Here is a 72,089-nt window from a genome sequence, read left to right on the forward strand (position 1 = left end):
AAATCAAAATCCGGATACCTGACTTACCCGATTCATCACAGCAAAGAGGGTCAAAGTGTTAGCCGTAATCAGATTTCGCACCCTACCGCCTCCTCTCTAAATATAAGATGAATTGTCTTTGTTAGCCAAATGCATCTGTGGAAACGCGGGATCTGGATGCTTTGTGCAAACGTGCGCTTCTAATTAGACTACTCACAGTAAAGGCATCTCGCGGCTTCTTAAAGGAACTACATTTTGTTTTATTACTTTTTACTCTTTGGGTGTGAGGAAGGAGACTAATTTACCCCTCAAGGTCCTGGAGATGTTTATTGGCTTAGTGACACTTGTGCTTGGTAGATAATCCGCGATGATGCAAGACTCTGAAATAAAAACGCTCTCCCAGCTCGTGGAGCTGGAGTTCGGATCTGGGCCTGTGAGGGCTTTAGCTCCGTCTCGCTGTTCTCTCCACCCCTGCTGAGACATTAATTAAGGCTCCTTTCAGGTCCTTTCTTCAGCGGTTGCCCCTGTAATGCTCTTGCTCTGTTAAAACCTGCATATGCAGGTGCCCCCGTCATCGCACAACAAGCTCCTTAATTAACTTGAAGTCGTAACAAACGGCTACACTTTCGTCTCCGTCTCTGCACGTTCCGTCTCTCCTTCTTTGTTTGCCACTCTCTCCCACTGAACACAGCAAATGAAAAGAAGGTACAGAAAAGTCAGTCCTGTCTCTTTAACCCGCTGCCTCTGCTCCTCGAAAATGTTTGTCTTCCCCTCTCTGTAGTCTGTCATGTCTGTCGGTGGATGATCTGGAGAGCAGCAGAGGTTCAGGAAGGAGCGGAGCACTGCCATCGAAACAGGCATCACACCTCTCCCACACGCCGCTAATTAGAGTTAATTATTAATACACTTTGATTTAGCCGTGCTCCCCCACCATCAGGTGCCAAAGTATATTTTGCATGTTTTTCTGTACAAATGAAAGGAGTGAAGCTAATTGATTGATACAGAGGTTTCTTTTTTTCCTTACCTTGCAACTTAAATCAAAGGCTCTGCCAGTTTAATTGAAGGCAACAGAGCGTTAGAAAGTCAATTGTAAAAGATATTAGAAGTAAAGTTGAAAGGATAAAGTTATTCAATGGCCAAGTTTGCTAATAAAAGAGCGGCAAAAGGTGAACACTCCAAAGGAGAAGGGCGCGTTGTGTGTGTCTGGACTTTGGGAACACTTGTTGAAACAGTCTCTTTCAGCAGGATGATAAAACATCAGAAATCTAATTGCTTCTGTTTCTCCTGAGAACATTAAAGGTTTGCCACAGCACTCACAGGAAACATGAAACTATGTGATGTTACTGTGGACTGTGTCTATGTTCTGAGGAGCTAAAAGTGATATAGATGCATCGTAATTAGTCCGGGTTGCATTCACATCTATTTTCACTGCTCTGATTCAAACACAGCAGCAGCTGGTAAAGCCTCTGTGACAAGAAGAGGAATCAGCAGGAGTCAAGTTCATGAAACTTGTTTTTTCCATCAGTTAGGCTCATGTTTATTTATATACACTTCGCTATATTGTTATTGCAGTGTTGCTGTGACACATTAGATGAGCTGACAATGAGTAGTATAAGCTAGTTGTTACATATATAACTGTCCACTTCCAGAAGGAAGAAAGCCGTCGCTGAATAAATGACAATAATTCAGTGGGATCTGTTTAACCTGAGGCCCTGTTTACACAACGGTGTTTTCAAGCGAGAACGCAGAACTTGCATTTTTGTTGAAGCTAAACATGACGACAGTGATTGGGGTCACTGAAAATGCAACTTTTCAAAAGTGGCTCTCATGGTGGAACTTTTCTGAAATGCTGCTCCTGCACATGTGGACCACATGTGGACCATGGCCGCAGTAAACAGCTGTTCTGCACATGCCTGAGAGAGAGAGGTTAAAAACCATGAGCTTTTACTTTTAGATCTATCATCATAACAACATATCAACATAAAAACTTCAGATTTTTTTTTTTTACTGTAACGGCCTCTCTGATATACGTCATGTTATTTCTGCACCTGTGAGAAACACAGCGTCAATTCCATTTCCAGTAGGTCATTAGGTTTTTCTTTGAAAACGTGTGTTGTATTTGGTGCAAAACCAATAAAATTGAACTGAATTTATCTGAATTCAGTCGTTCTCATGTAAACATGGCTTAATACACTTAAAGCCCTTGTTTGAAAACGAACTAAATTGAACAAGCTTTGTGCATGATATCTTTAAAACAGGCCTGTAAAAGGAATTGTCTTATTGAATGGGTAAATTATTTTGCAGGAAACAAAGGTAAATGCTAAAGCTCCTTTACTTGCAGCTAAATTTATCTCTCTAAGTGACACGGAGCTCAGCAGCCTTCGATTCCCCACTGTACGATTTTAAGTGCTGAGATTTATCCTTGGCTGTAAGCCTAATTGACTGAAATGTAAGGAAAGTATGTATGTATGGAAATATGTAAATCACAGTATTCAAAAGTTGTAGAGCGTTTCTTTCAGATTTGTCATGGAGTGAGATGAAAACATGTCAATTGATCAGTGGCTGCAGCACTATTCAACCCACCAGATGGGCCGATCAGAAGACCTCCGTCCTGGAAGTCCCTGTGCTTTCCAGAAATCAGCAGATGTCTCAAAACAATCCAGCATCATTTACTCTGAAATGTGCTCTGTATTCCTTTCAGATACACTTGAATAGATATGAGAATGAAGTTTTCCCAGCAGCCGACGCTCACAGGATGAAAGGCCAGGCAGAGGGTTGAATGCGTGTTGCACAAAGAAGGTTAAACTGCAGACACCGGCCAAGCCCGAGAATACCAGCGCCATCAGATCACATAACGATCACTGGAGCTTAATCACAATGAGAGATGATGGGCTGAGAGGGAAAGAGAGAGAGAGAGAGAGAGAGAGAGAGAGAGAGAGAGAGAGAGAGAGAGAGAGAGAGCTTTAGTGGAAAATGGCAGCTGGACTCGTATGAGACGTGAATCAGCGATGACGGGTGTTTGGGTTAGGACCTCTGTCTGACTGCAGAGTGGCTCGCAGGTACAGTAACTGACCTCTTAACTGCACATTTGAGCTTGGACAGAGCCAGCCAGGCGCAGTTAGCATTAAACAGTGATGCAAAAAAACAACGTGAGGTACTGACAGAAAGATAGAAGGTGTTGCAGAAGTGTTTTCTGCAGTTACATCAATACTAAACTAAGGGACAGAAAAAGCAACGGGAGTGTCCAACTCAGTTTTTGCTCAGTGGCCACAAACAGCCCAGTTTTACTTTAATTGGACTGGACCAGTGAAATTATAGCAGCATAAAAATAACAGCAGCTCAAAAATGTTCTCTTTGGTTTGGTGCAAAATAATATGAGTGCATGCTGAAAAATGGTAATTTTACTATGAATTATGATTTATTTCTTTATTATTTTACATCTGGAAGTTTTTGGCTGAAAAAAGTGTCATTTGGAAAAATAAAGAAATGATTACAGTGTTTCTCATCAGGTTGGTGTTGTTAAAGATTTATTGTACTTTAATCATTCCACTATCTACGCATTAATCAATTATTAAGAGCACAACATGAAAATAGATGTATGTAGCCAGAATTAAGATGTCTCGCTGCTTGTGTTGGGAATCACCTTCATGGTAATTTTGGCTGTTGATAATAATAAATGATTGCCAAAGATAGTTATTGATCATTAAAGGATTGGATCTGAAATATGTCAATTAAATTCGGGGCACCACCTGTTCAATATGAAATGTTAGCCAATTTGTTGATATCAATCTCATAAAGATGCTGAACTATTGATCTGGAATTTTGATTAACAGTCACAAAAGTTAACAGTAAACCCTGAAGAATGGTGGAGTTCTTGATACAGAGGAGGTTGATATTTCATTAATCTCTGAAATATCAACAACATAACAGGTGCTATTCTAAAATCATATTTATTTTGTTAAAACAGAAAACAAAACAAAACACAGATAATAACTAACTGTATATAGGTTGGTGTGTGCATGAGCTACGTTCCAGAATGTTCTTGTGGCGGATGTGGGTCGCTGGCCTCCTGCTGTGACCCTTGCACCTGCTACAGCCACACACCCTAAAGAACTGCAGTTTTAAATCGTCACCAATGAAGGAGTTCGTTTATATACTGTGAAATCCCAACAGTTGCGTCGTGGTTAACCATCACAACAGAGGCTAAAAACTTACACTAAGCTGCTCCTGTCTGGTATTTTTAGTGTCATGGAGTCAGTGTGACTACTTTGGGTCTTTTGCAGATGAGAAGCATGTGCTGCCGTAGTGATGTGGTTTGAGTCTTGTCAAAATTAATAAATCTGACTAAGTGAGTGCACTAGCACAGTTGCTGGTGAATAAATGCTGCCGTGCCTCAGTTTATAAACAGAGTTTTCTGTGTTGTTCTTCCACGCTGCAGAGTAAGGTGAAGCACTGCTGTCCCTACTGGCTTTAGACATGGAGAAAAGTCCGTGCTGAATGTGGGACTTGTTGGAGCCAAACCATGGCCAAAACCATGAGAACTGTTGGGTTTGATTTGAAGTCCATAAACATCATTTTGCTATAAAGTACAGGTGAAACTGACCATCTCCTTCCATTCGTCTCCTCTTGCAGCGCATTTTAGCTTAAACTGATGCTAGCTTACTTCATTTTACATACACACTTTTTTTTAGCAGTAGAGAGAGTTGAATCTAATAACAGTCCTTTTTCTGCATCACGTACCTCTCTGTAAAAGCTGTGAACACGTTGATCTCGGTGTCCTGCCCGACATCCGCCGCCCAGAATGTGCTTCAATGGTACTAAATAAAGCTTAAAATGCACGAGAGACAAATAGTGTGAGACTGATGAGTCCATGGAAGGTCTCTGAATGAAAGTAAATCAAAATGTGTTGGCACAGATTGATTGAGAGACAAACTGTGACAAGGTTGTAAGAGAAAACAGGCTGAGGTGCTTTTCTTAAGCTTCTTGATGCTGGTCATTTGAAGTTTGCTCTCTAACACCACCTCTCAGTCTCGGCTCCCGCCCTACAGCAAAAGACACTCTTTAATAACACCTAAGTGACTCACCCATTAAATTGCTCTGACTTCTCTGCTGATCTGGTGGTATTCCCAGTTTGGGGGTTGGTGTTGAGGGGGGCCGGCTCGCCTTAGACTCTGTAACTCATCACTGGGGCTAGTGATAATACCCCTGGACCCGTGGCTCTCTTGTGCCTGGCTTTGGAGCCCATGAAATAGAATCATCACCCCTTGCAACAAAACAAATAAATCCTTCCTCCCAGTCTGTTTTGATTTGTAATGAGTCGGTGTTTCACTCTTCTGAGATCTTGTTATGTGGCGTGCTGGTGATGTGTCTCTCCGCGGCCCGCGGTTCATCTGTCAAACTGGATTTTTCCACCTCAAAATAATGATCCTCTGCTGCACCAAGGGCCCTGCTAAAGTATCAGCTTATTTAAGATGACTTTGCACCGCTGTTCGGTGTAGGTAACACCTGGCCCCCTGGAGTTGTCTGCAGTGGGTTACAAGTGGAGAGGCCCCTGACAGAGATGGAGGCACAAACAAGCCCAGTATCAAGAGGTGGTGGGCTTTTTTTCTCTCTCTTTTTCTCATTTTTCTTCTCTTTTGAGATGTGTGAGTAATGCTATGGTTATTGTCTGTGGATCTTCACCAATGATGGATGCCTTGAAAATATATACCCTGCTTAGCAGCGGCGTTAGGCTGCGGCAGCGCTGGAGACAAGCACTTCGTCTTGTCAGGAGAGACATTTTACGGAAGTAAGTGATGGAGTAATTCAAAGGCTGAGCCTTGCTGCCGTCTGCTTCTATATATCGTACATTTCTTTGATAATCAAGAGGTATTAGGTGTGCATAAGAGCATTTCAAGCTCACACACTTCACTGAAAATGAGCTGTACCAAGAAGATGAAATGTGTGTCTTCAAATCAAACATTTACAGTTTGCTGGTGACGTTTTCTAGCTTTTGGTTTAAATTCTAAATCCTTACTTGAATGTGGAATAGATTTATTTAGACCAACACAATAACAATTGTGAATTTTAATGAAAATATCTCCAGAGAAATGGAGAACAGTTCCACTTTATTTAAAGCAGTGCCGTTGTTTACTATTTTTCTAAATCAAGTCAAACATTTTGGTTCACTTTTATTTCAGATTGATCTGTTGAATCTGTTTGTGAAAAGTTGACTACCATTTAATGATGTATAAGAATTGTATTTACTAATTTAACACAGAGAGCTAATAAACGGTTTAAAATTGAGTTAATTCAATCAGTTGACAAATTCTATATAAAAATGCTTTGGATTTTCCAAAATAAAGGCAGAATGCAGTAAGTCTTGGTTTGACTGTTCTGCACTTCGGATCATCTTGAGCTCAGTCTGGTGTTTACATGAGGCATGTGGTGCAAACCCTGGCGCTGGACTGGATTTACACCTGGAGCAGCTTTCAGACCGGTCAGACTGTTTTTCTGCAAACCAAACTGCGAGGCTGTGAGTCACGTTGCGATCAGCCCCAAACCTGGACCATGATGTCCGTCAGGCTGTTCGGCAGATGTGAAGGGATCGTTAGACACGGGCAGTTAGTCGCTATCGCTCGCTAGCTGTGAAAAACACTGATAATTATTCTTCCAAGTCACTCTGTTTTCAGCGAAGCAAAGCGCTGTTTCCCATGCTGAGATTACTCAACAGTTTATTTCAGTGTTGATCTAATATTGAACCCATTTAACTACAGAGGGCATTGAGTGGGTGGGATCAGTGAAATGTTGGCGTAATGACCTTAAAAAAAGTGTACTTGCTTGTTTTTGTGAAAAGTAGTATGAGTGAATAAAGTGAAAGTTTATTTATTTATTTATTTACTCACAGAGTCTTAACACTTGAAGAATTGTAAAGAAATGTAAGAGCAGTTTTAGGATTGTGTCATTTTTTAAAAAATAGTTCCTGCTGGTAAATTAAAAAACACACAAACAGCCTCTACAGCTTCGCTCATGTTTCTATTGTCTAAGACAAAATAAATCAGACTGTACGTCCAAAAAACTACAATGATTTGTTTGCATGTTATCCACCTGCAGTGCTCCGCCCAGGGTGGGGTTCAGACTGGACCCCGTGGTGAGCCGGTTTCAGCCCCTCTGCATGTTAAAGAGTCCGTTTTAATGGTTTAAAAGGGGAGGTATCTATTTAGTACTGTCATCTGGTGAGATCTGGGCGTCTCCTCCAGCATAAGAAGACATCAGTAAGGATTCAGTGAAACTGAAACCAGCATCAGATCCGATACAGCAGAGTATCGCAGTGCTGTCAAGCATCAACAGAATTACCTGCAACATTTAATATTTTTATTTAATCAAAATGAGGCACAAAAACTTCTTCATTGCTGAGTCTCACTAAAATCTGAGAGCTTTACCAAAAAAACCCAACAATGAACCTCTTCCCTGACGGCACACACACATACGTGAGTGCAGACGTTCCTGCCTCCAGTGTATCAGAAGCTATAAGTGATTTTGAAGCTTCCTCCTGGCTCCATGTAACAATCATGTTCCAATCACGGTAAGTGTGCTGCACTACCCGGAGCGATCTGTCAAATGTTGCAGTCGCTCTTGATCTGCATATTACCCAGTGTCTGGCGCCTGATTCTTTTTGTTAAATGACAATATAATTTTCCCATAAAGCAAGCTGCTCCTTGATAACAGCAAACCCCTTTCACTTAAAGCGAGCATCAAAGCGATGCGCCTTCCATTGTTAAGACACGCTAGCCTATAGCTTGTTTGATTACAGCGTTTATCAAAGCTGCTCAGACTCGCAGATGTTTTAGAAAGTCCTGTCCGGTAGATGAAACGAATTCTTCAAAAATATATTGGCCATTCATGGCTTCATAGGGAATAGAAAACCACTAATGTGACACGTTAATATGGACGATATGATTTAATTACCAGCAGGCAAATGAAGGCTGCTCTGTCTCCGGGCTGGTTCTGCTGGTTCCCCTCCCCCGCTCGCCGGTGAGAGATGTCCCGTCTCCGGCTGCGTTTCCTCCACGTCCGGCGTCTTTAACTGGTTCTGCCAGCAGCTTTTCGCCTGTGCTGCTTTCAGAGGGCGCCGTGGCGCGGAGGTCGAGTGTGAGGGCAGGTGAAAACAGTCGGCGCTGTAGTCTTGAGAAACAGCTTGCCCTTGATACCTGGCCTGTTCTTCAATTGTACTGTCAGACCCGCGGAGAGGCCCGCCCCTCCACCCCCCTCCCCTGTGACCGGGCCAAGGCCGGCGCAGCCTGCCTCCTCCATCTTCCATCTAACCCTGCTTTTTCCTTTTAATTGAGTGGGGCTTTGAGATTGTTTTTAAAACCCCGTGTGGTCCCAAGATGCAACCTTAAATAAGCAGGAGGGTGCACATCAGGAAGGCTTTTCTTAACCCTAGCAGGAAGCCAAATTCAGAGGATCAAGCGAAACGCCGAGAGAGAGGAGGAAAAAGGTTCATACGTGCGGACTCGCTGAGAGGAAGTCTGGATTGGGTGGGGATTAATCATACCTGTCTTTAATGTATTCTAATCATATCTGCCGGCCGCCCTCCACTCTCCTCGCACGGCGCGTCGCACTCCCTGCTTTGTCCTTTTAGAGGGAAATTAAGGTGATGATTGGGCTTCATTAAAGAGGTAAATAAAGAGGGGGCAGTGCGTGGCCCCGGCGCCTCGTTCCTGTTGCTAATTGGCTCGGCATGTGGGTTTGATGTGGAGCGCTCGCAGAAGGCGGAGACGTCAGGGGCGGGTCACGCATGTGACCCGGGAGCGGCGCCAACTCTCCGGCGCTGTTCCTCCCTGTGATCACGCTGCGGCTCTCTGCATGTTTGTTAGACTTGCTAAGTCAAGGTCTACTCATTCATTTTAATGACTTCGTCGGGATAAAAAATTAATTGATATTCTAACAAGCAAACACCTTCGGGCTCATTAATCAATGTGTCAGTTTCTCCCAGCAATAAAAATGTACTTTACAGGATAATTAATTTCTTAATATCCTCCAGTCATTCCGAGTGCCCTCAACTTAAAATACTTGACATTTAGACCTTCATATAAGGCTCGTCAGTTCAAAGAGGCCTCTAAGAATGCAGGCAAGCTGCTGAGAGAAAAGAATGCACTTAAGAGAGAAGAGTGATTTATCTGTACGTCCAGGCACATGCTCATCGCGAACGGCCGGATTCCCATCCGCCGCCGAATCAATACAAAGGGCCGGGTTTACTGAGGCTACACAGGACAGGTGAGTGAAATAACACACAGTGTTTACCTACTTTTCCCTCATCAGTTTGGATATTAAGCTCAGAAACTGCAGGTTCGATCACCCTATCTGTCCATGTTTAAGTGTCCTTGAGCAAGTCACTGGATGGACTGAGCGCCGTGCATATGGAAGCCGCCTCCACCGGTGTGTGAGTGTGTGTGTGAATGGGTGAATGTAACTAACACTGCAAAGTGAAAGAATGAAATACTTTAACAATTTAAAATGCAAATTTAAAAGCTTAGAATTTAAATATAGGCGCTAATTAAATACCCTACTAAAATATTTGCATGACTCTCTGGGATACGGTGTTTATGATACGGATTATTTTAAATAAATATGCGTTACTGAGCTACAATGAAACCTGAGATCGATCCAGAATTTACACACTGGAGCCACTGCTGGCTGAAATGGCTCCTGGCTTTAATGATTCTGTTTCTGTGCTTCTGCAGTAAACTACTGTAAATCTCTCAGAAGCCGGACATTTGAAGCAGGTCTGTGTAGCAGGAGCTGGCTGGATGGTTCCCTGCAGCTGCCATCCGGCTAAAAGCATAATCTCATCTTCTGATCTTAGTTTCTGTAAATGTGGTTTACATGTTTTAAGGAAACCTTTTGAAACCGAGGTAGAAAAAGGCTGTAATTACAGGCTTGTCACCGAGAGCCTGTTTACTGTCGCGTGCAGTTATGCAGGATATAATTCTGCTGTTTTAGCCCAGGAGCATGCTCTATGCGCGGGGCCAAGGTGGCAAGGATTTTCCAGCGCTGTTGACTCCCGTCGATGGCTCTGTGGTAAACCTTTTGGAAAGAAAGGCATTTATCTCCTCACGCTGGTGTAAATGCAGCAGCCGCAGTGCTTTCTTGTGTTCCACACCACAGCAGACGTCTCACTGTGAACTTAACGATTCAGCACTCAACACGTCAGACTGAGAGGCAGCAGAGAACATTGGAATATTTGATTCCTGGTCACGCAACCGAGCATAAATAACACCCCGAAAATGTCCAATAAGTGATTTCAAATGTGGCGTCCTTACGTTACTCCCGCTTGAAATTTTTCCGCCTTGCTCATATGGATTGGCTCCTCTTATAGTCATAACAAGGAAAATCCTTTAATTCTGACATCAAATCACTCTGCCTAATCACTTGTGGTGGACAGGTTCAAATTCTCCCGGGGTCGACTCGCCTGGACTCTGCTCCGCTGAAGCTGCAGAGCAGCAGCTCGTCTCTCACTGTTCCCTCTGTGCAGGGTTCATCAATAGGCTAAAATACGACTACTTATTGGAGGCAGGCTTGCAGACAGACTCCACTTTGGTTTTCAGGCATCTTATGGAGTGATCTACTGAGAATAACACTATGTTTTAGCAAACATGTATTTTTTGTGTGTGTTCTGTGTTATTATTGCATCTGTCATGGAGAGTATGTGCAACGTGCCTGTTTCCATGCACACGGACAACAGTATACTAAAAACGTTATCAGTGGCAGCGTACGGACAAGCTGAAATGTCATTACAGTGGAGAGTTTTCAAAAGCTTCTGGCTTCAGTGGCTTTGAGGACTGTTGTCATGTAAACGGACAAAATTCTGTGAAAGTTTTCCCCCCTGACTTGAAAACCGTGTGGTGTAAACGGTGCGTCAGTCTGTTGACGAGCAGGTCTGACTGAACATATAAAATCGGACTGTTCTACGTGAAGTTGTTTTGTTCCTTCCGCTACTTCACGCTGGTGAGTTTTAAGTCCCTGAAGATGTGAATGTGACAGATGCGTTGAGTTTTCTTGGTGAACTCTTGACTTCAGTGTCAGGTGGGATCGACTCGAGATGCTGTGAGGACGAAGTATTAGCAGAATCTGGATTGATGGCCTTTTATTATTATCGTGATTTATTTTTGACGGAAGCGTTTAGGCCGACTTGAAGAATATTTATCGATTAGACCTCTGTCTAGGTTGAATGTAAATGTGAACCACACAGCTTTAGCTTCATTGCTAAACATATTTACAACTTTTGACAGAGGCTAACTGTTTGGACATTTGAACCTCTGCTTGCACTGGATGCTTAACTCGACATCAATCTTCTTGGGATAAGTCACAGCAAAACTGCAAATTATCTCTTTCTTTTCCCCTCTTCATATCCTATGAGAGCCTTCACAGAATCTTGCTTGAGCTGCGTGTGTGTGTGTGTGTGTGTGTGTGTGTGTGTGTGTGTGTGTGTGTGTGTGTGTTTTTATATACCACTTTTGCCGCCACGGGATGTAGCTTTGCCGGGAAGTTCAACAGTTTCTAATTTGCACTGGTCAAATGGATGTTGTGTCCCACTCAGGGCAGGCTGCGACTTGTTTACTGCATATGTGTTAATGCTCCCGCAGCCCACTCACTGTCTGAAACCCCCTATATGGTAGCAACCACTGAGAAAAAGAGAAGAAGACAGGAAGAAAAAAAAAACATGTCTGCCTCCGAGTGGCTCCGACATTTAAGCTAGCTTGTACTGTAACACATCCTCCTACTCACTTCTCTGAAAAGTCAACTACACAGCTATACAGCACAATGTGTGCTGACTTTTTTTTACGTCTCAACAGATTATCTGCACATACATCTAACTTTGAGGCAAGACATTTATTAATATTGTCTCCTTTCTTTGCCTTCCTGCTAGCTTAATCGCAGTTCTTCATCACCGAGTCAGTTCTTTTGCTCGCAGCCCTTAAAACGAGCGCGAACCGTTCTGCCCCTGCGAGGCTGTTATTATAGCTCTGAGCAGGTTTTCCTGTGTAATTGGCTGAAACCGTCTGCTAAAAATTTCTGTCCAAGCAGTTAATCCTCCTTTTAGGTTGCTGCGTTGTTATACAGTTAAAGAGGAATATTTACTAAAGCAATCCGCGGTAAATCCTTTGCTCGGGGCGGCATCACCAGGTTTGTCACCATATGGCGCGGGCCCCACAACCCTCCCAGTCATCCACCTAAACTGTGCTGTCAAGCTGCAGCCTTTTAAAAACACAAGGCAAGAACACTCGTGCTGATTAACATTTTCAGACCGAGCCGGCTCTACAAAAATTAGGCCTTGGCTTTATGTACAAAATCTGTTTCTCTTCAATGATTCATGGGCTCCAATATGTTAAGACTGGGAATTATACTTCTGATATTTATTTCATGCTATCATGCCCTTGGAAACAAATACAACTTTATGCTGAGGATGAAATATTAAAATCAGATCTGTAAAATAAATAAGTAGAAAGACCAGTATACATATTTACAAGAGACATGGTGTGATAGTTGAAAATAAATGAGGGCTCATCGTGCGTACTTAGAAAATGATGTACAATGAGGCAAAAAGTGCTTTGGGATATTTTGACAAAATTATTTATGAGCTCAAATAAATCATTTATTCGCCCAGGCTTAAGCTATTTATCTAAAATGAATGCACCCTGCATTGGTTTTCATAGCTCAGCATTTAGAGATGCTTTAAAAGAGGAACTGTGGGAGCTGTACCAGAGAGTACACACTGTGTCAATACGGCGGCGCAGCACATCCAAACGGCTTTTTTCTTCATATTTTTTGAGGTTACTCACTACCTCTGACCCTTGTGCTCCAAGAGAGAAAAAAAAAAACATTTCTCCACAGTGAGGTTTGTGCTTAAAGCTTTCCAGAGTCAGCAGGGCTGAATATTTATTTAAATCGAGACAGACTGATGGCTTCTGCTCACATCTAATCGAATTTAATCAGGTCAAACACTCACAAGTTTATTTAGAAATGTGCACGAGGAAAAGTAGGCCAGCAGCCTATACAAAGTATAGTGTGTGGGGGTGAAAAGAGATAAATACTGCGGAGTTTAGCACCGAGGACATCATTAAGAGAGATAAAGGGGGAGGAATTAGCAGGAAGCGGGGGGCAGAGCGACGTGCTGTCTGCTGTGGATCCACTCAATCGTCACACTTCTTACAAATAAAAAAACTGTTGCATTTAAAACATTTAACCCGTTTTGCTTCCTCCCCGTATTTCACATATCAAAAGGGTGTTTTTGAAAAAGCGCTCTGTTTCATAACTGCAGGGTACACTTTGTACGCTTTTTTACCCTGGCCCCCTCCCCCAGCTCGCCGCCCCCTCCACTCTTCATTTCTGAAGAAAGCTTAGGTGTTAACACTACAGAAGCAAGAGGAGCCTGAAAAAAATCCTGCAGGTACCCTGTGGGTATCTTTCAAATTAATCGTCTGGCTGGTCTGTCTTATGTGCAGTTTTGAAACATTAACAAGACCTTTGAGAGCAGGGGGAGAAAGGGAGGAGGAGAGGGAGAAGAGGGAGAGGAGAGCAGGACATGGCATGATGGGCTTTAATGTTTTATTGAACAGATACAAATTATTTTGGCCCTGGCCTTCGCTGTTTGGTGAGAGTCGGAGAGAAAGCGAGCCCGGGCACGCCACGGGCTCCGTGTGGGGACGACAGAGGAGCGGCGTGTGATGGAGGGTCTGAGGCTTAAAGCCACAATCGCTTCACTTATTCATTTCTGTGCTGGGGAAAACAATACCGGGAGAAATTCACAGGAACAAAAAAAACACGGGATGGGATGCTTGACGCTCCGATTGTCTCAGCTTCGCTTCAGAGCAAAATGAATCGCACACTTTTTTACTGAAGATGAAAATTGTTGGATCTCAATTCAGACTGTCAAACAGATATATTGTTTGGTGATCATAATAAACAAACATTAAACTTTTTGCAGATTTATATATTATAAGAACCTGTAATTGAGAAAGGAGGTTAAAGAATAAAGCAGAAAACCACAAACCAGCAGGTGCAGAGCAGCGGTGCTCTCAACATCTTGTCTATTGGTTCAAGTCTTCTCTGAGCCTGTATACATTTAGCAGATGATCACAACCCGCTCTCTGCCTCCGACATGTCACTCTGTGGTTTCCGGTTTGTGGTACATTCCCACGCGATCTCGAACTGCCGCTCGCTGTAATGATCCAGCAGCCTGGACGTCTGCGGCAGTGTTTTCTCCATTACCCAAATCAATCAATCATTCAGTCAGAGCTGAAGGCAACCATGTCTACCTCTGTCAGGATCAACTGTGGGATTACAGAAATCTAATTATCCATCACATTTCCGATGCCGGCACTTTTATCATTCACTCAAGTGCCATTTTGACTGATTGACGGCAAAAAGACTGAGACATCAGAAAAATGTGATTAGTCTTAAATAATAGTGTTCCAGCCAGTTATTTGTCGAGGTTTCACTAAATGTCTGTGAAAGCAGGAGCATCTGGACGACAAAGACACTAATCTGCTGACTGTTGGAGAACAGACTGTCACTTAAATTGATATTTGATCTCGATAGAAAAAAAAAAAGAAAAGAAAAAGAAAACTGCTTCAAGTGGCTTCGCCTGTCAGCTGAAAGCCAATAGCACACAGGATGTGCAGTAATGGCAAAAGTGACATTTATAGACGACTGGACATGATGTGTGAAAAACCCAGCAGTTCAGGTGAGCGTATGCAACATTTCAGCCAGCCAGCTTTTGTGTGAAAATGGAGGAAGTCAGATGTTCTCTTGACACTGATGCCTGTTGGGTGAGCACCACAACGGCTGAACGAAAAACTGGAGCCATCAGGTGAGCGCAAAACTGTGAGACAATTAATTATCTGCTGTAACGTCGGCTGCAGGAAGGCGAGCTCCGTTTTTAGCCTGTAACTTTCACATTTAGCCAAGTTGGTGCTTGTAGCAGCGAGCTAGCAGCCAGCAGAATCAGCTGTTAGCAATTGCTAATTGTAATGAACCCAAACATGCACAGGCTATTAGCATGCTTTTTGATTAAAACCCTTTTTTTTGTTTGTTTTCCCAGAATTACCAGGAACTTGCCAATACTGATAAATGAATTTATAAGGTAATTTTATTCCTTTAACTCAAGTGGCAAGTATAAATGATGCCTTAATGTGAGTTTGGAATTCATGCCATGTACTAATGATAACAATGTTTTGGGTTTGGTTGGAGTGGTATTGTACATAAGTAGGCTTTGGATTTGTTTAACTGCACTTTCACAATAAAATATCCTTAGTGTATTTGATGTTTAAATTTGAAAAATATACTAAGTATTCTGGTAGCTGTGACGTAAGGCTGTGTGTGCAGTGTTCACATTATGTTGTAACTTTAGTCAGATAAGTTAGATTTTACTATTCGATTTGCTCCAGTTTGTTACTTAATGCTATGAACCAAAAACACCACAGGCGTAAAGAAGGGAATGCATTAAAATAAGGCAAGGAAGAAAAATTAAACAATAAGGAATAAACAGAATAATGATACTGAAAAATTTAATAAATTGTCTGAATGAGTTGGATATACACAGGGAGAACATGGTGACCACTGTTTCCCTCAGAGACAAACTCCCACAACTCCCACTGCTGCTAACGTGTGATTAAGGTTAGCTCCGAGAAGGAGGGGCTGGAAGCAGAGAGTTCATCTTCCCCAGAGGGGTCAGAAAAGACGCTTTCTTCCTCTTTGGACTCGACAGTTTCACCACTTCACCAGCAAGCTGCCGTGTCGTTCATCCTGTTCATCCTGTGGTTAAAATGTGAAGATGTCTTATTTACTGAGACGCTGATCATTCATTCAGCACTTAAAGCTCTCCTCATGTTGGCGCAATGTTTTGAGTGCTAGTTTTGTTTAGTTTTTTTTTTCTGGAATAACTACATGGAGATGGTGTGTGCATGCCGCTAATGAACAAAGCTCATTTGTAAAAGCCTCCCTCTAAAAGGAAATGACAACAAAGGGAATCACTACCTAGATTTCTCTTGTTGTCCTTAGAGTGCAGACTCTATTTATGCATGATTAACAGACCTGCTAATTCAATTAGTGTAACAACTCATGGTATTTTCCCTTACACTCTTTGCTTCTAATGTGCTAATGATGCTTTACATTGTTAATTCAAGGTACTATTGCATGTGCAGCATATAAACGATTCCTCCAGGATCGGGGCCAGTCTGCTGTCATTAATGCAGTCACTCGTATTAGTGTTGGCACGGCGTCTGCACCCGTCACCGTAATGTACCTGCTAATGCATGTACTTGTTAATACCGAGAGGTCCGATTCCTGTCCAGGTTGTGATGAGCGACATTGTGTAGGCTGTGTTAAAACACTCGTCCGTCAGATGCTGTGAGTGCAGTTTGCATGACGGATCACGTGAAGTGATCTCCTCCACAGTCGATAATCTCCAGCAGCAGCCATGCCGCGTCACTGGAATGAGTGTGTTCAGATGAGCATGACCTCTGATGAGCTGCGGCTGTCATTGGCCCATTACTCTGCCTTGTTTCAGACGTTTCACTTTAATTAAATACAAATGCATTTTAGAATGCGCAGTATTGGATATGATATCTGATTATTTTTAAACCAAAGTTTGCTGATACTGATATAATCTTCCATATAATCAGTGCTTCTGATACACTATTTTAACTTACATGTAATCCACATTGATTTTTTTTTTATACATTTTTAAAGATAAAACTTAAAACTGTTGACCCTTTAGTGTAAATAAAGATTTTGTCACGAGTTTCTAAAACTAGAACAAGAGTTTTCACACAGAAGACACGTTTGATTCTTCCCTCTTTTACACTAATCAATGGAACGACGGCTCAATGAAGAAAAGAAAGTAAAAATGAACAGGATGAAACTGACATTTTTATTCATGACAAAACTGAGTTTGAGGTTTGAGCTAGATGATGATTTAATTAAACATTTTCTTGTTTGTTTGTTGTTGTTTTATATATATAATATTTTAAAAAGGAATATGTGTATCCCACTTTTTATTGAACATTGGTAGCAGAAAACAGTGCATCACATTCAAATTTTAACATTGCTATAAGCTTCATAATTCACAAAGAAGACAAAACAAGAAAAAAAAAATTCAGATTATTATTAGAATAAATTATGCATCAGAGGTCAATGTGAACTTGATACGCCTGCAAGTTTAAGTTTTTTATTGAAGCCGGACCTTTGAGGTCCTGCTGAAACTGCAACGTTTTATAAAAGAGGTCAGTGAACGAGGCGTCATGTGTCTGAGAAGTGGTTTTTACATTAACATGAGCAATAATAGCATGTGTCGACTTTTACTGGGCAGAAATGTACAAATTGTTTCGAACACGAGGTCTGCTAGCTCTGGCAGTGTTAACTTCACAGGCCGCTGTGGTGTAAACATCGCCTTAGTTTATGCCGACTGCCCTCCTCATCCTCCATCGATAAACCTCTTTACATGCCACCGGAAATTAAATGATACTGAAATTATTGTTAAAGCATCAATTATGAAGAAGTTCTTAAATTTGGTACAGAACGTGTGTGTTAATCACAATGAAGGGGATAATTCAGGGCAGTTGCCTTTTTCAATCACTTTTCGAAGAATCACCTACATTAGTGTCACTCGGCTCCTTCTTGAGTCTCACTTTTTCTTAGTTTGAGTTAAATATTCACTCCATCCTGTCTTGCATGTTGCACAACGACACCTGTATTCCCACAGGGACGCAGCAACCAGAGCGTCTGAATCCCAGGCGGACTTTCAAAAGTAATCCGACAGGCTCCAGATTCAATAATAAATTCATGTGGCGGTCACACAAAACCCGCGTTCAAAGTTTCCCTCCAACCCTCTACAGTCAAATTCAAATTACCCTCAGAGCCTCATCTTAACACTTTTTTTTTTCTCCTTTTCCTTATTAAAATTGTCTGTCTAATGGCGACTCTGCAGGCCTCCTTTATGGCAAACGATGAAATTTTCATGACCAGTGAACTATTCCGCTTTCACATTAAGGCCCCACAAAGCTGAACCTGAAAGCGCATGATGTGCACATCATCCATCCTCATTAATGTATGCATCGGTCCGTCCACAGCAGCGGCAGCAGCCACTGTCTTTCACAGCTCAACCCACTGCAAAGCAAGGACCCACAGAATACACATTTGTAATGTGATCCCGCTCTCTGCTCCTCCACTCTGAAAACGAAGCCGGGCTTCAAATGTGGGAAATTGTCTGAGAGCTGGAAGCCAGTTTTATAGTAGTCGTAGCATTTGGTCTGGAGCTCCATGAAAGACTCCTGCAGATTCTCCTCAACAAAGTCTGAAGTCATAAACATTTTGTGTATATATCTCAATGGGCCTGAGGCTCCTACACTTTTTCAGGTGAAAATGCCAAACTTTCATTGCATCTTGGATGTGTGTGTCTTTGGGTCCAGATTGTCCTGGTCCTGGTTCTAGTCCAGATTCTCCTTGACTTCATAGTTTTAGAGTTGACAGTCACAGTAATAATCCAACTTGGTGTTCTGTCCAAATGAATGTGAGTTCTCCAGTGTTAATATGTAGAGTGTAGAGTTGGGCCATATGGCCTAAAATTTATATCACGGTATAATTTGAACCTTACACGGTAGACGGTATATATCATGGCATTATTTGATATACAAATTACAGCATAACAGTTTCTTGGTGGTTACCATAGCACATGATAAAAACATGGAAGCAGGAAGTGGCTTTTAAACTATTAAATAACATAAGTCAAGTTACTTTGAACCCAAACCATGTCCAGATTACAGATCAGGGGTCGGCTACTTGATTTGGCATCTGGACAATTTTTTTTGACTGATCCCGTTCGTCGTCGGTGGCTAACAGCTAAGCTAACCGCTGACTGAGGCACCGGTGGCGTCTATCATCAGGCTACTTTTAAAAAGTGTCCCTGAAGGCAGCAGGAGCTGCAGGGCTCAGGTTGTTCTCTGAATCAGAGGGTTTCAGGTGTTTCACAGGTAAAGAAGGCGGTTCAGGAGGAGCTGGACGCTGACAGGTTAGTGGACGGTGTTACTGCCTCCGTGAAGCAGCTGCCTCAGATTCTCAGAATCATCTGGCGGGCAGATATTGTTCGGCCGGTGGGCCGCCAGTTACAGATCACTGTTACAGATGTTGCACCAATCTTTTTCAGGAGCTCTTCCTCTGTCTGTTCTCCGCTCGCTGCCATCGCTGTTGTTGTGTACTACTTCTTCTGGGAACGGGCATCTAAAAAGTTGCATTACTGCCACCTAGTGGACGTAATGAGCTATCGCGGTTGGGCGGTATGACCAAAATCCCTATCGTGGGCCAAATTTATATTGCATACGTTTATACCGTTTATACCGCCCACCCCTATTAGAGTGTGTTGTTCTCCATGTTCTCCATTGTTAATTTTTAGAGTGTATTGTGGTTTCATTGCAAAAGCAATCAGCTGCTCCCCCTTGTGACCATACATGCCAGCTCTGCTTTTCAGTGTTTCTGCTTTTCCATAGAAACAGACCGATTTCAAAAACCTTTATCATGTAAACGCAAAAATTATCTGCAACGAAACTGTGAAAGCAATCCTCTAGTAAGTTTGACCTCAGTCAGCTTCACACAGTCATGCTGACAGTAGGAGTAAAAAAAAAAAGTCATGAAGAAAAATTATTTTTTTTTTTGTATCAACATATGAAAGTCTATTTATTGATTCATGAATCTATCAAAACCACTTTGAATTGTTTTGTGTAGATTAAATTGGAATGTGATTAAATAATTATAAAGCCTATAATTAATTTACCCAGTCTTGGATGACCGGTTGAAGATGGATGGATGAATGGATAATTAATAAAAATAAAATTACAAACTCTGTGGCAGCGCTATTCCAAACCTTTTACTCGCTGTAAATTTCTAATATTAAACAAGTTATAGCAGTTCATCTCAATGCTGCTATTTCAAGATGATACCAGAGGAAAAGGTGGAAGGATTTTCAAGAAGGGAGAGATTTTGTTTTCTTTCCAGAAACAAGAGGAGAGCACTTTGTTTCAAACAGCAGTAATTTTCATACGGTCCCTAACAAGATAACAGGAGAGAGAATGTAAAGAAACACTGAAAAACGGTGTAGTAATTAGAGAAAACATCACAGCGACGGCAGATATGGTAATGGGCTGTAACAACAACTAATCCTGTCTCTACAGAAATATTGTAGTGGGATGACAGTAGACGTGAAAGCAAACCTATAATGCCAGAAGCTTCATCATTACATAGACAGGGAAAAGTTGCCACCGTTTCAATGGAAACAAACATTGCTTTGGGCCCTTTGTAAGCGGCACACAGCTGCTATTTCGAGTGATGGGAGCTCCACCTTGTCACAACAATTCCCTTAAAGAGAAACAGTTTAATGTCAACAATATTTTCTCCATCTGCCTGCTCATGAAAACCTTCCAATCCACAGGGAAAATGTTTCTCCCCTTCCAAAAGGAAAAAGCACAATAGGGGGAAGAAAAAAAAAAGGGGGGGAAAACGATGAACTTGTAACATCAAGTGCCGATCGCAGTCAAAGGCTCCGCATTAGCCCGCCGGAATAAGAGCGTTTCGGTGGCACGTATCCATCTGTTCACTTTTGCGTTTTTCAAAGAGGTGTCACGCCTCCTGTTATTTCAAAAAATTTCGATTGCAGTTTTTCAACAAGCAGCTCCTCAGAGTGCGGCGCCAGCTGACTGATTTGCATGGCCACGTTTGCAGGAAATGGGGAAAAAAAAGAAGCATTCCAGCTGCCAGGCTCGAGCGTGCCTTCTTGTGAGAAGTTTGATCGCTCGGTGGTAATCTTATCGCAAGAGATCCATCCAATTTGCGCTCATAATGAGACAGCTTGACAGGGACACAACGGCAATTACTCTGCAAGGCAGGTAGTGTCACAGTCTAATTAGACAGGGTTATATATTTCAGTTGAACCGATTGTATTCTATGTCATCCTCCTTTTTATTTTTATTTCTCGAGAGGGTTTAAAGTAGTGTACAAAAACTCTGGAACTATGTTTTTCTATCATCCTACATGTATTTAATGCATCACCCTCTGAGGCTGGGACACCTGGAAGGGCAGAAATGGGGGTTTATGGGTTAAATGAGGTGAAGGAAACTGTGAGTCACTGACAGTGCATTAAGCCTGATGCGGTCAAAGCAGTCGTCCATTCTACCCCCGGGAAACGAAAGAAATTGATGATTGTGGCAAAACTTCTGTGGCATTATGGGTGTTTGTCCACATCACAACATTTTGCAGAACACTTAGCTCTGTCTGCATGTTCAAGGGGAAAACACGACTTTCCAAAACGCTCAGACTCTGTCTCCGTGCAGACAGCGGAAATATTGCTGCTGCTGCTTATGCGCCGTTGTAGTGAATGGTTCTTCTGCACATGCTCAGTAAACGGACACTCAGAAGTGTGTTTTCCTGCAGCGTGTCGGGACTCCCAGGCCAGACTCTCCTGCACTTGGTAGTTTTACAGTCTCAGTAAAAGCTCCCATAAAATCTCCTGCTTAGTTCTTCTTTAGTTTGCAGGGTTCAGATGTGGCGCTGTCCAAGGTGCTGAAATCTCCGACTGTAGTTTTGTGCACGTTGTGGTGTAACTTCTCCTCAAGAGTTACTTTAAACTGCATGTCTTTCAGAATGCTCTTTATCCATCGACTTTTGATCAAGCGTTTTTTGTTTTGTTTTTTTACTTTTTGAATTTGAGGTAAATGTTTTACTCCAAATTTCTCGTGGATATGAAGGTCAGTGTGTCAGACCCTTCTTTGTGTTCCTGTCTTTGTCAGCTTGAAACAGCTCCAGCCTCTGAATGGATGCATGCATTATGAGTAGCAAAGCATGAGATTCTGATCACTATTAAGGCTTAAAGCATTTTGAAATACATATTTACACCAAAATGAAGCACTGACACTCACAGAAATATACTTTCATCCAGAGTCCTTTTACAACCATCAAAAACAACATCACATTGTCTGAGTTTCATTTTGCCACCTTGGCCCTTGGTGACAAAAGTCATCCAGTATTTCTTTACAGTAAGCAGGATGTTCCCTCGGCGTTCTGTTCCATCGCCGCTGCTCCTGTCAGATGGCTCTGAAGGCTTTCTGTGGCATCTGCCTGTCAGAGGCCCGTTGTATAGCCTCCATGTACAAATGAAGACGTGAGGATGCTGCAATTATTCTCACAGACACATGAATTGACAAAATGATCACTGCACACTTATTTTCATTCACCACTAAGTTGAAGATGCTGTGCAATCCACCTAAAATTAGTGTGTAAAAAAAAAAAAAAAATCAAATCAAATCCGTCACAAAACCCAATAAGAGCTACAACACAAAATTTATATTATGAAACAATTTAGCAAATAAAAGCTGTGGAGAGCCAGTTGGTGAAATGCTCTCACACAGATAAGAGCATGTCTGCGCTGAAGGCTGAACCCATTTACACCCATTTTTCTAATATATTAACACAATCTTGAAGAACGCAGATGTTTTCAGATCTAAGTCATGTCCCATTGAGTAGATTGTGTACAGGCCTGCTAGTGTGTGTCTCATTCAGTAGATCAGTGTGTGTGCTCAGTTTGCACCCGTTGACTAATATTAGGAATTATGAGTGGTGGATGAACCAATAGTTCCAGTAAATCAACCCTGCAGTTTTTAACTGTGGGGTTCCTTTATTAAGTCTTTGGCTGTTTTAAAAAGCTATCCATCATTAAAAATAGGAGGTAGATAACCCTCCTCACTCATCCCAGTGATTTTCTCCCTGGTTTTCAAACACATATAGACTCTAAACTTATCTAGTTTTCAAGAAAACCCATTAAATTAGCCTTTCACAGACGGAGCTGAGCAGTGAGGAAGCCTCGCTGTGGCCAGACTCTACCTCGAAGAAGGCCTCCATGAAACGGTGCATAAACTCTTCATTATCGTGACAACAGTGGCCCATAAATGTACAAAAACTCACTGAAACCTTTTCTCATATAACATATTATATGTTTGTGTCATGCCACCCCCAGAAACTGTCATCCCGTCATCGATGGCACGTACTTTTAAGTTCCTTGTCATCCACGCAGCATTTGAAGCCTCGACCGCAGTAATCAGCGAGCTGCCTCCTCTTCGGCGGTTCAGATGCACGCAGTGTGAGGCCTGCTCAGATATGAAAATAATATGGAGATTTACTAAAATTTGCAATATTTAATTGGAGTTTGTGTGCATCCCTGTGTATGTCTCTGTATCTACTGGCAACGTGCCTCATGAAATTAAAGCGAAATTCTTTGATCTGGTATAAGATTTGAATAGTGGAGATTTAAATATTTAAAATTCTTCTGCAGTGTCACTTTGATCTCTGAAATGATTAATGGGGGTTTGTTATAGAAAATACACTAAACGGATCTGGGAGAGCCAACCCACTGTAATTGTGAGTTGTCTCGCAGAGTGAGGGTAAATTACACATTTTAAAGTAACAGGGTAAACAGTTCATTTGAATTTTATTTCATTCTTTTATGTTTAATGAGACAAGAAGACAGAGAGCGACTTCAAACACCCCAATCTAAAGTGGAAAAGATTTCCTCCACGCGAGAATGACACTTGGAAGGGAAAAGTGCTTTCATCGTTTATCGTGATGATTAGAAAGAGGAGGCTCTTTGTCTCCCGACTCTGGATCTTTTAAAGCATGAAGTGGGAGAACTTGGCCAACAGCCCAGAAAGCAACAACACCAAATAACGGTAATAATGCTGATATCAGGAGCTGTTGATTGTGCCGTGTTCTCCCCGCAGCGTGCGGCAGCCATGCTAAGGACTGTTACCAGAATAGACCGCTCAACACCTCGAAGGCAGCAGAACACTGACACTTTAGTACCCAGTGTTCAACCTGTGCAGCGCTCAACTAAATGCTTCATGGCAACTCCACAGATAAAGGCTTCCTTTCAGGTTGGAGTTTACAGCTGTGGTCGGTTTATTTCCTTATCTGTTGGGGACAGAGAAACTGAATGACTGCAACTTGCAACTCTTAGTTTTTTAAGTCATGTTTTAATCATGGTGGCTGCATGATACTTCACACTGTGCACCAGTCGAGGCCTTTTCTGTCTGCTGGCAGTAAATTTGACATTTCTCCAATTAGCATAGATGTAATTTTACCCAAATTTAAAGCAAGCTTCCTCACCTACAGTGTCCTTGTAATACTTGAAAAATTGAAGTGCTACAATAAGCTCATTGTTTATTATGAGGTGAACAGAGGCCCTTGTCCTATACTTTCACACACTCAAATTACCTTTATTATGTTATTTATTTATATATTATTTACAATAAAAAAGGTTTCAGGTTTCAGATAAGTCTGCTTTACATTGTTGAAATCAACAGTAAATTTGGGCTTTAGTTTAACAAACATGATGATTTATCTACAGCCATTTACAGTAAACATCTCTAAATAACACACACCTAAAGGGTTTGAATTTAGGTATTGTCACACCCAAACTAATGAGTTAATTTTGTACTGAATACTCATAAGTATTTCAACTTGAACCTCTGAAGGTGATTTTTTTTCCATCCCAAATTAATTTTGGGAGCAAAGAACAATCTTTATAATTACTGGATGACCTTTAACTAAACTCTGATATACTGTGCAAGGCATTTTGTGCCAAAGAATTTGTTAATGTTTGTATAAATTCTGTATGTCCACACATGGCAATATGAGACATCTATTCTCCACTGACAGCTTGATTTTTATTGGTACTATAGCTATTTTTTCCCCTCTCTAAATCAAAACTAGGCAAGAACACCAAAGTGTAAGGTCCTGGGCCATGTTGTTTTGTAATGGATGAATGCCTTATGGACACACAAGTTTTGTTTAAATAATGATAATTTACTATAATATTTTAGTCAGTAATTTCATTATTTTAAAAACTGTATTAGTAACTTCAGGGTTGAAGCACTGGCTTGTCTGAGATCAGGGTTAAATTCGGTGACCCATTCAGAGCAGCTGACTGAATTCACTGTGTCACCACAGCAACTGGCTGAGCAACGCCAAGGTCTGCACACCGGCAACACACACTTCCGACCAAATCCCCTAAAAAGCTCTAATTCTAATGACTTCAGTCGAATGTGGCTTAAAATACTGCACGGTGGGGTGTTTTGCATGTAATCCTAATGTAAGTAGCAACCTAATTAGATTATGTGGCAGTGCCAACATTTGCATACTAAGCTGGAGCTGATAATCACATTGTGGTTTCACAATAGCTCAAATCCACGACGCTCTCACACCCTTTCAGTGCCAAATGCAGTCAGTGTCCACATGACCAAGGATCCTCAGTTTTGTTTTTGTTTGGTTGGTTTTATAACATCTCCGTACATGATTTATTTTGTGTGTTTGCCGTAGAGCTATAGCTTCCTCTCACACACAGGATGCATCCCGGAGTTTCACACACACACACACACACACACACACACACACCGTCTCCTCTGCAAACATTTCTCTTTCCTTTACACTGATCATTTTTAAATGCATCTCTAAGCTGTGATTGCTAATGTAAATTCTTCGTATGAGAGCAGCACCGAATAAATTACACTGTGTTCAGTCCTTCATTTATTGCAGCTTTTGTTCGCTGTTACTGCGAGTTTAGTCTTTTCTGCTGTGTGATGCCGACGCGAGGAAATCTGCTGAATGTAGAGTCAATAACTAAGTTAATATGATATTTGCTTCGGATGAATGTTTAATTCATCCCCTTCATATTTAAATGTATCACCATGTGCACAATAAAGGCGGCCGGTCCATCCACAGATGCTTCACTGCCTCTGCCCAGTTGAATATAATAGCATTTTAAACTGTGCATTAAATTAGAGTGGCTACTTCTTACAATGCAATGCCATTTTTATTCGTTTTCACTCATAAATATTCAAAGTGTGACTGCTGCAAAAATAAATGTGGGCCATACAGTCGCTCCGTTGCATCTCATTTATGTATGCATGAAGTCAAACAAGCCATTTAAATCTCTTCCCCTCTTTGAGTTGTGCCTAAAATTAGCATTAGGGGGGAACTTTGTGGTCTATTTGCAGTTTCAGCTTAGCTAAATAACAACACGGATTTTCTCCCTAGCTGGAGGAGCACTGTAGCATCCACTGAGCACGTCTCCTACCTCCACGCAGCCTCGGCGTTGACCTTTCACATGACCTTTCATCACCGAATGCATTTTTCCCCTTGCTCTTTTTCTAGACTGTTTTTCCCCGCTAAACACATAAACGCACAATCTGAAGTGGAGCAGACGCCGTATGAGGCCAGCGTTTGCGCTCGGGCTGCAGCCCCCCCTCCCCTCCCCTTTAATGGCTACCACAGGTCAGTGAAGATGTGTCGTCAAAAGCGGGTTTTCGGTGGCTGACAGGTGACCCGCTGGACCGTGAACTGGCCTGGCTTAACATTTCGAGCAGCGTGCGGACCGCCGTTTCCAATTGTTGCGGCTGCTTAACAAGAGAGCCACCTGCTCACCGACCGCAGTGATCAATGAAGATGTTTTTTTTTTTTCTCCCCTTCTTCTTCTTCTCCCAGTGACACAACCCAAAAGAGGTGCTTATTGACATTTGAGGCTGGGGCGCGAATCGATAGCAGGCAGTCAAGCCGTCTGACTGAGCAAAACCCATAAACGTCGAGCGCTCTTGTAGCGGCTGGAGGAGTGATTGATTGGTAGGAACAGGGAATATTAAGAGAGGGTGTCAATACCTGTTTTCTCCCTCCTCTTCTACAACTTGTAAGGGTAGAAATTGAAAAGAAAAATGTGAAATATACAGGGGAAAAAAGAACCCTCTCACACACAGAGTTAAAATGCAAGGATGAGGAGGAGAATAACAGGCGAGTGAGTGAAGCGCATTACCGTGCGGCAGCGGACAGGCCGGGTTATCCGGCAGTCTCTGCCTGTCTTGTCAATATCATCCACCTCTCAGTAGGTAAAAGCCTCTGACAGGTCTGATTTAGTCTTTGTACCTCTCAAAGTATGTTTCCACACTAATCAAAATGACGCTCTGTTAAATAAAGCATGAAAAAAGCTTTTCCATGAACGGTGTGCTGGAGCGGAAGTCATCCCGGCCGGTAACGCTAGATGATTAATCAACAGATTGGATTCTGCTCAGCATTGCAATTCCCTCCTGCTGCACTCACTTAAACCCAAATATTAGATGAAAAATGAAACGTCCCCCTCTCTCCCCCTCTCTCTCTTTTTCCTCTATTTTCTTTTCTGAAATTAAAAGCTAGAGTGATGTTGCTTCCAACGCTGAGAGCTTGAGTAACTGGTTCTGACTGGTGGGTAAATGGTTTTGAAGGCAGTGGTGGAGAAGTGGGGGGAGGCGCTGTGCATACCAGATACGGACCTGAATGGAGAACTGGCCACCCTTCGATGAGTAACTTCCCTTAATAAGGTGTGGCAGGTAGCTTCTCTTTTTGAGCGCACCACGTGATTTATAGGCCGGCCCGTGATTTAATGTAGCATAAAAATAGCCTGAAAATTGTTTAGACGCTATGAAACATACAGCTGGTGCAGTCCTGCAATCTCTAACTGAATATAAATACCTGCAATATAAAGCTGACAAATTTAACGTTATTCTAGTAAATTAGCACTTAGTTTGTGAGTCAGTTAAAGGTTTCATTAAACCCACAGTGCTCCAACTTTGGCTTGTTTTTCTGTAAATTACTTCAAGCTCAGGCCGTTTTTACAGGACAGTGTTTCGAGGAGAAACTGCACCGAAAACACAATTAAAGTTTTGTGTTTTCTCTTGAAAATGTTGTGTAAATGTGGCCTAAGAAACACATTAGAAACAAACATTTATCTGTGAGAACTATATTCATGTCCAAACCTTTTTTTATCTGAATCTGACCCGTGCAGGGTGGTAATAGAGCTGTTCTTACGTTACCACCAGTATGATCCCCACAGTGGAGGCTGTAAGAAAAACTGATCTGGTCATTGTTTTTCTTAATTGTGACTCTTTTTTTCAGCTAACGGTCAATGTGTTTTATGGTAAAGATAAATTCACCATATCAAACCAGATAATTGAGGTCGTACCTCAGTATGGGGGACACAGAAATTAATAGAAAAGACCCTCAAGTGAATTCTGCTGATCTTTGCTCAAGTGTCTCTCGGTAAGCCAGGGCAGAGTGTATCAGTCATACCATAATCACGTTTAGCATGTAGCTTGTAGCATGGCTTGGATTGGATCCAGTGGATCCATTGAGCATTTTAACTATTGATCGATATCTGGTACGAATGTCTCTGGTGAATAAGTTTCTGGAGTTGTGACAACTGTACAATGATGATCATTACAATCAAGGATACCCAGTACTGGTGTCAGTGCGTCCCTAGTCTACCTTTTCAGCAATACTTATTTTTTTCTTAGTTGTCCATGTTTAAATATTTGCTGAAAGAGTCCACCCAAAAAATAGCTTTGGATCAGCACAACCCAAATAAAAGTGTTTTCAACTTTCACTGTCACACTTTTAAGATAATATTTTTAGGACAGATGGATTTATAATGTATTTCATGCATAGGGGCTTTTTGTTTAATTGACACATTTTAAATAATAGTCAAAAAAGGGTGTATTTCTAAAATGGGCTGATTACATTAAAATCAGAGACTGACATTGTCCGTCTTCATTCACATCTGACCAAAAGCTTAGCGAATGTTTCAATATGTTATTTTATACCAAATTTTACTGTAGTAATTCAACCATTGTGATAAAATTATTATTATTTTTAGGTCTTACACACTGAGATGTTCTGTGGAACCTGGACAAGCTTTACCGTATGAAGTGTGGATAATTACCACTTCACTTATCGTCTAAAACCTCCACGTGTCTCAGAGTGCCGCCTGAAATGATAGTTATTTCCTTTGAATGAAATGTCTTTCTCTCTGTTTTCCACTTGTTTACTGTAGCATGAGGGAGGTAAAGGGCAGATCTTCAGAAATAGAATCAGCCCTGTCTTTTCCTGCTCGATGCGTGAAAATAGTATTGATTAATGGTCATCGCCCCTTTTCTCCACGCAGAATGATGTAAAGACCCTGTCACTTATCATCACCCTCTCCGAGAACGTGTTCCATCAATCCGGCCGCGGCGGCCGGGTAAAGCATGTGGCAGGTGGCACATATTTCACCTGCCCGGGCAAAATGGGCCAGTAAGTGGGACAAGGCGGGGAGAGACAAAAGTGACACATAGGAAGGTGACAGCTTTTCACACCTGGGAATAATGGTTTTGAAAGGCGTCCTGCTTGTTTCATCGCTGTGGACTGGACATGAACCCCACCCCCCGCCACCCCACTCCCACCCACCAAAAAAAAAGTGTGATAACATACACAATTAGCTCATGGCCCAAAAATGACCCAGGGCCTTCACAAGCCAGGGCAGATCTAAACTCCACCTTTCACCTGCGACGGCACGACAGCTCGGTCTTGGCACGGCGCTGAAGGAATATCCTGTTTTGACACATCAAGGATACAATTATTGGACCCCAAAGCTGTGCTTGCCCACACACGCACCCCTTCAGTCAGCCGGTGGAGAGTCATGGGTTCAGTGCGGTTTAATCTCCACCTCGCCACCGCAGCGCTGTCAGGCCGCCTCCGTCTGATTGTCCCTGGGAATAACAGTAAAGAGGAGACAAATTACCGGTCCTGCATTAAATATACATCTCCGGTACATATGCGGCGTGGAAGTCTGTGATATGGGCGTCCTGTCTGTTTGACGCTAGCCGGTGTTACACGTGTGCAGCGACTTCAAAAGTAAATCAGTGTTAATACCACTTTGGATGTCCAATTTATTCTGTCACAATTTCCCTCTCCCTGGTGTTTTGTAAAAGAAAAGGGGAGAAAAACTCCTTTCTTCAGCGGAGAAGCCTCAGCAATTTATGTGTCATTATCAGCAGCGAGTACACGCCTGTGCTATTTTTGTTTTTTCTTCTGACCATCCTGACATGCCCGCCACATTAATGTCCCACACTGGAACCGGCGCTATGACAAGAATAGAGTACGTGTGTGTGTGTGTGTGTGTGTGTGTGTGTGTGTGTGTGTGTGTGTGTGTGTGCGTGGTGACGGGATGTTTTTGATCATTGGTGCAGTACGTTATCTGCATGGCGTTCTCGCGGCTTGTCAAAAACACGGGACAAAGTTGCCACGTTCACTCTCTGCAGGGCGATCCCGGAGACGCCTGGGCTTATTACCTGCTCCTCGGCTGCGAAGCTTCCCAGAAAGCATTGTTGCTGCTGGCCCTGAAAGAGATGGAAAAAGGAAGAAGTCAATAAAATCGAGCGTGTAATAAGGTGAGAGGAGGATTAAATATACATGGTAAACCTCACGCCTGAAAACTAATGGTGTCCTAGAGCAACAGAACGAGCAGAAAATTCAGTGGAAAATTACCTAAAAGCCAAATAGGAAATGAGAACGCTAACATTATTAGCATGAATTAAGATTTTTTACATTCCAGAATTCTGTCTCATAACAAATAAATTTAGCAGATTTAAGAATTAATTTGCTTCTTTTATGTTTTAAAAAACTGTATCATATGAAACAATTTCCATTTCTGTTATTAATTCATTGATTGTGGTAAACACTAACATAGGGATTTCAGTGTGACTTTACATCATGAAAACTCTTAAAGTTGGACTAAGGACAGACTAAACACTATATTTACTTAACAATACTCCCCAAAGCACAAACCTCCTGGTAGAATGACATTTCAAATCGGCACATTAGATGGAAAATGAGCATTAAGAAGAGAGTAGCATTGTCAAATGGTTAAAACGACTGGACGTCTAAGTTCTTTATTCAAAGAAACGATCACTGTAGTACAAGAAACAGAGCGGTAAGAAAATCATGACAACAATTCATCTGTGTTTTATCTGCCCTCAGGGTGGACTGACAGGCTCATTTTCCTCAGCTCTGCGCCGTCTTCTTGGCTCTGCGGCTGTCATCCCACCGAGGAGCAGCATCTTAACGTTCATTGATTACAGACGTTACGGTACAGGACCTGAACGAGACCGAGTCTGCTAAAGGCAAGCCTGTGTGTTCAGTCTGAGGGGAAAAGACACTCTCCATCATGGTGCGGGAGTGCCAGAATACAGTTTGAAAAGTGCTGTTTCAGGAGTTCACAGGATCTGGAAGTAAAGTACGGGACTCGCAGTCGTACTCGGAAAAAGAGTCAGAACTCTGTGACGTGACAGCAGATGGAGATTATGAGGCCAGATCCAACCTGCTGTTCCTCCAAAAGGTCCATCATAGTGTTGACAGTAACATATTGGGTCACAAATATTTTGCATCTGGAAATGAATGTTTGCAGATAATATCTGAGTTTGTATCTGTAAATTAAGTTCACCAAAAAAAAAAAAAAAAAATCTGCGTGAAAAGATTCCACTTTGTGAATGCGCAGTAAAGGACTTGCATGGTTGTTAAAAAGGATTTACATTTGTGAAAAGGAAGTTCCTTTCCTCCTGTTGAACGTTGTTCTTGTTGTTCATCTGCTGAGCATGTGCAGAAGTGCTGTTTAGCGGCGGCCGTGGCGAGCGGCGGCCGTGGCAGAGTTTGTGTCGTCTGCACAGAGACGGAGCCTGAACGTTTTCACAAAGCTTCCACAGAGATAAAGTTTGGGTGTTTTCAAAAAGTTCACCTTGGGAGTCATTTTCACAGAGTACCGCTCTCATGCTTTGCGTTTTCACTTGAGAACATGGTCGCGTCAACAGTCGGCTGAAGACACCAAGCATTTCCCTCTCTGGGAGACAGAGCTTTACTTTTACTTTGCCTAACATTCAGATCTGTTTACAAACTTCCTCCAGCCTCACTCACCAGTGGTCGTGTGCATTTTTACAGAGATCTTCTTGTGTTGATGAATACTTTTACAACAGTCATGAAGATATGACCATAACAGCCAACGTGATCCGTGCTTTGGGGTGAAACACATCCAAACTGAATGTCAACGGGAAGCCGAACGTCCAGCTCGACGTGGGCCGCCGGCCCCATTCAGTGGAGAAACGGCAGCGACCAGCGGCTCCGGCACTCGCCCCCTGCCCTCCCAGCCCTGTGTGGGGTCAGCCGTCACACCTCTCCCCAAGCCTGGAAAATGTCCCCTATCAATATTTCAGCACATCAATTGTAACCCTTGGTAAACACGTCTCCTGAAAAGTAAATTATCAGCGGGCACGGTCACTGGGGATTGACTGTCTGGGACGCTGTCAGGGCTTTCTCTCTGCTGTTTGCTCTACCTCAAACACTCTGTCAATTTCATCTTTGAGTGGGGAGGGGGACCGATAGAATCCAGCTAAAGCTCTTGTTGAGGATTTTCCAAACTAAACAATGCCCAGGGCATATTGTATTCTCAGGAGAACTGCTGGCCAAAGTCAAAAATGCCTCAATTCCCAGAATACTTAGCCATGCAGTAAGAAATCTGTGCACACAAAGTGGTGATTTCTCCACTCTGAAGATGAAACAGCTGGAGATTCATGACGTCTCGTCAGATATAGCTCAACATTTTGAATGTAGATTCACCTTCCTCTTAAGAGGTGACAAAAAGAGCAGTAGGCTACTCTCTGAGAATTACATGTTCAACCTAGCTTAAAACCAGACAGTTTTGTCACACTGAAAGGTAAAAGTTTGTTGTGTTTTTCTTTTTATATGATAGTAGCTTTTCAAGGCAGTTTGGAAAATGCACATTGTCTTCATCTGATTTCCACATTAATTTATTTTTAAATCATTGATCGTTGGGGACTTGAACGTTTTGAATGAAAAATGAATTTTTGTTCACACACAAACGGTGCAGCATCAGTTAGTAGACGTGGCAGTGCAGACAGCAGTATTATTCATCAGGGTTCTTCTCCACAAGCGCGCCTGTAGCAACAGCAGTAACACTCACTCGTCACCCACAGCTGTTTTCACTAACCATACCGTGTGTTCATTACATCTAAACTCTCACAAGGATTTACATCTCAAATATCACTCTAAATGTCAGGATGAGGGACAATAATGATGGCGCTCATACTGAACCCAGGCTAACAGAGAATGAACTGAAGAGAGGACTAATCGCAGATGGAATTTTTTTTAAATGATTACTTTCCGCAAAGATTCTGTTTCAATGCAACTGTTTTGTTTTGATTTGTTTTGTTTTGTTAACTAATGGACTTTCAGGTGCAGTAAACCATTGTTTTTAGAACATTTGCTGTAAATGTGAATTTTTTCTGAAATGAAAATGCTAAAACGATGCGTTTTCACTTGAAATGACACTTAAACGACGACGATGTGTTCTATGTAAATATGAAAATTCCAAAGAGAGTTTTTCGTGCATTAGTTGACACATATCAGATGTGATTCTCAGTCCGTCCTCTTAACTGATCTTCTTTGTGCAAACCTTTAGCGAATGGACCCTCTGTGCGTTAATACAGGTATGAAGTTCAGGCTCTTGATATTCCTGAATGATGGATATTTCCAAACATCAGCACACATTGTATTTGCATATTTCTCTTGTTTTCAGCGATCTGAGATGCATGTTTGTACCATGAAGCGGACAGCAAGCAGAAAGACAAAACAAAAGGAAAGACCTTCGGAGCTCGAGAGCCGATGAGACTCAATTGAAGCATGAAGTGTTGAAAGGGAGACGGGGACCCTTCCACACAGACGGATTACCTTTCAGCCATCCTGATCGGGACTCAGTAGTAAAGTCTGTAAATGCCATGGCTGGAAAATGAATTTGGAAAATTAACTACTGAAATGAATTATTGTTCAACGTGAAATAGTGAACATCCTGCATTAATGCCAAAAGAAAAGAAGAGCTTTATGAAATGATGGTGGGAAATACAGGAAAAAATAACATATTGAGCAAACTGAGAAATGCTGAGTTTAATAAAATAATTAAAAAACTAAAACCTTGTAACAATGAAACTGAAAGAGAACAGAAAGAGGCACCGGTAGAAAGCAGCGCCGTTACGGACTGAATGGGTTTATTAGCACCGGGGAAGTGAAGCCCCAGTCACATCATATCGCACGTTACTGACTTTGCTTTTCAAAACCACCTCAACAGCCACGAGCGAGGCATTGCTCATGTCATCTGCAAATCACAAATCGTAGCTCCTGACGCGAACCGCTGCACAGAAGCCAAGTGCCAAAGGGCTCTGGCCAGAGCCAGCATCAGACTTTAAAGTGATTTCGAAACAGCGAGCAAAGGAGGGGCAGAATTTGCCTCCAAGCTTAACATAGACAGAGCTTCAATCTTCAATGGTATGGAAAAAAAGAAAGAGGAAAAAAAAAGATGAGGAAGGAGAAGAAACAGTAGCATGGCCAGCTCATCCATCTTTTTTTAAAAGGTCAGGATTTTGTAGGTGGAATTGGGAAGAGCAGCGAATTGCAGATGCACTGAACAGCAGGGTATTTTCCGCTGCCATGACCAGCTAAGGAGAGCTCCTTTAAAACACATCTGCCAGTAAACATTTTGGCCTGACTCTGGGTCATCTCCCCTATCTGGACAAGACCCAGTGGAGCGTGAAGATGTACCTGCACAAGCCCCGAGATCGACTTAGTCACTTCAGACTTTCCTCTTAGCCTCCCCGCCTCCATTAGAGTCTGCTTGTTACCATGATACTTTCTGTAGGACATGTTTATTTCCTGGAATCTGAGCGCTTTTCTCACCTCTTCTTTACATGACAAATCAGTCCGTCTCCACACACACATTTGAATTAAGCTGTGGGTTACAACTGTTGCGTGTGTGTGTGTGTGTGTGTGTGTGTGTGTGTGTGTGTGTGTGTGTGTGTGTGTGTGTGCAACCAAAGCCCAATATCCTCCTATGCTTCGCTGTAACATTATGACTGCTGAAAGGTGATTAAATAAAACTCTCTGCTGTTAACTCATTGTATTCATTGTTGATGTTAACCACAGACACTGGGAGCAGTGGCCTGCTGCTGTGCAGGACCAGGAAGTTGCCGGGGCGTCAGGGACCTTCTTCAGGGACACGGTGGTTTCCTGTCAGCAGTGTGATTTGGCAGTCAGGCATATGAACCTTCAAACCCACGCTTGTTTTGATTGTGCACATATATTCCAGATCATACAAAATACTGGGAGGATGGTAAATGTATAATGTGCTTCAACAGAAAACACTTGTGTGTTACTGAGCATTTAAAAATCGACTCAGCCTTGACCAGAGATGCTTCTGTTAGTGTGTGAGAGGCACTTCTTCATCTGGCTCCCCATGACTTTTAGTCAGCCACTGTAATAACAATCCAACCTGTTTATCTGTTCATACAAATGTCCGCGTCCTCCATCTTTAATCTTTAGAGCGTATTGTTCTCTGTGTGTGTAGTTTCATTGCAAAAACAAAATACAGTGGCAACTGGCGGTTCATCAGGAAAACTACAGTGTTTCCAGTGTTTGCCATGCACATGGAAATTGTTTTCAAAATGTTGATATGTAAACTCAAACTTTTCTTTCATAAACGAAAATGCAAAATTGATGCAGTTTTACTTGAAACATTGTGAACGGCACATAAAACACTGGGCACACTGCTCTGACACTGGGTGAGGTTAAGATCAGTGATACACTCTGAACTGAAAGAACTATAGAGGTTATTCTGGTGCCTGTTGTTTAAGAAGGAAACAAAAAAACCCTGTGAAGAACACTTAGAAAATGGCAGATAGTTTGTGCGGTGACTGTCTTTGCTTTCTTTGCAGTCCTAATTGAACCTTAAACCCAAATTCCACAACAGCCTTTAATAGCTTGCACTAGTTACGGATTACCAGAGCTGTCAGTGTGGACCAGTCTGGTGACTGATTCAGCACAAGTTACATTACTTAGTGGGAGGAAGATGCTCTACCGTCTAATTATTAGCACTCTGGAAAACAGACGTAGCACCGACGAGCAAAGGTAAACTCCTGCAGTGGTTGTAGGTCAAGTAGGGTTAGCTCCAGATGTGCCATCCTCCTGAACGCTATTGTCCAAAAGACTGTAATAAAAAAATAAAGCTGATTATTATTCCAGTTCCTTGAGGAGGGCAGTGACTGGCAGTATATATGAGCGCTTTCTCTTTCTATGCTATGGTTACCTTTTCACCGCAGTACAAAGAAAGGCACAAATACACATGGGTAACGCAACAGCGAAGTCATACAAGAAGAAGGAACAAGGCGAGCTCCAGAAATCCCAGGAGCAAAAGGAAGGAGTGGAAAAGATATGAAATGTCAACTGAACTGCAATTCTCAGGGTAATTGGGACTGTGACCCTCTAATGGGGAGAAGGATCCAGGCACATTTTAAGGAACATTCAGGTTGTTTGTGGAGAAGAGTTCAGTCCTATGAAAAAAAAAAAAAGGTACAATACAGCAAAGAATCCAAAATAGATCCATAGATTGATTGATAGAAATTAATCTTTTAGGTGTTTTTGACCACTATTACATTTTGAAAAGCAGAATTTAAAGCAAAGTGGATGACGTCAAACCGCACTTAATATAGTGGCCGGTTTGTGTATCTATCAGGTGTACAAGACATTACAGTGCAGTCCAGTGCAGTACTTCCCATGAGTATTCATTTACAAACTAAAGTGTATGGGAAACACAGATTTAATACACGACAAGACACCCTGACACTTCAAGTGAGCAAATGAAATGCCGTTTCAAATGGGACGTGATCACTAAAATACACGTCTCCAAGGTACATTTGGGAAAATCCAGAGGAAATGGGGCAAAGAAATCACCAGTGCGGCCTGTCTAAAGTAAAGTCCATCAGCGGCTAAGTGCCTCTTTACCTCCTTCAACCACCAGATACGGGGGAGAGACGCCGGGTGGGGGTGGGGGGGGGGGGGGGGGGGTGACCTTCTGGCATTATGGACGGTGGAGAAACAAACCAAACACACGTCACTCATGAAAGACACACACTTTTCGAAGAATGTACTGTACTTACTGAGGGATGCAGTACAGTTGGAAAGCACTTTCTCTTCCGCTGTCAGAGTGATGAAAAGGTTGCACTCACTGAGGAAAAAAAAGAGAGAGAGAGGAATAGATGGCGGCGGGGACGGGGGGACAGATGTGAGCTTGGTTATAAGTCTCTCTATCAGGCCTGTAGATGCCGCTCAGACACCCCTGGGATGCTTGGAAACATCTGGAAGGAATTGTCAATGGGATTGATACAGTATCTAGAGTAATAAAAAATGAATTTCCCTGCCGCGATATAAACACAAATGACCTGAGCCATGATGCATTTGCTTAGATCCACTTTGATCCCCTTTCCCCGTATCTGTGCCCACCCCACCCCACCGCCACCGCCACCCCCCCACCCCGCTACGCCCCACCCCCCCACCCCCCTCGCTTGCTCTCCAATGTGTTTCTTGAGCAACGCGTTCACATCCTGTGCAAAGTCAACAACCGTGAACAGTTTGGTGGATTGCAAGTATTCAGCCTATACATGTATATACATATACATATATATATATATATATATATATATATATATATATATATATATATATATACACATACATATATATATTATTTTTTTTAATAGTTTTTTTTAATCGTTAATCATGATTAATCATGCAAAACGTAAAGCAACCATCAGTCCAAACAGAGGTTCAGAGGTTGAATTTAAAGTCATTGTTGGAGCTTCAGCATGGAGACTTCCTGCAGACACTGATTTCTGATCACAGCATCTTGATTGGAAATCAAACGGAGAAAGAATTTCCTTTTTCACATTGTTGGATTTTCTTTCAAAATTAAGTGCCATGAAGACCAACTTAATACAATGAATATGTTAAAAAAAGCCCTAAGCCTAATTATTTTATTCACCAGGATTAAAAAGTTAATCGTCAGTTAGTTTAATTAATCTACATTAATTAATCACAATTATACACACACACACACACACACACACACATATGTAGGAAACCTGAGTTGCTAACTGGCCCCTGATCAGAAAGACCTGTTTAAAAGTGGTCCTAATATCAAAATTTAATTTATAAAAAAAAACCCAAAAAGAGCAGTTGGTGCATTACTGCTTGGCTATAAAGACATAACAAGCACTAAAGCTGCTGTACAATCTTTGAACAGCCGGCGCACTCGGCTCGACAAGTAAAAGAGAGGCGATACATTAAACATGAATTGTTCGAAGGACACAGACTACATAAAAGCATGCAGTGACAGGGTCAGAGGCATCGTGCACGACGTGAGTGGAGGGGACAGATTTGCAGAGAGTCTTCTAATGTGCACGCTTGTGCTTAACATTGTTTAGAGCTCAGTGATTTGAGATTACTACCACAGGGGGCAGCCCCAGGGCATTTCTATGATGAGCTTTGAAAAATGTCGCTGAGCTCTTGAAGGTGGCCATTTTCTTCTTTTCTGCGCCTGGAAAATCTCCCTCTCTCTCTCTTTTTTTTTTTTTTTTCTAACCACAGCAACATACTTGTTCTGGTATCTCATACCACACATGTTCTGGTGAAAAGAAAAAAAAGAAAATCCAGGGGTGCTTGGATTTAGGGTTGACCCAGCAGATTGTACAGGTTAAATCTGAGCCTCATTTTCTGTTTTCTCCCCTAAATGTCACCAAATTCAACTACCGTAGTTTAGTTATACCACTGATATCTGTACTTGACATTTAGCTGTTTCTCTCATGTGGCCGTAAAGCAGTTCAAGGCCGCCTTTCAAGAGAAAACCCAACGTTTTTGCATTTTTAATTCAGAAAAGTTTTACATTTTGGAAATGATTTCTGTGAGTGAAGAAATTATTTGAAATGTGAAACTACCAAGTCCAGGAGAATGTGGACCCGGACCAGGACCAGGAGTATTTTCCAGAAAGTTGATTTTCCCTTGTTTCCATTTCCAAAAAGTTGCACCTTCAGGGTTGTTCTCAAAAGTGGCTCCGAGTCACTTGGGGTGACTCTCAGCATGAACACCTCACACTGTGGCAGGAGGATTGGATTTGGGCTGCGTTTCCAGCCCGTTTTGCTGAGTCACCCTTTTTAACCCGGTCTCAGGTCAAACCCGCCAACCCACGCAGCAGTGCCCGGGTTATTAAAATAATTTTCTAGAGTGTGGGTTTTTGATATGGACTTTTTCTGGCAGGCGCGGGGCTTCACGCACTCGTCAGTAATGGCCTTGAAAAGTGTGGAGAGCCTCGGCTCAGCCGGCTCCGGCTCCACAAAATGATTCCCAAGCTCCACGTCAGGTTCCTCCCCGCCAGCCCGCCTCCTGGGACCTCTTCATTATCTGTCATTAAATGTTTTTAAGTTTGCATAATTGATCCTCTCCAATAAGTCGTCATTGATTTATGGAGGTCTGGGCTGAAGGAGGAACTGGTTAAAAATTCATAAAGCTGCTTCGCGTCTTCACAATCCATTAGCTGCTCCTGGACCCGGAGTCCTTCCATTGATTGACCTTGTGCTGAGAATCTCATGGACTCTGCATTTTTCCCTCTTTTATTGCACTGTGGGAAGAGTTATGTTTCAGGGTTGTTGTTTTTTTTCTCCCTCCCCCCTCCCTTCACCAGATAGGTCCTTCCTTTGATTTTTCAGCCTCTCTATAACTGTATGTCTTTCTCTCTGTCTCACCCTCCCTCTGTTTCTACTTCTCCATCTAAACTAAAGTCCTCACTCGAAGACGATGAATAAATAAAGCATGTTCCATAAACAGCTTTCCACTATTATTTAAGCTTCCAGGACCTCGCACTCTGACAGCCTCCCTTCCCCGCCATCAAATTCAAGTGTGTAAATTTTCTAAAAGGGTCTGAATGTTTTATGATGATTTCAGGGAATGATGGAGTAATAGCTGAATAGTGAAGCTATTACTTTTAATATTTATATTGAGTGCTTTGAATCATTAATGTGACAGGATGTAAAATCAGAGCTGCGGGACGTATGTACTTCACAACCGCTGCCGCTTGGCAAAAAATATTTGTTTTCCCGAGTAGCCCGTTCCAAACTGTTGTGTGCGACCCATCAGGGCGACGCTCCTCTCCATGAATTTTAATCTTACCTTGAGAAAAGGCAGATTCTTGGAAAGCATGGGGTTCAGGCCTGGGAGCTGTCTGAGAGGAACAAACCTTTGTTGTAGTGTGTTCTGTGTTCAGGGGTCAAGTCACGCTGCAGCGCTCTCTCTTTCCTTCACACAGCGCTAAACATGGACCCAGTCCCACTTCTGTTTCGAAAAGAAAAAAAAAAAGAAAATGTTTGGCCAAACAGGAATTTTTTCACAATGTCTCGTTTTTCTCACACTGAAGTTTCTGAATGTGTCTCATTTAAATTGTGTTGATTTGGATCTAATTCTTAGGAGTCATTTGCATCACTTCTTGTATATTTGTTTTACAATACTTCATTTTGAATAAAATTGTAGATTTCATTCAACTTTACTCATTCTTTACAATTTTTGCAATCACTTTGCCAATCATAGTGTTTTTATTAAAGTTTATTCATACCAGAGCAAATCTGTGTAATTATAAGTAAAATAAATGAAAAAAAAAAACATTATTTTAGTTAGATAGATAGATGGATAGATAGATAGATAGTGTTCAATACATGTAATTCAATAGATAATAATTGGTATTATGAGCATTTACTTATTTTGTCAGTCATTTTGACGACTACACTATTATTAATACTTTTACCACTAATAATAGTACTATTGATAATCGTAATATTTCATGTAAAAACTTGTATTTAAGGGCATCCAAGGACACAGTGCATAAATATACCTTTAATATAGAAAATCTGACTTTATCCTGTAATTCTAGATCCTGTGTGAATTTATTCTTTTTTATTATTATGATTTTTGCAAAGAGGACTCTGTAGTCCCCCCTCCTTTGATTATTATTTTTGGCCAGAATGGGTCTCTGTACAGCTGTTTCAGACACTTTCACTCCGGTTTGTTTGTTTGTTTTTCTTTTGTTTTCTTCTCCAGTTTAACGGCTTCTTCCTCTGTATTTACCTGTGAGCGGCATCGGTGCTTCCACCTGTCAGCGGCTTGAGTCTGAATTGGGCCGTCTCTGATTTGAATGCGCGCCGCCGGAGGAGCACCGGCGACATTAGCTGTCAGGCGGCTTTATTCCGTCATTACAGGCAGAGGTTACGGCGTGGGGTCCTGGCAGATTTGTAGCCCTGCTTTTTGGTGTTGTTTCCTCCCTTTGGCGCAGAGAGCTTTAGCCTGTGTATCTTGCGCTTGCACCGAGCTCGCCAGTTAAAGGCCAGTTTATTCTTGCGGGTATCAGGCAGCCGCGTCCTGGGGGAGCGAGCTCTTTCATGCGCAGTTAGTGCACTTGACTCAGCACGGAGACGCTCTCAGATGGAAAAGCCATGTTTAGAGGACGTCTTATGAGACATTAAAGCACTACTGCTCCATTGTTTTAGCTCTCCCTAAATGTCACTTTCCTCTCCTGAGCCTGCCCTTCAACTGCGATGTGGCGGGAAGCATCACAGTAGAAAGGCCTGTTTTTTTTTTTGTTTTTTTTTTCACCGCTCCCACTGAGGGTCCATTTAAGAAGGGGAGAGGATTGTAAACTCCCCACTCTGACCATTACTGTCATCCTTGTCTGTTTACTTTTAATGCAATATTTATCGAAGGAAAAGGAGGACAAATCAGGCAAATAGCGGCCTCGTTACAGTCCTTTTGCTTCATTTGCTTTAACCCCAACCCTTTTATGTTTGCTTAGTGTCTGTTTACTTCAATTTAAAGTTTGTATGTATCCACTACCAACACCACAGTCTAAAAATACCACCTACAGCACTGAAATAGTCCCATTTGTAGCTGTCGGAGGAGGAAAACAGCTCTCGCCCTTTGAATTTAAAAATATTTTTCGGCAGAATAATGTATATGTATGAAAAGCTTGCGAAGAGCCAAAAGGTCCATCTCTTTTAATAAAACGGAACCTGCTCCGTTTGTACTGATGTGTTCGTGGCCTCGGATCCGACGAACAAATCTGTCAGTGGGCTGTTTTATACCATTTCAGACTCATAATAGAAGCTTTCAAGCACAGGGACCGCGGTGCACCGGAAATGCAAATGCATTCGAGTGTGTTTTGGTTTGAGAAAAGGACATAAATGAGCTAAACTCAGTGACTCTCAGCGTTTCTTAGAGTTTTATGTGGAGAACAGCGAGTGGACGTGCACCTTGTGTTGTGTTTGTGTGTAATGCTCCTTTAGAGGACACGTTACTTATAGACCACAGTCCAAGTGAGAAAAGCTTTGCTAGCAATTTAGACCTGGTGATCTTAAGCAATGCACAAGCAACGATGGCCCCCCTGCTGGCCGTGAGAGGAACTACAACAACAGAGGTGCAGACACACTGACCAGCCAGTTTCACCTCATCACTTGTTTTTTCCTTCTCAAACATGTTTCAGTGTTGCAGAACTTTGCGATCTTCACATTCTGTTCTCTGCCATTCGCACTCTTCACTTTGTGTTCTTCTGATCGTTCTTTTCATTCTTGCGTTAGCTTTTCACCAATCTTCAAACGTTCACCCTTTGATTCTGTCCCCTGTAGTATCCATCCGTGCTACCACACATCCCTTCATCCCTCCTTCTCACCTCCTATTTATCCATCCTTTGTTGGACCCATCAGTTCATCCAGCATCATCATCCATCCTTTTCTCCTTTTTTCTTCCTCAATACATCAATCCTTTCTTTCCTTTCTCTCCCCCTCCTTCATCCATCCATCCATCCATCCATCCATCCATTCATCACAGGGCCGGGTCTAGCCAGGCATGTATGAGGGGGCAGCCACAAATGTTGAGGGGGCATTGTGCTCCAGCACCTTTTACCGTGTCTAACTGACAAATTCACCCACTAGGATGCGGGTACACTGAGCAAGTACCCTGTAAAGTTGTGTCGTCTCAAATGCTTGGCATTTGTTTTATTGTAGTTATTGTTGTTAGACTGGGGCTGGGCAATATGGCTTCAAATCAATATCACGATATATTGAGCACCTCACCTCGATAACGATAAATGGACGATAATTCCGATAATTCCCTATATTATTAGTATTATATTATTCATATTATTAGTTTTCAACTTGTGAAAAGTAGGAAATAACTGACATCTCTTTAAAAAAAAACTTTGCATTGCAGTTTAAAAAAAACAGGCAAGTTCCATAAATTCAGAAATAAATAACTTACATCTAACCCTCTCCCATTCTTCATCAATACAGTGCAGCGTAAGGGTCATTTCATAGTCAACGCAAAGGCATGCAAACACGAACGCACCACGTGTCAGCTTCCCTGTTTTTTGTGCTATGCACTGTTCATATTCATAATTTAACAACATGTTAAATTATTATTTGCTTTAAAAATGTAAATTACTTAGCAGAGGCGAGAAACATGACACGAGAAACAGCTTGATATATTTTATATTTGAGGGGGCAAGCAAGACATTAAGACATTAAGAAGTGGAGCGGAGGAGAGAGGCATGAGATAATAAAAATATATTAAATATAATATATTTTGGGGGATTTAGTTTGAGGGGGCACAACATTTATTTGAGGGGGCCAGGCCCCCTCTTGCCCCTGCGTAGACCCGGCCCTGATTCATCATCTCTTTTCTCTCCTCCCTCCATCCTCATCTCTCCAACACTGTGTGTTCAGACCAATAGCATCAACTGTCACTTTAAAAAACAACAAATCATGCCAGTAAAAAGAGGGGGACTCCACCTACCTGGCAGAGGATGAAATGTGTTTATGGACAAGAGTTCTTCATAGTTACAGTAATATCATCCATTCACACTGTGAGCACAGTAGAGCCTGTTTAGAGAAGTTTGCAGTTCTCACTTTGGCTCAGTTTTCTCCCTCCCCCATACAAAGGAGAGTCCACCGTGCAGCAGTTGGATGAAACGTGGAATGAACACCGAAACCATCCATCCGTCTTCCGCACTGCTTAGGTTTGTGACTACAGGTGAAGTCAGGGTCCACCTGGACAGGTCACCAGTCCATCACAGGACAAACACAGAGAGACAGACAGTCACATTCGCTCACATTCACACCGATCAACCTCAAATGCATGCTTTTGGACTTTGGGAGGAAACTGGAGTACCCTGAGAACACCCCACAGAGCCCCACGCCTGACCCGGACCCAGGCTGATACACACCTCTTGCAGCCGTCACGAGTCCGTGGAGTGACGCATGGGGAACACAGCTGCAGTTGTTTGTTTAATGTCTTTCTTTTTACGTTTTTGCTGAAAAAATATGCAAGATGCTTAAGTCTCTGGACTGGGAATATGGTTTAAGTTGAACTCTATGAATAAAAGCTCGAAAAACACAAAAAATAGCCTGTCAGTTATGCTTATTTTAAGATACTAGTTAAATATTTATTTTATTCTTATTAATAATAATAATAGAACGGTCTCATCTGGAAGCGTGGCTGAATCGTCAGGAACTTGTCAGATTAATGGGTCATCTGGACACCGTGTTAAACCAGCCCGTATCGGATGTTTAGACATGTTGTCATCCCGTGCCGGTCTCGAGTTCTGCCAGCGGCGTGGAGATTAGCCACCGAGCGCTGGAGAAGCACCAGAAAGCTCCGACGCCGTCCGGCTGCCGAGCGTCCACGAGCGTAATTGGAGATTTTTGTCATGTACATGCTAGCGCTAATTAGCTGGTTTGTTTAATTGCCTCAGTTGTGTTGTGAAAGCATACAGAGATACTCCCAAAGTACTGCTTTAATATTCAAGAGGGGAGCAACGTTGTCAACATCCTCTGTGAAGCAGTCAGAGAGATTTCCTATCGATCCGCTGCATGTGATACATGTGGGCTCGATTGTGAAGTCGCGGCGCACTTTATACAGTGGGATGATTGACAGGCAGTTGTATTTCCTCAGAAGAGAGTGAACCAGTGAACCTGGTTAATAAAACATTAGAAGCACCCGAGAGGGGCCCTGGCTGAAACGAGGGGAGGGTAGAGGAGGAGGGAGGGAGGGGGTCACTGGTGTTCAACCAGCGCCGCGGCCCCAGAGCAACGCAAGGGATCTCCCCATCCTCCAAAGCACATCACAGGGGGTCCATGTGGCCTCATTAAAATCAAGGAGATCACATGTAAGGACCAGAGGAAGAGGGCTAGTCCAGGCTTAAAGCGCCCCCGGACTCCCAGGGCATTACTCTTTGAGGCAGCGCCACTGGAGAACACAGGGATAAAGCCTCAAACCTGCTAAAACAATGGACATTTAACACCAGCCTCCTACTCTCTCTCCCCGTCCTGGGGTCTGCCTCCCCACCGACTGTCCGCCGATACCTCCGGCTCGGCCCACCGTGTCCAGCTCGGCCCGGCCGGTCTCTGAGACAGTCCCGCTGGACGCAGGGATGAAGTGTGGCGGCGAGCTGGGTCTGCCGTGGTCCGAACCCACTTTACTGTGGATCTTCTCCACAGATTCATTAGATCTCCCTCGATTTCCCATATCAACAATCGCCCTTTCATCAGCAGTGGAGGAAAAACACAAATATGTGTGGCTAAACTGCATAATTGGGCCTTGGCGGAACCTTTTTATTTTTCATGATATCTCAATTATTTACATGGTTGATTGTGTAAAGAGTGGGGGAAGAGTGAGCCGTTTGGCCCGTTTTCTAAGTCATTGCGTTTGTTCAGCTGTCTGCCTCACTGTCGCACGCATTTCATCTCCTCCCTCCTTTATTTACTCTGGTCTTTGGACGCCTTCCTAGTCATGTATTAAAGCTTTTGCAGCTTGGCGGCGACAGTGCGGCTGTCAAGAGTTGTGTGGAAGGGTGGTTGAGTGGAAGTGGTGAAGGGGATCGCGAGCAGCCGCCGCCGCCGCTGCCGCCATTGCCGCCGCTGCCGTGCATCATCACCGCCTTTAATGGCTCACATCAAGTTCTGACAGGGCTACTTATAAAGCAACGAGCTTTGCGAAATGAGGGATGGGGGGGCGGTTGCCGCACCTCCGAGGATAAATAAACCGCTTATATTTTTGTTTTTACCTGTATACATTTCCTGTAAACAGCAGCAACAGAGCAGCTGTCGCAGGTCATACTTATAGCTGACTCTTCCAGCTTCAAGGCGCGGGTCAGAACCCGGCATACAAGACAAGTATTGTTAGAGAACATTTACCATGTTGAGATGTCATTAAAAAGCTGCTGTCAGACTCGAAGGCCACTGTCTGACCAGGTCTGCAGTGAGAAGAACACCTATAATGAGTGGGTGGCACGTGGGGGGGGCGGCGGCGCTTTTGTTTATGGATACAGTCCATGAGGAAGAGGAAGCTCGTGTTTTGTGGGGGTGTGGGTTGGACAAGGGTTCACGGCGAGCAGAGGGGTAATTATGCTCCATCCAGTGGCTTCAGGACGCTTCACAGAAACCTGACAAGAGAGGGCAGACGTGCCAAGTGAGAGGGGCGGCGGCGGCGGCGGGGGCGGGAGGGGAGCCAGGAACAAACGGTGGTGACAGTGATATTACGGTGCAACACACACACTCCAGCACAGACACACACATAAACACACACCGATCCGTGTAACTGGCATGTGCCCCAGGAAGGTAGGGATGCCAGCGAGAGGAGGAAGCAGCAGAGAGTTAATTAGGGCTTGGATACACACTCTTAGGGCTCTCGCACCTCACTCACCTCCAGCCTCGCTTCCTTCCTGTCATTGTTCCCTGCAAGTTCAGCCAGGGAGACGCATGCACACACACACACACACACACACACACACACACACAAACACAAAAGATGGCCCCCGACTAGCTGCTCCCACAATGACAAGTTTACCTCGGTAGTGGCGGCGGCGGCGGGGAGATGACTGCTCTCGTCCGACTCGGTGCTTCAGATCCACTCGTACAATTAAGTATTTAAATTTTTTCTTTCTTTCTTTTTTTTTTTTTCTTGGTATTCCAGGATTTTTAACTCGGGGACTCCAGCTGTTTATTTACTCATTATCCAATTATCACTCTCACGGCTAGACAGCGGGGAACAGTGAAACTTTCCTGTGAGAACAGAAGTGCGGAGCACGCTACATGTGGAGTACACACTTTGCCTCAGTTGACAGCAAATAGATGTGACACATAAGGCAAGAGGTGTGCTGCGTGATGTCGGGAGACAATATGACAGATTTTTTAGACCGTGAAGCGACAGTGAGATGCATTACTCACCTGCAATAGGTTTGCCTATTTAGAATTTGTGTTGTGTGTACATAGTGTGAGAGTGGGACGGAGTGTGGAGGGGCTGTCTACGAGCCTGCCGCCGAATCAAACTCTGCACAGATGGATCGCTATTTTATAAGGTTTCTTTTTCTTCATGAAAGTGAGAAATCAGATGTATGAACATCCTGACATTCATTTTTCATACAAGTATAAACGAATTCAAAACATAAAATCGCCTGCAAAATGCACAGAAATGAAAGATGCAATACAACTGAAGAGCATGCAATAAATCCTGCATTATGAGGATCGTATAACTGCTTTATAACTTCTAACATTATCTCGTTGGGCGTTGTTACCAGATCACCATCTTAAACAAAATATGCTGAACATTTCAATAAATACCACATTTAAACATAGAACCAAATATTCAGACACACATCCACTTCTTTAAAGAAAAACAAGAACATGATGCAGCATTAGTAATAATTAAAAAAAAAAAAAAACAATTATTACTATTAAATGGGTTCCCAACTTGAAATTTACAGATTCACAAACATGGAGCAGTATTGACACATTTACATTTCTTTACATCTGCAGTATCACCAACTTGTGCAATACAACGTGAGCCATCACTGCCCTTGACTAACAATCCCACAATGCATTTTGTTGTGTCTCACCAGAGCATAATGGATCAACGTAGTAATGACCACAAACAGAGGAGCATTAATAAAGCGTGAAATCAGCTGACTATCCATCCATCTGTCCATCCATCCATCTTGGATGCCGCCGTTCCAGCTCAGAGACGGGGGTCAGGATCTGGTCCAAGCTGACTCTGGTTGAAGCTGGTCACACTTATACAGGTCAGAGAAACACACCTGCACACACTCACATTTAGACCTACAGGCACCCTACGGTCATTAATGACCTCCACAACTGTGAAACCTACGCATGCACAGGTAGAACATGCAAACACAAGCCTACAGTTATTGTTTTTTAGACAAATGAGGAGCAGCCCTTCATCACTCTGGCTCCGGGCTCCAGGGGATGCAGGCTGTCGCTGTGGTTAACTTGGTATTTCTTGCCCCACAGTCATGCAGTTAAATCATTCATGCTGCGGCCGATGCCCTGAGGTCCATTGTGTCATGATCCACTTGTGGTCAATAGATTCCTCTGGGCCACGTCTTACCTTTCATATCAAATCAGGGTGTGTATCTATGATTATATTAGGTACATAATTCTCTTACAATAACAGATGTATGAATTAATACCAACTCTGTAGCTGAGAGCAGGGGGGTCGAACACCTTTTTTAGTTTTTTGGGCCACATTCAGCCCAGTTTCATCTTGACTGACCCCTCGTGGCTGAGGGTCATCCTAACCCTTACTGACTGTGTGTAGCTGGAGGTGTTGTTGAAATATTTAAGTTTTGCAGATTGATCGTTTGAATTCATCCGATGTTCCTCATGTGAGCTTTTTGACCTCTGGAGACCCGGTTTGGTGAAACAGAACACACACTGTTCATTTAGTGCATTTGCATTGATGAATATGGCATCTTGTGTGTGTGTGTACGTGTGTGTGTGTGTGTGTGTGTGTGTGTGTGTGTGTGTGTGTGTGTGTGTGTGTGTTCCAGATGGTAACAAATGATATCCATGTAATTTAACAGTCTGGTAAGATTTAGATGTCTTTTTCAGCATGAAAAGGTGTCTTCCAAACCGACTCGGCCTTCAGGAGATTTCCCAGCCGTAGCTGCGTTGAGATGCATTTCCTCACCTGGCACCCCACCACTTTTATCTGTGGGCTTCATTATAAGATACTTTCTGTCTTGTACCCCATATTGGGCCTTTTAATCTTTTATGACTCTACTGTTGCTCTTTGTTTTCCCACAGCTTTGACTCGATACAACTCCCACATTGTATATATTTTTTTTACTTTCTTTCTTTTGCCCAGTTCAGAGTTATATGCTGCAAAGCTCCAATATGTTTGAAAATATTTGATTTTGTAGTTGTGCTAATCGGTCTTCGGCAAACGCAACCAAATGAGCATGAAGACGTGCCTAATTCATGCAAACACGTCTTTTCATGCACCTGTTTCATTCTTATCTTCTTCTTCACATCTATTTGTAGGAGCATGCAATTTGGCATGCTTTGGTCTGTATGCAGGAATCAGTGGTTTATTTCCCTCCAGACAACAGCAGACAGAAGCAACATCAAGCTAGTTTGGCAATGATGATTTTTTTTTTTTTGTGTTAATTCATAGCGAGGTAAATTTGAACTCCCATTTCGTCCCATAGACAGCGCAGCGGCTGCCTGGTGTAGTTAGTTTTCTTCAGTTTCCAGAAGAAGGGCTAGTTCCTGTCATCATACCCGTCCTGAAGCAGATGGCGAGTGAAACCTCACTAACCCGCCGCCCAGAGGAATTACAGCGTGGCGTGTTCAGATGTCTGGCGCACACGTACATACCAGCATTTCACCTTCAAATGTGGTTATTTGAGGCTTTTTCATGGGCCGCACGGCTTTCCTTTCTTTCTGCATGGTCATTTATCCGCACGGCGTCCCCGAGCGGCAGGCAATCAACATCAACAGCGCCGCGGCGCCGCGGGGCTTTTCAGCTGCATAAAGAGCAGACAAACGCGTCTTTAGTTTAATTAAGAAAGAACTGAGTGCGAGGCGAAAACAATGCAACACAAAGGTTTGTTTTCCACAGGTAGGAGAGGTGCTTATTATGTCAAGAGAGTTGATGCTTTCTGTTAATTTACCTCCCAACTTGAGCGCAGTGTAATTATTGACAGATTTTAGGTGTTGCCTGTAACACCACCGGCAATCCGTCTGCTTTCTCACAGAAATTCCCTAATTGGAAAAGTCAATATTTAACTCATTCTCAAAAGAGAGAGAGAGATAGGGATCCTTGCAGACTCACCAGGACGACGACGATGATATGGAGACGTTAGATGAAGAGAAGTGATGCCGTACCTGAGCGTTCTCATCATGTGTGCTTGATTGAGGATTGTGCACAGGCTGGGCTCTTTTGGCTGATGTACAGAGCTCCATGTATAATGCATGCGCTCTCTTTCAGCTATGCACAAAAGCCAGATGTTCACTCCATGAGCCGGTCCCCGTGCCGCTAACATGTTGGAACTCGGCGGCGAAAACCAAACAACAACAAACAAGTGATTTCGGTAACCAACAGCAGCCATTTTGGAGCAAATCACAAAAAGGACTTTTTGGGACGCTCGACAGCAGGAAGCCTGAAAGTTGTGCGCTTGTGATTTTTTTTCCAGGTTAATGAGGGAGTTTGGGTTTTTTCGGTGTTAGTTTCTGGGATCTTGGTGGAGTGTGGACTTGGCAGGGTGACAGTAGAGCCTCTCCCAGGGCTAAACAAACATCTGCTGCATATGGAGCAGGACGTAGAGCACTATGGTGGTGGGGGCGGGGGGGGGGGTTTCACGGGAATCACTGAAAACTTAACCTGTGAGCATTTTAATGGCCTGGTCAGTCACGTTCTCTAAAGTCTGCTCTCGCTCGGCATTCATTAGGGCACAAGGGGGGCCCAAGACGCCATGCCCCCACGACGAAACCCCCCCCGAATGAGGCTCTGATGCCACGGCGGGAGTGGAGCGGAGGGGGGGGAAGAGGAGCAGGGGGCTGCTCGCTCTGCGAAGACCCACCCCTGGGTATCCATCACACACAGCCATCACTCGGGAGCAGAGTAGACCTGATAAATAAATCAACTTAGAGGCCCCAGTGAGGTTTCAGGGTCTATTCCTCTTTATGAGTACAGCAGGGCAAGAGATGGAGAAAGAGAGAGGGGCAGAAAGAGAGAGGGAAAAAAAACTTTGACTTCTTCACGCCTTAATCCCAGTAGGCATGAGGACCAAAGACACCAAGTCTGTGATTCTTTCAAAAATTAAATATATTCACTTATCTGAAAGGCCCAGGCTCAAGATCCTCATCTTTTTCTTTAACATCCCAGATAAAAGTGTGAGGACTTTCCCATTGGCTTTCAATCGGCAGCTCTTTGAAAACTCACATTTAATGATTTGAAGGTCTTTTTAGAACTTACTTTGGGACAACAATTTCTGAACTGCGCTTTTTATGTGGAGATGAGTGGAAAAAAGGGCCTGTATGAAAACATCAGGGAGCTTCAAATTACCCCAACTTTAGAAAGAACATTGGTTATTAGGGCTTAATTGAAGACGACTGACTTTACTCCGGCATCTCCCCTTTATTTTTCATCACTTATTTTTTTCATCATTCACTACCCTACGATTTATTTGTGTGCTTATTTATTTATTACAGACAAAAGTAGGAGACGTGTCTCAGATTTAGAGTTTCTTTGCAGCAACTTCGCAGACAGTTTTGAGGCATTTCCCCCTACAATGTCACTCACTCAACGATCTGCAAAAAAACAAGGCTCAAGCAGCGCGGCAAAGCGTCACCACGGGTGTCACCCTCTCAGAAGTCTCTCTTATCTTCACAAATTTAAATAAACACTTACCTTGTGGAATTTTCACAATTTGTCCCCATTAAAACAGCCCAAGGCACAAAGAAATAAGGTACTGACTAGGACACGGATCACGAGACACAAACAAAATTGAGGGTCAGGAATTAAAAATACCTGATAAGATTTGGCTTACAGTTAATTTCATTGTTGCTCTTGATTTGTAAAATGAAGTTATGACTTTTATCTCATAGATCCCTCAAACAGTACTTACATGTCCATCTTTCTACACCTACTTTGCTCATCATAAACATTTCTTTTTCTGTTCTGTGATTATAATGTTATAATGTTGCTCTTATTTTGTGAAATTACTATTGTTTTTTTTTTGTTTGTTTTATTTTTAGTGGCTTAGCTGGTCATGTGACTTGTTTGAAGAATCTAGTTTCATATCAAGAAATAGTGGTATTTACCATCTGGAACCACTAGATGTCCCTGTGTGACAAAAGAATGCTGCTACAGCACAACAGAACAACCTCCATTACGACTGTCTTTTAATGACGGAGCAAGAGAACTGTGACCAAAGGTAAATTCTCCAGAGAAAAAAATTTAAATAAAAATTATGAAGCTATAAACTGAAAACACATCACATTTGACACTTCACACTGCTTGTTTCAGAGGTTTTGCATTTACACAAAATATTTTATGAAATAAATGTCTACTTGCACGAAAATGGCAGAAACACTGAAAATGACGTAGTTTTCATGTCGGGCCACTAGTAGGTGCTGTTGGTTTTTATGTGTTGAATCCACACACAGATTGCAATATCATAAAGTTGTGTTTTCAGTGGCTCTGAGCACCATTGTGTAAAAAAAAATCCCCAAAATGCAACAACACTTGAAAACATTGTCACGTGAATGAGGATGTGTATATGAAAGAAGACATTCTGCTGCAGGAATGTATCTCTTCTCTCTAGATAGCAAGCTATAAAAACTCTCCTCCTTGTTTTCTTCTGTAATTCTCACCACTATGGATGCTTTTAATGTTAAACCTCCTCATGTTTTTAATCCTGGGGTTTTATTTGTGTCCTTCTTTGTGTTATTTTTCTTCAAACATGAAAGAGGTCTAAGTTAACTGTATTTGCAGTCACATGTTGGGGTTCACTCAGGGTTGAACCCTTCACACATATGACCGTTCAGTTGTCACATAAAAAATAAAAACTTCTGAATCACAGGGAAACTACCACAGTTGGAAATAGATATAAATTTTAGTTCGTAACTGGACAAGAAGTGCATAGATTTCAAAAATCACCTGTTATCCTCCAAACATCCTTCCTCTGCTCTTGTCATGATAACTTTGACCACTAGAGGTTGCGTGAAACAGGATTCTTTGTTTATTTATTCCAGATAAAAGTCGACGGCCTGCCGCGGATTCTGAGTTTGTTGGCAGCAACTTTGCCAACAGTTACAACAACGATCTGCACCTCGGAGGTTCAAGTCCTTCAAAACTCATGACTCAGGTTTCATCTACACAAGTTCAAATTACAGACCTGAGTCGTACATTTCTTTTTTAAAGATGTGCTAACATCAAAACACCCGGAGGAGCAAAACAAAACAAAGATTTTTTTGGGGGGAAAGGGGGAGATGGAGGGGGATCAGGAGACAAAAGCACAATTGAGTAAATCCCTGTGCACTCTGTCTCAGTTAAAAACTTAATGGTTGTGTTTACCTTCTCCCCATGAATGTTTTCTCTCAAGGCCCTCCTTTAACATACTGTATTTGACTCCAGGAAACATTTCATTCGATCTTATTTTCCTATCGCTTCCTGATTCTGTTTGTTCTCGGCTGCTGTTAAGTTTGCAGTTTGGCAAGTGTTACATAGGCTGAACGGGAGACGTGTCTTTAGGCACATTTCTGCCTGACAGAGGCTGAGAGAGAGAGAGGGGGAGAGAGGGAGAGAGAGGGAGAGAGAGACAGGGTGACATCGCGTCAGCTGCACGATTCTTTGCTTCCTTTGTGGTTCGAATAAGTAAGCATGCACAACACCCCTGTGATTAAAATCTCCTTCTGATATTTCTATCAAGATTTCTATTAGGAGACAGGCAGGCAGGGGGAAAGACAGCCCAAACAGCACGGAGACAAGACAGGCCCATACATCCGGAGAGTGAAACCCCACAAAAAAAAAAAAAAAAAAAAAAAAAAAAAGGGAAAAGCAAAAAGAAGCCAAGGGTATTTAAAATATTTAAGCCAAAGTCTCTATGTTTTTCCTCTGTGTTTATTGTTTGTTGATTGCTGGCGTCAGAATGCGTTTGCTAGCAGAGGGGCTGTGGGAAGCGTGGCCTGCGCCGGCTCCTGCAGGAGGAGCGGCGGCGATGTTGACACATGAGGGATGGATCCCCGCCACGCGCTCGCTGACAGCGCCGCGTTTCGCCCGTTTTGCAGCACTTCACAGGCGGGGGAGCAACAATCACCTGTCAGCGCCCAAAGTATCTGGTAATTGTGTTTCCACCATAACAATTATGTTACGGCGAGGCCGCAAACAGCAGCAAAGGCTTTTCTTTTGCTTTGTTTTCTTCCTGCTTCAGCTTCCTCGGCGTTTCATATTTTCACCCCATGCCTGAGACAAAAGAGTCATTTACATTTCCTTGGGCGAGTGCTCCCTGGCACCCCCTCCTTCCATCCCCACCCCTCCCGTGTTCTCCTTTCTCTCTCTAACAAAAGCTTATTTAACCCAAGGTTACATTACAACAGTGAGGTGATTGCCTGGCCCTCTTCCAGCTCCCCATTATCAGAGGGGCCACCACCTAATCTGGAGGAGCAGCTCCTTCATTAATGTATTATTAACAAGCCCTCTACAGTGTGATGCAGGGAAAGGCTCTCCGCTGGGGATAGGCCTAATGGTCAGGGCACCAGAGCCTCTGCTGGAGCAGATCACGGCAAAAGGCCGGCCGGTTGGGCCGGGGGGGACCGGTGAGGCCCGCCTCTCCTCGTACTCCGTGATAGATCGCAAACGGCCGTCCTGCCAATTAGCTTAATTGCATATTTGGATTGTTAAAGAGAACAAGGTTTAATTGAAAGGCGCTTCCAAACCCCCGCAGCGGAGGTGCAGCAGGTAATCTGTCGGCACATGGCGAGAGATGATCGCTGAACGCTGAATCATTAAACACAGAGGAGGTGTGTGTGTGTGTGTGTGTGTGTGTGTGTGTGTGTGTGGCGCAATAGTTAGAAGCAAACACACTCACACTGTGGCGTCGCCGATGCTGAGGCTTCTGCTGTGATTTATGGAACACACACCGGGGCTCACAAGATGTTCACCTGGTACTTTTTTCAGGTTTTATTAGTTGTAGTGTGTGCACATCAAACATCAGCTCATCAAGTTTGTTTTTTCTTTCATACGGCCCAATCTAGACAGTCAATGTGACAAGGAGCCAGATGTCAAACTACAAGCTCTCGATGCTGTAGTGTCATAGACACGGGTGCCTGAAAAGTAGCCGAGCTGTCATGGAGGGGAAATGGGAGCTGTTGTAGAAAAAAGTGCTTTTGTTTTTGCTTTTAATATCAAGGCTTGTGATTTCAGACAAAGCCTGATTAATGAACTCTTCATGAAACAAGTTTTCATTTAGAAATATGTTAGAAATGAACTGTAGATTTGAAGCCAACATACCATAGCCATCTGTACTTAGAAGTCGTAAGGTGATGTACCTGAGAAGAAACTGACTTTAAGCTCAGCGATAAGTTTGATTGCTAATTTTCTCACAGGTGTGTTTCTTCCTGAGTGAGCTTGAACACACCACTCGCTTATACCATTGCACTGAAATCATTTGAAAGGCAAAATATGGTTTATTCCATTTTGTTTATTAAATATAATCTAAAATTCTAATTGAGAAGAGAGATAAATAAATTCAAATGTTTTTTTTTTTTCTCTCTCTCATCAAGTTTCGCTTCTCTCATGAGTAATAAACAATTCAGCCGGCCATTCACTGAGGCAAAAATTAGTATAACAATCTAAATTCTGGGGCATGTCTGCTTTTATTCCAGTCACGTGACAACTTAAAAAAAAAGCTGCTGCTAACCAGCACAGCTCCAGATTTCTGCCTGCCTATAAGCACATGTTCCTCCCCTCCACTCTTCACACTCCCTCTCTCCTGTCTAATTGACTTCATGCCTGTTCATGAAAAGGGTCCTGGTTTCCACCTGCTCTGCCTCTATTCACAGCGTAACACCAAATTCTCCTGTGCTCTCACTCTATTAACAGAGATCATGCCCAAGTTCAGCTCCCTGCTATTATTGCAGGAGATGCTAAAATCTCATTTTCAACTCAATTTAACTGGGTCCGGCTCGGGGGGAATGGAAAAGACTCTCTCTGGCTTAATTATGAACAGGCGAGTAAAAAAAAAAAAAACTTCTACATGAACATTTTGATTATTGCTCAGCAGTTGGGAAACAACAATCATTGTGCTTTTAATAAGCTTCTATTATGGCGTTGTTGATTAAGGTAAGAATATTAACAGAAGGAAGCGTGTGAGGCTCATCCCACTGTGTTTCTGGATGCAGTAATTGGTGCTCATGTTGTAAACAAAATCCTTTTACTATTAAAGATTCCCAGTCTTTTTCAACTAGGTGCCCCAATTATAGTTAATAATTCAGCAATCTTTATGCAGTTAGTTCAAGTGACCTAGATAGCAGGGCTTTTTTTTTTTTTTTTTAATGAACTACTCTCTTGTTTCATATTCCGCTTGCTCGCATTGAGAAAGCCCCATTACCTTGCTCCACTGTGCCACCAGCAGTCTTCACCCTGACTCCCTGAAATGTAAATCCCCCCACACCCCGCCCCGGTAAATAGGCTCTGGAGGTGCCGACGTCGGTGCCCATCAGACGAGATTGTCAGATAATGTCATTCGGTGGTGAAAGCTGTTCGCGGCAGATGTACACATGGAAAGAGAGCCCGGCTACACGCCGCAGAACTCGGCTGCGCTCTGATTCGATCACTCCCCTGTATGGATATTCATGTGCCTGAGCAGCCGACAGGCCTAATTCGGCATCGCGAGACATGGAGGGGCTCCCTCTAACAAGAAGTAAGAGGTGACGTTTACGTGGCATCCTCCAGGAGGTTGTCTGTGGCTGTTGCTTTGAGCTCCCCTCGAGCAGATACACAGATCCTTTAGCAGGAACAGTCTGGCTCAGTGTTTAATGGTACACCAATACCAGGTTTTTCAGTGTGATGCCGAGGCTCCCCGTCTGCGCCGCTTCCTCCCAGCTATTGAGCGCTGTTACCGAACCATCTGTGACTAAGTGCTGCGCAGTTACCCCAGTTTTGGAGCGTTACCATCCACCCAGCCCCACTCCACCCCTGCATCCCCGGCATATCCATGATCCTAATGAACCCACAAGGTTTTTACTGTCAATCTATAATTGAACAGCTACTGAAGGAGCTCTCTTTTTCGTTTTTCCCCCCTCAGCTATGTGAAGGGGCACAGGGGTGGCTGAGTTTACCCAGCAATGTCAAAACGCACCGTCGGAGATCCAGACTGAGCGCCGAGCGGAGTACAGAAGCGAACGCTCCTCTGCATCAGGCAAGATCTGTTTTGAGCTGCGCGTGACACACAAAAACACACAATGAATGCTTGGTCTCAGCCGTTTTTGTCCGATCCTCATTTTCACCTCATTCGCGCCTATAGGGATGCATCTGACTACTATTAACAACAGGTCATAGACCGGCGCTGCTCTCCACGAGAGGTAACACCTTCAAGCATCTGTCAAGTCAGGCATGATGCCTATTAGCATCTCACAGTGATTGAAGCTCGCGGTGAATTCAGCCAGGATTTGTAGCTATGTAAGTGCTTTTTAACAAGTGATTACACCAAGATGAGTACTCAGCAAGTAATTACCCCATTATCAGATTAAATCTTGCACCAGGCATGTGAGGATGTTTAGTTTATGTCAAAGTATGTGCTGAGTGTACAGTTCATGCCCTAAGGCACAGCTGCCATGTTCGTGGGAATGGATGCACAATCGATGGCAGGAACAGGATGCTAATAGAAGCTATTGCAGAAACCAAACCGCGCTGTGGATATAGAGACGCGGTGCCACAGCCGACTCAAACTGCTAATGTGCCGCTAAAAACTGAAACACTGCATATCAAGCCAGGTCCAGTCAAAGTGTGTTTATTTGTGACGTGCCGCTGAGAACGACTCCTCTGGGCCAGAGGAGTGTTGTAAATGACACAGAATAATACAATTCACTGAACTCTAATCAAATCAATGAGTGACAAAGTAGAAAAAAATAAATAAATATGCTGTGTTGAAAATTTTGGAAACTAAGAACCGGTTTTAAATCCTGTTTACACAGTGTTTTCAAATGAACTCTGTTTCCTTTGAAACAATTAAAAATACAACTTTCTGGAAACCCTTGGGGTCTGTCTCCAAGGACATCCGTTTTCTCCTGTGGGATGCCACAGGGATCTGCTCTGGGACCTCTTCTCCTTCCTTCCTGCTTCGTCTTCTATAGCTGAGCCCTGCCTGTCTTTTCTTGGCTATGCCAGCGTTGAGATTTATCAGTGGTGTCTGGAATAATCTGAGACAGACCCTGAGATATGATGAAGAGCCACACTGTAAATACAGCAACAATGAAAAAATACTAAAGCCCCTCACATTTCAAAACCATTGAAGAAGAAATGAAAGAGCCTGTTTCTAATTCCACTTTGCCTACACAGATTAAACATGTGTAGGCACAAAGAGTGCAACACTGAAAATACCGAATCCCTGCGAAACACTCTGTTAATGCCAATAAACATCCAATACTGACACATGGCTTGTACTGAAATTCTGCGAATGGTATTAAAAAAAGAACTACAATTACTATACAGATCTGCAGAATTGATATAAATACTGATGTGGAAACCAAACAAAGGGAAAATACTCAGTGCTGCAAATACAGAAAACATCACTAAAAATTAACAACAAGTCAAAGGAAAATCCAGATTACCTCCAGAGACGTGTGACAAACAGGGAAACACAAACCATCTGAAATGCTACAATAACTGAAATTAGCGCTTTCAGTAGCACCCGTCACTAGAAAGCAGCAGAATAGTTGGTCATGTTGTGCAGTCCGTGATTTAACATAATGTTTATGCTCGTCTTAGTGTCTGTTCTTTTCTTTAATAATGTATTAAATTGAATTACAACCAAACTGATTGTTGTTGTAAATACACATTTCACTCAGTGAGATGCCTTTTTTGTTGTAATAATTGATTAGTTTTCACACCAGTTATTTTTAATGTATTTCATTTTAGTGTATTATTTAATTATCTTTTAAAATTAGTAAGTTTTACAATGTGTAGTTCCCAGTATTAAACAGTCATTAATAGTACTTTCTGCTGTAATTACACATCATTGACAATTATTTGTATTATCAGTGAATCATGAAGAACATTTTATAATAATTCTATTACTTTTTTAGGTAGTGATTGTAAAAAGAACTAGAATATCGATTGTACCTCATTAGTTAAGTTCTGTGTGAATCACAAAGAAATATTACATTTCCATATTAATTCATGAGAACAAGACGTTCTCGGTTGTTTTCATGAACTGTTCTTTTGTTTTAAAGAAAAAGCTTTCCCTGTAAACTCACTGGTGATTTTTTTTTTCCCACACAGATTGTTTAAACTCAATCCTACGCGAAGATATCTCAGAAGTAATGTTGTGCTAATGGCAGCATTGTGTTAAATAAAGTGTTGTTTGTGATACTATAGCACCGTGACCCTGTGGCTGACCGTCGGTGTTGTCTGTACTGCCACATGCGCGACCCCGCGACCCGCCATGACACTAATGTAGAATTAGGATGGATTAATAATTACCGTACATTTTCTGTGGGTGCTTTTCTTTGTTTTCAGCATTACATTGTAAACTCAGTGTCTGTTTCCCTTGTGTTTCTTCTTTTACAATCACTGAACTATGTAATAATGACTAAAACACTTTCTGACTGTTATAAAGATACTGTAATTAAACATGTCAGTCAATATTGTGAAAACTCTTAAACAATAATGTGATAATTATTAAATGGGTATTGAAGAAGGATTAAAAACTGCAGTGAATAATGTAGTCATTCAAAAAATGCATTTTATTTTCCGTTTTGGTGCAGTTTTCTTGAAAACAGGCATAGTGGAGGGTGTCAGTGTTGCATTCAGTCATTAACGGTGAGCACTATGCAGCAGTCCCTCTTAGTATGGCTGTAGCTTAATATTTCTGGTATTTGTTGAATTATTGGCTCTATAAGCTATTAAATGTTCAGAACACAGCTGTGTGACCGTCCAGGCTCCGTTTGACCGTGGTGTCCATGCGGCTCGGCGCTGGCCGATCAGACCCCAGACGAAGTTTTAACGGGTTCAGGTCGTCTGGGTTTTGTTACGGCGAGCGCCTCTGAAAACTCCCCGCCACGGCTCGGCCGTAACGCTGTTCCCGTTGTGCCTTTAGTCGGGAGGTTAAGCAGCCAAGAGCCGAGTTTTTCTTCCAGTAGTATTCCCCACAGGCGGCGGGGGAAGACTGGAGGAAGCATGTCCCTCGGTTCTCTTAGCCCTCTTTATCCTGAGACTTCCACAGAATAGACCTTAAACCACTTTAGCTCTGCTTTATGGCATCATCATTGAGTCACTGGTGACATGTAGATGCACAGGGTGCCGGAGATCTACGGATTCATCCATTATTTATGAATTGTGTTGCGAGGATATAAATGCTGCTATCTCATTGTGGGGGTACTTGGCCTTTTGAACCCCCTCGCTCACACACCGCGTCATCTATTCACAGGCGGCGGTGCTGAGCTTTTCATTCCCGCGACTGCTCGCACGGAGAGTATTGCGTCTGCCAGGGGAGCCCGGCCGGTCTAGACCGGACCCCGGGCGCCGTTTGTCATGTGCATTTCCATTTTCGCATTGCTTTATGATGAGACTCAAAGAGTGTAAGCAAACAACTTTCAGATCCGGCCGAAAGAAGTGGGAAAAGCCATGTCCTGTTATTCCCCCGGGAGAGCGCAAATCCTTCTCCACACAAACTTCTCCTTAATTAGTTGGACTGTGCGTAATGGGAGGACATTAGTGTTGTTATGAAGGGGGAAAGGGAGTTTGACTGACAAGGTCCTGCTCTTGACTTCTGTTGAATTAAAAGAGGATAGCTATCGAAGGTTTGGTATATTAAAACGTCCATTTGCATATTTGCGGCTATATTAAAGGGGATTAGCTGCAGCCAGTGAAGCATAACAAACAGAAGGAGGAGGACAGTATGGTTTAATATCACAAATGACACCCAGGGAGTTACCCTCTAGCTCCAAGCCTGATTACGGCTTTTTAATTAGGACAGCTCCACACCGCTCTCGCACATCTCCTTCCCCACATCGCGCCGCCGTGTTCGGCGGGAGTTTAGTTCCAGATTCAATATTTACCCTGCACTCCTCCACTTGTACCGGGAGTTTTTACCGGCGATTGAGCCCCGAGTCGCTAGCAGGCAGGCTGGAGGGGGGGGGGGGGGGGGGGGGGTGGAGAAGGGCGGAGGGGGGCGAGCGCTGAGGTGGGGCTTAATATTAATCATGAAATCCACTCCTTGTATGCAGGTGCAGACCAATTAACAGGATGGCATTTATAAAATACTTAATTAACATTGCGTCACGGGCAGAGCCGAGACCACGGCTCTTGTTTGAACGCCACTCCAATGATTCTCCAAACAAACGTCACGACTGTCGCGCTATCGGCGGCCACACGTCAGACGGCCGCAGATACATTTTTAGCTTCTTCTGCCGCTTCATGTTAGCAGACGTGCACACACTGAGGAGCAGGAACAAGCCCACCACGTATTCCATACGTCTGTCTGCATGCAGATCGGGTGATGGGGCTCCGGAGACGACACACTTTAAGGTGCAGCTAAAGCTAGCATCTCTCAGAAGTCCATCTGCAAGTCCGCGACTATGCAGCTGCCATCATTAGTTAAATCTACAATTCAGAGCTTATTGAATGCCCCAAATGATTATTGACCTTCTTCATATTCCACTGAAAAGCTGATCATTTGCAGTCTGCCAGACACAGAAGTGACAGTACAGACTGACTGTGAGATCTAGAGTTACACTACCAATAGTGGCGTGTAGTCAAGTTAGAAGTTTTATCTTCACTTCTTGTCATCTTCAGTTGTTCTTTTGCAGTGTTGAGTCCTGTTTCCACTGTGTTCCGCCTCGATAAATCCAAAAATGACCCCGGTTTTCAGTCATAACGGCCTCTTTCTCCTGAGTGTGAGTATTAATGCCTAAACCCGACCGAGCACTGAGACAACGCTCCTGCTTTCATGGGGTGAAAGTAAAACTGGTGCAAACACCTTTTATTGCAAAATGTGTTTATAAAGACAGTAAAATTTGATCCACCTCAATAAACTACTTCATGGAAGAGACTTTGGTGCACAGGATTAAGCTCCACTAATCCTTCTTTGCAGCAACCATATTTCATAAATCATTAATTAATCAATAGCCATTGGTACAATTGTGTTTTTCAGTAAGCTGCCACAGACTTTGTTGTTATATTTTTGAAGAATGGCATCATTCCATGAAAACGGTGAACTTTTTGCCTTGAAAATATGACAAAGGAAATCTTTACAGTTTGGAGAATAGATTCAAACTTTTGAAAATAATTTAGAATTTTACTGACAGGTAAATGAGCACATGAGGAATACGTTTGAAATTCAAAGAGCCTCGTATAAATATTGAGTTTCTTAAAAACTAATAATAATTGTATGTTCATAATACTGAAATCAAATAAGTTGGTTTTTAAGCTCTCAGTCAGATAATCATGTTAAAACATGGAGTAACATGTCCTTTCAGAAGGAGCAACAAGACTGAACCACTTTTCTTAATATCAATCATTTCAAATATTTCATATGTTTCAAATCAAAACATATGTAATGTACATGAAAGTGCAAATATATAATAAAATGTATTTTCACTGTCAAACATATAAAGCTGGTGGTCATTCACAGGACTTTCACTGGGAAAATAACAATACAGAGGTAGGTTTAGAAATGTATTTTAACTTCCAGTCACTTTGAGGCTGCTTGACAGACTTTAATTTGTGAAAACAGAGGTCATATGGTGTGTTTGGACCTGAAAAATGAAATTTACAGGGATTTTCCTGAGATTAATACACAAAGGATCAACGTCTTGTTTCCATGGATTTCATGGATTGTATCTTATTTTCATTAAATTTATCTCCTTAAACTTGGTAAATCACATTTTTTTTTTCACTTCAGTTGTTTGTTAAAATCTGAAAAAATCCATTTTTTACAGTCGGTCATTTTTCGCTTATTTGCAAGACGCAGCTTCTTTACCTTAAGTCAAAGCTTCGCTGAACAAAACATCCCTGATGGATGGTGTGTGTGTGTGTGTGTGTGTGTGTGTGTGTGTGTGTGTGTGTGTGTGTGTGTGTGTGTGTGTGCGCGCATGTGTGTGTGTGTGTTTGTGTGTGTGTGTGTGTGTGTGTGTGGTGTGTGTGTGTGTGTGTGTGTGTGTGTGTGTGTGTGTGAAGGTGATAGTGTGTGACAATGTAAAGCACCATGACTGCTGAAGCAGTGAAAAAAGCTCTACGTAAGTGAAAAGCATTTACCGACTGAACTTTATTCATTGTTTTCAAACAAGTTCATTAGAAACTTTGCATGAATCACTTCTCTTATCTCAACGTTTTACCTATGCTCTAAAAAGGAAACATTTATCAAATTGTGTTAGTTTTTTTTTAAAAAAAAATATTGTCTTAATTCTGTTGTTTTTATTGTTTTCTGAATGTTGAATTAAGGTCAAATCTCTTAAAAACTGTTCTTCAATCTCTTCAAACCAGAAGTGATAGAATTGATCAGGTGGACGTTTTGTTTAAATTTTTTAAATGGTTAAATAATCACAGCAACACTCTTCCTTCTCCGCTCTTTGCTTGTGATGGAACAGAAAAGACAACACTTTTCATTTAACTTTCACTGAAGCAAACCATCATTAATTTGGGCAGCTGGATTTAAAGAATTCACAATAAACACAACTTCACAGTAGAACCTGAGACTCGTTCATCGTCAGAAAAGTTTTCTTTCTTTGTCTTTTCCTTCATGGAGACTTTTATACCTCCATGGCTGCACGGGGAAATCTGAGGGTACCCTGAACTTTGCAGCTTGTTTTGTGTGTTTTGTGTGTTTTGTGTGCGACTGGCGAGACGCCCGGACGCGGACAGGGCCGCGTACCTCCTGACATAAATATTACACATTGTGTCATCTCCACTTTTTCATATCCAGGTGTGGCTTTATGGGATCACACGGGGCCACTGACCTGCAAACAAGCAACTTGAACCACTTTTTCCATATTTTCCTTTTCCCCCCCTCAGTCGCCATGAGGCCTTGGGGGGGGTTAAAGGTCAACTGTCACAGAAGCCACAAAGGATCCTCGGAGGAGAAGATCCTTGAGACTCCCCCCCCCCCCTTCCTCCGTCCTCCAGGACGCCGCGGCCAGGTTTCACAGGTCTGCCCCGCAGCTGCCCCGGGGCTTGAATACATCTGAGTGTTTACAGGAGCTGCCCCCGCCCCGAAGCCTCGGCCCGGCCCTCAGCCTGCCGCCAGCCGCCGCTCCGGTTGGATCTCTACCTGCAAGTTTTTGTCAAGCCTTGCTCTGCCAGAGGAAGATTTAGGGTATTTTTTTATTTTTGGTGCCTTCATCCAGCAACACGTGTCTGAGATGATAAGTCCGCAACGCTGGGGCCACACATCTGCAGATAAATTAGTTTTTTACTCGGCGCCTTGCAAGTGCTGATTGGGAATCCGCTCAGCCAGAACTAAACAGTGTTTGCTCTATCCACAGCGGAAGGAAGGAGGAGGGTTGGGGAAAGAAAAAAAAAAATCATATTAGCAAAAATAAATGTTGGTGGGTTGTTAGAGAGTCTGATTATGTGTGTCTCAGGCAAATTGGCGGTAATGAGTCAAGAGACTGTGCTCGTTCACATACATTAAAACAGCGATCATTAGGAAATTAGGTCCTAGATTAATCCTGTTAATGACACACTGGTGCTCATGGGAGGGGGAGAAAGAAAAAAGAGAGAGAGAGAGAGAGAGAGAGACGGCCCCAGATGTCGGTTAGCGGCGGCGTGATGGAGCATCAACGCCGTGCGATGGCTATAGCCTCTCTCTCTCTCCCTCTCTCTCCCCCTCTTCCTCTCGCTCCCTCTTTCTGCCTGACGGTAACGTTAGCGAGGCTGCTCCAGCACAGCGCCGCCACTTGAAATGCAAACGAGGGAGGAGGATGAGGAGGAGGGGGCCCACAGCCGACTGCTAATGAGAGCAGATCCCAGTGATAAGGAGTGAGAGAGAGAAGGAGAAAGAAAAGAGGAGGGGGAGAGAAAGGAAAGTGAATAAATTAAAACTAAAAAAAAAAAGAAAAGGGAGAAGAAGCAGGGAGTGATCTGAACTGAGGATAAGACGCAGCAGCAGGAACTCTGATGTCCCCAATTAGGAGGGATGTCACCCCCTGTCTGGGCCGCGGTAATAAAGCCCTCACTCTGTATTCGGAATCACATGGCTCCAACACTGTTAACATTATAATATCTTGGGCGTGCGCGGTAACATTAATTACTTGGCCATTTGGATGGCTCCCTGAATCTCCTTAATGTTTGCTTCCAAATGGAAATCTGAGCTCGGGCTTAGGGAGCGTTACATTAGAAAATAATAAGTAATATTTACCCAAACCCGGCAGCAGAGCAGCCACGCCTGCTGCTGGCAGAAAAAAAAAAGAAAAAAAAACTTTCGACTTCCTCCCTGTTGACTGTTTGGATTTTGGATATACTGTCCTCCTATACAAAGACAGCTTCCACTCTGCGAATTACAACAAGAAGAACATCCATCTTTGTGTCTTCTGCTCCGTCCTCCACTTTGGAAACACTTAGATTTAATTACAGGTGTTTGAAAAATCTATGCAAATCTGCCCCAATATATTTGTATCAGGCTGAGTTCCATAATTGAAGGGAAACTTCCCAAACACACCCTCCATGACCATCGAAATCCATGGTCACCTTGAAAGGCATGTCTGCACCTCAGACCCCATGATTCCTCCACAACAAATCCTGCTTCCGATATATACATATATATATATATATATATTTACACACACACACACACATATATATATATATATGTGTGTGTGTGTGTGTGTGTGTATATATATATATATATATATATATATATATATATATATATATATATGTGTGTGTGTGTGTGTGTGTGTGTGTGTGTGTGTGTGTGTGTGTGTGTGTGTGTGTGTGGTGAGATGTGTAAGGAATCGCAGAGAAATGAACATTACTCAGGCTCAGAGTGGTCAACTTTCATCCGCCGCCGCCGCCGCTGTCTATACTGGATTGTTTTCAAAAGTGTGGTGAACCCCAAAGAGAAAGAGTAAAGCCATTTTTGGTGTGTGTGTGTGTGTGTGTGTGTGTGTGTGTGTGTGTGTGTGTAAAGCAGGAATGTGTTCTTTGGGGGTGGCAATATAAGAGGAGCCCCCTGGATAAAGGAGAAAAAGATTACAATTTTTCCCCCGTGTTTCTGTGGTGGCGAGAGAAAGCTGAGGAGAGCGGCCAATGTAATGGTTGTATTACTGCACTCGGCGATGCATTATTAATGCAAACGTGATCAAGGCAGGTGGACAAGCCCAGGAGAGATAGCGCTGCTTAATGAACAGTACCCCCCTCCTCCTTCTCTCTCTCCTTCTCCCCTCTTCTCCCTATTCTCTGCTCGCTCGCTCCTGCTATAGAACAGGACCTGGCAGCTGTTAGTGTTGCTCTGTGAGGTGTGAGCTCGCTGCACCTTTGCGGCTAAGGTAGCCCCCAATTTAATTAACAAATAATCTGCAGCCGCTCCTAATTGACTCTGTTCATGAGGCAGGTGCACGTGTCAACGGCGTGGTCATGCCCACCTTGCATTATAAATGGATGTTTTATTCATTTATTTATTTTTGAAATCACTCCGCATACACTCTGCGTGGCAAATCAGCCAAATACAAATATTTTTAAATTGCATTTTCAGCACAGAGCCTTCCCCAGCCAGCGTTAGCAGAATGATCTGCTTATTTAAATAAAATGCGATTGTAGCCACTTTACTGTCTTTTTCAAGTATTTGGCTTAAAAATTGCAAACTTATTTGCAGGCTTTCATCTGGAAATGTAGAGGCAGGAGCCCCACCACAGCCACTTACCTGGCTGAGGTGCTTCATTTGGGGAAAATGCTTGCATACATTCAGCCTCTTTCAAACATGTGATTATTTAGAGGCCGTTAAATTCACACAGGGCGTGCATATCTCCTGCGATTGTTGCTGATGTGTGCTGTGAGGATTGCTTTTATGGAGGATAACATCAATTCGACTCTTTTCCATTTAATTTTGCAGAGCACGTGCGCACACACACACACACACACACACACACAAGCAGAGGCACAGGCCTCATGTCAAGGTGCCGGCTTCATCAGTAGCATGTTTTCAAGTCACATACTGCCCCCTGCTGCGCAACGTGAGTATTGCCCCAAATCGATGCACATTGGCCTTGCCTGGATTGAAGTCTCACTCCTGAGGGAAGTGCTTCACAGATGCATTTTTCAAGAAAGGTTTAGGGAAATGTGTGATTGTTCACGACAAGGTTGTTTACTTATAGACACATGAATAACAGTAACAACAGCAGTAGTAGAGTATTTGTACACTGGAAGCAGGTATGGGGGCGCTTACAAAGCACGGGGTTTTGGTCCGTCTCAGAATAAATGGAACCCCGTGCCGTCTAGTGTTTTCATCATAGACACACATTTGTGCATGCGCTGTATTGCTTAATGCTAAAACCCATAAGGTATTGCCAATTCCAAGTGAGGTGAACATCGCCCCTTCCCCAAGCTTAAGACCTCATGCTGTTTTTGCAAGAGAGGCCTACAGGTTCTGGCAGTAAGGCGGGCGGGCGGGGAGGGGGGCAGTTTGCATCCGTGGCCAATAAACAGTTTAATAAGCAGCTTAGCCTTTGTTTACAGACGGATCCCAATGCTGATGACGAGCGGCGGGAGGAAAGCCGTCCATGCAGGTCACATTTGTACAGGTAGATCGCTTTAAAAGACACACTCACACATATTCATTGATTTAGCCATGCTCAGCTCTTCAGACCAGGGTTAATGGAATACTTATGGATGTAGTGTGTCTGAGGCCGAGGGAAAGATTGAGCTGGAGGTTGGGATTTGGGGTCACGGTGCAGCTCGCCGCCTCGGCGAAGCCCCCGCTAACCGTCAGAGCGCATCCCCTTCGTCAGGCTGGATTAAGAGGCATGTCAGGCTAGACGGAGTGGATAGGCCAGGTTTATATATCGCACGGGACGGGCGCGGCGACGGCGACACATACATCCTGCCCTTTTACAAAGGATTTGGTCACGGAACAGTTATTTACGAGTCCAGATAGGACAGACATATGGGGAAATTATTCCAGGATTATATAGATGATGCTCAAAAGCCATCAGTGTTATGAATTTGAATGAGATGGTAATATTTTTGGATGTGATGGGGCATTATTTCATCGAGGAGAGGGATAGAGCAGTAATATGTTACAGCTGTTAGCTCTGACATGTAGGATTTGGAGTCTGGAGTGACCAGAATCGTTGAAATTGGTCGGTAGCCGGAGATGCGGCGCATGTGCCCGGTCTTTTAAAATAGCCACGTGAATCCCACACATTTCTTCGTTTGCGATAAACAGTGAAGATTCAAACTGGCGGCATTTAGAACTTGTTGTATTTTTGTCAGATTTGATCAGCTCTGAACCCATCCCAAACCAGTGTAAACCTAAACCGAGGCGCTACGCAGTACCAAGGCGTGCCAAGGGTACAATTGTATCTCAGAAAGAACTTGTCATTATAGTGAAGCCGAGCAAAAAATAAACATTTGGATACGGTGAAGCCAAGAATTGATTGTGGCTTTGGGGAGGGTAACATTGTAGCCCGTGTAGCTTTGCCTGAGGCTGAAGCTTACCAGTGCTTTTATACATAGTTTATTCCTACCTGTTCTCTCTCCATGTCTTGGACCTGTATGATAGTATCTGCTCCAATTCCCCAGTCTGAGCAATCTGTTTGAATTCACAAGGTTGTGAATAAAACAAACCTGCTCTCCTGCTCAGCTTAGTGTATAATGCAGGACCTCGCCATTGGTCATGAATTGACAAAGTCCACATAGAGCTATATCCCGCACCCGTACCTGCTGGAAATAGCCATACAAGGCAGATGCGCTACTCTCCAGCAATGAGGTGGGAGGAATCGTGCACGACGGCGGAGCGGATTCTCATCGAGCATCGGGGGAAAGTGGAGTGGAGGGGTGGGGGGGGGGGGGTGGGGGGGGGGGGGGGTGGGGGGGGGGGTGGGAAGATGAGCAGAAAATAGGACATTATATTTTAGAGGGAACGGACTGAGCAGTCCAAGGAGTGCAGACGCCGGGTGCAGGGAGCGCCGGGTGAGGCGGTGCTAACAAAGCCACAGCCACCAGCCTGGTCTCAGGGAAGCACTGAGCCTGAATATTTCATGGCTCCTCCAAGCACAAAAAGACTGCAAAACTGACCCAGCTCATTTGGAGCCGTAGTGCTCGTGGAAGGTCATGACCTGCAAACAGAAAGGCTGGGGTGAAAGGCTTGCACCAGAACAAGGCCAGACATCAAACACATAAAGTGATTCACTACAACACCTTTTTTGGAGTGGGGGGGGGGGGCTTTGCATGTTGCTGGAACAGATTTACAGCTTTGAATCCATGTATCATCTTTGAAGACAGCCCATTCTCTCCAGAGCAGACAGAGTTGCTTCATTAGACTGATGCTTTCTTTTTTTTCCCTCCTCGCCAGCAGATGCACAAAGTTGCAGTTAGCGCAGACAAGACTCGGTGAGGTGGGTGTAGAATTCACTTCTCTTAACACAAAAGAGAAAACAATGGGGTGGTTTGTACCCTGCGGACCCTAAAGGGAGGCGTTTAGCTTCGTGTGACTTTGCAAAGCAACCCAAACTCCCGGCGCCGGCTGCAGCTCCACGTGGCGGGTGGGAGCTCGGGGGGAAGCTGGTGTCTGAAAACTCCTCCCGTCTACCTCCTCTCCTTATTCCCTCCCTAATCAATATCAAAAGCGACAAAAAATGTGTGGCGCGGGGGGAGAAGAGACAAAAAAAAAAAAAACACGAAAGCAAACAGACGCCCTGGTTTGGGCTACCGAGGGAAGGGGGGGTGCAGCGAATCAGGCGGCCGAGCCTCTACCTCGTCTTACCTGTCGTTATCTGCTTTGGCTCTTAATGAGCGCTCCTCTACACTTGGTCACATCGCATTTGTTTTATACAAGTCCCTTTGAACAGCTGAGAGATATTGAGCCGCCTTTGATCACCAAATCTATCTGAATTTCAAATCAGATATGACCCCCCCCCCCCCCCCCCCCCCCCCCCCCCCCACAACACCCCACCCTTTTCCCCACCCCTGGATCTCAAGCTAGGTCGTCTCCACAATTTCAGTCACTATTTTGTTTGTTTATACACCAGCAAAGGGGTAAAGAAAAGAGGGTGGAACACACACACACACTCACACACACACACACACACACACACACACACACACACACACACACACACACACACACGAAAAAACAAAGACAGAAATCTGAGAGAGAGAAGTGATGTGGGAGCCCAGAGCGTGTGGGCTGTATAAATTTTGCCATTATTAATTAATGTTTATGAATTTAACAGAGAAATGGTAAAAGAATAAAAGAGAAGTGTTGCCACAAGATGCTGCCTACTTTTTCTCTTTCGGTTTCTTTTTTTTTTTCTTTTATATATTTTGTTTTTTTGAAGGCAAGCCGTCTTCTAATGATGACCCTTGGCATGCTGTGGCACCTGGGACCTCCCCCAGCACGAGGAGAGGCTGATGAAAATTAGCCCATTCACATTTCAAACAGAATTTTGGCCTGGCCCCTGATCACAGTGCCGGGGCCTCCCCTCACGGTCCTGCAGAGAGAAACACCAGTAACAACAAAAAGAGAGAGAGAGAGAGAGCGAGAGAGAGAGAGAGGGAGATCTCCATGCGGCCTGAGCTTCTCCCCTGGCGATCATTGCGGGAACACATGGTGACATGACTGTGGGACGAGAGAGGTCTGAATGTACTGCGGCTGTTATTCCCTGTTAAAAGATTTAAACCATTGGGGTATGATAGGTCCCTTTGATGTTTGTTAAGCACAGAGCTAGGAAACAAGAAGAAAGGGGGGAGAGGTGGGGTGAGGTACTGCGCTGGTGGTACGGCGGAGCGGGGCAGAGGCTCGTTACTCCGAGACAATCGTCTTTGCGGAGCCAGGAGATGTGTTGAATCTGTGTTTTGACGCCGCCACGCCGACAAAAGGGAAGATAAAAGGCGGAGGTTGAAGCCGGGGCCAAGACCCACTCTGAAGCCAAGATCACTGGCGGAGCAAAGTTTTGGCTCCTCTCTCACTCTGGCAACTTTCACGTTTCTAATTGCCCCAATTGGGTTCTAATGTTTCCAGGTAGAAACGGGCAGCTGACACCACAGAGGCAGAGATGTGTGTTTTTCTTTAATCTATTCAGCAAGATTTGCTGTAAATCATCATTTTCATTTATTCTCATGATGAAAATTAGTTCGAGTCTGTTAATCTTGGGTTTGTCCAGTGAGTGACTGAGAGCGTGATTCTCTTCAAGTGTTTAACTACAAGTAGCTTTTTATCGCTTAATGTGAGAGAAATGATGGATCCTCACTGGTACGCCATCTTCCATTCAGCCAGCCGCAGGGAAAAATCTAACGCTTTGACAGGAGGCTTCTCGTGCCAGTAATCTGACACCTGCTTCCTCGTCTTCTTGTCTGCTACCCTGCTAATTGCTAATTGTAACCTGGTTTGAGGAATGGTTATTGGTTATGGTGAGATTATCAGTGTGAGACAACCAGGACAGTGTTATGGAATTGCTGCAGAAGCGTTTATATAGCGACAAGCTCGATACTTTGCAACATTGATTGTAATTGAACACCAGCCTCATTATTCATGTGGTAGTTAAGCTTGACTGTATGAAAAGGAAGATGCCAGACTCTACAATGAGCAGACAGAAGCAATAGAGCCCTGATTGTCAACCAAAGGTAAATGATAAAGGTATTTTTAACGTGACGTCTTCCTGAACCTAAAACATAAAGCTAATGTGAAATCAGTAACAATCCGGTGGGAGGATTAGAAGAATATTTCTGACATTTGACTCAAAAAGCCGATCTTTGTCATTCCCACCAACATCAATTGGAGCCTTTGTGCAAGTGTTTAACATTTGATTTTCAACAATAGCAATTTATGAAGAATTCATAATGAATGGGAACAGCAGAAGTCTTAGCCTCTAATGAGCGGTGCATAATTATCAGTCTTTCATTTGTCCCGTGTGCGGCTGCATCCCCCCTTCATGGTACAGCGTTTGGGAGACAGATGGAAGACAGTCTCAGCAAAGGGAATACTAAAGATCTGAAAGCGTTTTAGAAACAATTAAAATCTTTGATGGTTTAATCTGTTCACATCAAAAGCAACAATCCCTCTGTTTGATTTTCTTTTGATGACACAGTATAAA

Source organism: Salarias fasciatus, chromosome 23 (assembly GCF_902148845.1).
Source record: "Salarias fasciatus chromosome 23, fSalaFa1.1, whole genome shotgun sequence".
Classification (NCBI taxonomy): Eukaryota; Metazoa; Chordata; class Actinopteri; order Blenniiformes; family Blenniidae; genus Salarias; species Salarias fasciatus.